The sequence below is a fragment of the Nicotiana sylvestris genome, chromosome 9 (genome assembly GCF_000393655.2).
Source record: "Nicotiana sylvestris chromosome 9, ASM39365v2, whole genome shotgun sequence".
Lineage (NCBI taxonomy): Eukaryota > Viridiplantae > Streptophyta > Magnoliopsida > Solanales > Solanaceae > Nicotiana > Nicotiana sylvestris.
Window position 1 is genome coordinate 183,639,365 of NC_091065.1, and position 68,559 is coordinate 183,707,923.

At 39.4% G+C, this 68,559-nt stretch overlaps 1 protein-coding gene and 1 non-coding gene across 3 annotated transcripts; one reads left to right on the forward strand and one right to left on the reverse strand.

Annotated features, from left to right (window-relative positions):
- Window positions 1–43,551: 43,551 nt before the first annotated feature.
- LOC104229495 (NAC transcription factor 25) lies at window positions 43,552–45,302 on the reverse strand. 2 transcript variants are annotated; one of them, XM_070156406.1, is made up of 3 exons: window positions 45,087–45,302; window positions 44,569–44,852; window positions 43,552–44,132 (listed from the first exon to the last, which is right to left on the reverse strand). In XM_070156406.1, the coding sequence occupies exons 1-3, from the start codon at window positions 45,214–45,216 to the stop codon at window positions 43,791–43,793; spliced, it is 756 nt and encodes a 251-aa protein (XP_070012507.1). In that variant the 5' UTR covers window positions 45,217–45,302; the 3' UTR covers window positions 43,552–43,790. The 2 variants fall into 2 exon arrangements, with proteins under 2 accessions (XP_070012507.1, XP_009780447.1); XM_009782145.2 differs by having other exon boundaries at window positions 45,011–45,302.
- Window positions 44,314–44,385, forward strand: TRNAQ-UUG (transfer RNA glutamine (anticodon UUG)). Its single transcript has one exon. It is a non-coding gene; the product is annotated as a tRNA-Gln (tRNA).
- Window positions 45,303–68,559: the final 23,257 nt, after the last annotated feature.

The following is a 68,559-nucleotide window of genomic DNA, read 5'->3' on the forward strand; positions in this document are numbered from 1 at the left end:
TGCACCAACAGAAAATTAAGAGAAAAACATAAGAACAATTTAGAATTTACAGCAAAAATAATAAGGAACTCGTAACCAATGTATGAACACTTCGAATTATCAATTGTTGTGGCGCGCAACCCGATCCCAAAACATAATAACTCTATTGTGGCGTGCAACCCGATCCAGTTATATTATTGTTGCGGCTAGCAACCCGATCCAAATATAACATTGTTGCGGCGTGCAACCCGATCCAAATATAACATTGTTGCGGCGTGCAACCCGATCCAATATAATATTGTTGCGGCGCTCAACCCGATACACATATACATTTCAACACCAATCACAACAAGAGTCCTGACAAGAGATCAATAAAGAAATAACACTATCCGAGCAAGAGAATCGACGATATAAGTAAATACGTCCCGGCAATGGAAAATCAGCTATAACCAAACTTGTTCCAACATCTAACCATCTCAACTAGCACCAATACTAAATCATATGTAATTTCCACGAGGATAATCATAATTCTTGTTCAACTCAAAGAATCAACAACTTAGGCATTCGTAGTATTTATTCAGAACACAACAATTTTAATTTAAGACTCACGGTCATACTTGACACCAACGTATAGATACTCGTCACCATGCCTATACATCATACTCAATAAGTAACATGTAGCAAATAGGACTCAACTCCTAATCCCTCAAGCTAAGGTTAGACCAAACACTTACCTCGAACTTCCACGGCCAACTCAAGCCTCAAACACCGCTTTTTCCATTTGAATTTAACTTCAAATCAATCGTATCTAGACATAATCGACTTAATAACATTAATAAACGCTAAACAATCCGATTCCAATGCTTAATTATAGATTTCCCATCATTCTTCCCAAAAAATCAAAAATTGACCCCGAGCCCGCTAGGTCAAAACATGAGGTTCGGACCAAAACCCGATCACCCATTCACCCACGAGCCCGAATATATAATTAGTTCCAAAATTCGACCCCAAAACGAGGTCTAAATCCCAATTATACAAAAAACCCTAACTCTACCCAAATCCGTAATTTTCTACCCTTAAGAACATGATTTAAGTCTAGAAATCTAATGGGTGTTAATGAAAATTGAAAGAAATGAGTCTAAGATTACATACCTATAAATTTGTAGTGAAGTTCTCTTTCAAAAATCACCCAATTTGTAGTTTGGAAGAAGAAGTTATGAAATTTTGGTTAAGTCCCGTTTTGGCTTTTGTTTTAAAATCATTGGACAGGCCTTCATCGCGTTCGCGATAGGCCTGTCGTGTTCCCGATGGGTCAGGCTTATGTGACCTTCGCATTCACGTCCGCGTTCGTCGGCTCGCGTTCGCGGAGCCTATGCTCCTAGAGCCTTCGCGTTCGCGTAGCACAAGATTCCCTTCCCCCCGCCCAGGCCATTAGCCTGCGCGTTCGCAAGTGCCGGGACGCGTTCGCGAAGGGTACTCCCCCCACACCCTCGCGTTCACGTCCTAAGCTCCGCATTCGCAAAGAAAAAATTGAAACTTGAGGAATTTGCCTTATGCATTTGCGAGTGGGACCACGTGAACGCGAAGCACTAAACCTTTGTGCACTGAGAGCAGCAAAAACCTGCAACTTTTTTCAAATTCAAAACTTTCCGAAACCCATCCAAAACTCACCCGAACCCCTCGGGGCTCCAAACAAAATATGTGTACTAACTCAAAAACATCATATGAACTTATCCGTAAGATCAAATTGCCAAAATAACCTCTTAAACAACGAATTTAACATAGAAATCTAAGAAAAATCTCAAAACTTTCAAAGTATGAATTTTCACAACTACGGGTCTGAATCCCCTCAAACGACTTTCGTTTCTTACCAAATTTCACAGACTTATCTTATTTCACATATAAGACCTGTACCGGGCTCCTAAACCAGAATACGAACCCGATACCATCAAATTCTAAATGCATTTCATTTTCAAAACTCATAAAAATTCTAGAAAATAATTTTCTTAAAAAATTCATTTCTCGGGCGTGGGACCTCGGAATTTGATTCCGGGCATACGCCCAAGTCTCATATTTTTCACGGACACTCCGGGACCGTCAAATCACGGGTCCGGGTCCGTTTACCCAAAAAGTTGACCTAAGTCAACTTAAATTCATTTTAAAGTCAAAATGCATCATTTTTCACAGATTTTCACAAATGGCTTTCCAGCTACGCGCCCAGACTGCGCAGCAAATCGAGGTAGTGCTGAAAGAGATTTTTAAAGCCTTAGAATGCAGAATTCATTTACATTCCCCACCTCTAAAACAATCGTTTGTCCTCGAACGGACATAAGAAGGGAGTGCCTGAGTCGGGGAAAAGATGGGGATAACGGCTCCGCATATCGGACTCGAACTCCTAGGTCGATGCCTCAGCAGGCTGACCTCTCCACTGAACACGAACAGAAGGAAAACTCTTCGATCTTAACTGACGAACCTATCGTTCTAGAATAGCTACTGGCTCCTCCTCATAAGACAAGTCCTTATTCAACTGGACAATGCTGAAATCTAACACATGGGATGGATCGCCGTGATATTTCCGAAGAATGGACACGTGAAACACTGGATGCACGGCTGATAAGCTCGATGGCAATGCAAGTCTATAAGACACCTCTCCCACTCGATCAAAAATCTCAAACAGGCCAATGAACCTAGGGCTAAGCTTGCCCTTCTTCCCAAATCTCATCACACCCTTCATAGGCGACACTCGAAGCAATACCCGCTCAATGACCATGAAAGCCAAATCTCGAACCTTGTGGTCGGCATAGCTTTTTTGCCTAGACTGAGCTATACGAAGCCTATCCTGAATAATCCTGACCTTGTCCAAGGCATCCTGAACCAGATCCGTACCCAACAACTGAGCCTCCCCCGGCTCAAACCATCCAACCGACGACCGACACCGCCTACCATACAAAGCCTTATAAGGAGCCATATGGATACTTGAGTGGTAGTTATTGTTGTATGCAAACTCTGCTAAGGCCAAAAACCGATCCCACGAGCCTCCAAAGTCAATGACACAAGCTCGGAGCATATCCTCCAAAATCTGAATGGTCCGCTCGAACTGCTCGTCCGTCTGAGGATGAAATGCTATGCTCAACTCAACCTGTGTGCCCAAATCTTGCTGACTACTCTCCAGAAATGGGAGGTAAACTGCGTACCTCGATCCGAAATGATAGACTCGGGCACACCATGAAGACGAACAATCTCCCGAATATAGATCTCAGCTAACCTCTCGGAAGAATAGGAGACTGCCACAGGAATGAAATGTACTGACTTGGTCAGCCTATCAACAATAACCCACACTGCATCGAACTTCCTCTGAGTCCGTAGGAGTCCAACAACGAAGTCCATAGTAATCCGCTCCCACTTCCACTCAGGAATCTCAATCTTCTGGAACAAACCACCAAGCCTCTGATGCTCATACTTAACCTGCTGACAATTCAAACACCGAGCCACATATGCAACGATATCCTTCTTTATTCTCCTTTACCAATAATAATGCTGCCACAAATCCTGATACATCTTAGCGGCACCCGGATGAATAGAGTACCGGGAACTATGTGCCTCCTCTAAAATCAACTATGGGAGTCCATCCACATTAGGCACACAAACTCGACCCTGCAATCTCAAAACTCTATCATCACCTAAGGTAACCTGCTTGGCACCTCCGTGCTGTACCATGTCTCTAAGGACATACAAATGGGGATCATCATACTGCCGATCACGGATACGCTCCAATAAAGAAGAACGAGCAACAGTGCAAGCTAGCATACAACTGGGCTCAGAAACATCCAACCTCACGAACTAATTGGCTAAAGCCTGAACATCCAAAGCAAACAGTCTCTCATTGACCGGAATATACGCAAGATAGCCCATACTGTCTGACTTCCTACTCAAAGCATCGACTACCACATTTTCCTTTCCCGGATGATATAATATGGTGATATCATAGTCTTTTAACAACTCCAACCACCTTCTCTGCTTCAAATTCAACTCCTTCTGATTGAACAAGTACTGCAGACTCTTGTGATCCGTGAACACCTCACATGCCACGCCATACAGATAATGCCTTCAAATATTCAGCGCGTGAACAATGGCTGCTAACTCTAAATCATGAACTGGATAGTTCTTCTCATGAATCTTTAACTGTCGTGAAGCATAGGCAATGACCTTGTCATCCTGCATCAACATCGCACCGAGTCCAATATGAGATGCATCACAATAAACTATATATGGCCCTGAACCTGTGGAAAAAACCAACACCGGTGTCGTAGTCAAAGTTGTCTAAGCTCGCCTCGCACTCATCCGACTATCTGAATTGGGCACCCTTCTGGGTCAACCTGGTCATCGGGGCTGCAATGAACGAAAACCCCTTCACAAACCGATGATAGTAGCCTGCCAAACCCAAGAAACTCCGGATATCTGTAGCTGATGCTGGTTTAGGCCAGTTCTTGACTGCCCCAATCTTCTTCGGATCAACCTAAATACCCTCTGTAGATACAACATGACCCAGGAATGCAACTGAACACAACCAGAACTCATACTTCACAAACTTGACATACAACTGACTACCCCTCAATGTCTAAAGAACCACTCTAAGATGTTGCTCGTGCTCTTCCCGGCTGCGGGAATAGATCAAAATATCATCAATGAAGACTATCACGAACGAATCCAAGTAAGGCCTGAACACTCGGTTCATCAGATCCATAAAAGTTGCTGGGGCATTTGTCAACCCGAATGACATCACCAAGAACTCATAATGCCCATACCGAGTGCGGAAAGCTGTCTTAGGGACATCGGATACCCTAATCCTCAACTGATTGTAGCTAGATCTCAAGTCAATCTTCAAAAATACCTTGGCACCCTGAAGCTGATCAAACAAATCATCAATCCTCGGCAATGGATACTTATTCTTGATTGTAACCTTGTTCAACTGCCGGTAATCAATACACATTCTCATCGACCCGTCCTTCTTCTTAACAAACAACATCGGCGCACCCCAAGGCGAAACACTAGGTCTGATGAAACCTTTTTCAAGCAAGTCTTGCAACTGCTCTTTCAACTCTTTCAACTCAGGCGGGGCCATAAGATACGGCGAGATAGAAATGGGCTGAGTACCCAGAGCCAAAGCAATACGGCACTAGAATCACAAACATATGCCAAATAGGCCAAACACCCCTTCTCGAGGATACATCGAGCCTTCACATAAGAGATGACACTATGTGTATAATGACCAGGAGTCCCTCTCCAATCCAAACGAGGTAAACCCGGCAAGGCTAAGGTCACAATTTGGCATGACTGTCCAAGATAGCGTGGTAAGGTGATAACCAGTCCATCCCCAGTATGACATCAAAATCAACCATGTCCAGAAGTAGCAAATCTACACAAGTATCAAGACCCCCAATCACAACTATACAAGAACGATGGACTCAATCTACCACAATAGAATCACCCACCGGTATAGACACATATACAAGAGCACTCAAAGAACCATTAGGCATGACCAGATATGGTGCAAAAGAAGATGACACGTAGGAGTATGTAGACCCTGGATCAAATAAAAATGAAGCATATATGCCACAAACCAGAATAGTACCTGTGATAACTGCATCGGAAGCCTCAACCTTAGGCTTGGCTGGAAGAGCATAACATTGATGCTGGGCCCCACCACCCTAGACTACATCTCTGGGATGGCCTGCAGCTGGCTGGACTCTACCTCTAACACCTCTACATCCACCTCTATCACCTCTACCCCCACCCCTAACTGGCGGAGCGGGCGGTGGAACACCTGGTGCCTGAACCATAGCACAGGAACCCTGCTGCTGCGACTGAGTACCCACTAATCTCGGACAAGCAGTCTGGATATGACCATACTCACCGCACTCATAGCATCCACCTGAATGCTGCGGCTGAGGAAATTGAGACAGACCTTGGCGACCTAAATGACCACCCCGAAAACTCTGGAGCAGCGTTGCACTGATAGGAGCTGGTGGTGCACTGTAGGGCTACTGATCAGAATACTGCATGTGAGAACCACGACCACCTGAAGCACCGTGAGAAACCTGAAGGGTTGACTGAAAAGGCCTAGAAAGATGGCCTCTACCATACGAATCTCTGCCTCTAGACGAGGTACCACTGAATCGGCCTGAATGACGAGGCCCCTTGTCAGACCCCTGACCACCTCCCTACGATAGAAGCATCTCAACTCTCCTGGCCACATTGGCCGCCTCCTAGAAAGAAATCTCACTCCTAGTCTCCTTGGCCATTTGAAGTCGAATAGGCTGGACAAGTCCCTCAATGAACCTCATAACCCTCTCTCTCTAGGTGGGAAGTATGATAAGAGCATGACGGGCCAAGTCGATGAATCTGGTCTCATACTGCGTAACAGTCATAGAACCCTGCTGGAGACGCTCGAACTGCCTTCGATAGATCTCTCTCTGAGTAATAAGGAGAAACTTCTCTAGAAATAGCTGAGTAAATTGCTCCCAAGTCAAAGCTGGTGATCCGGCTGGTCTAGCCAAGCAATAATCTCTCCACCAAGTCTTAGTGGATCTAGACAAGCAAAAAGTAGCAAAATCGACCCCATTGGTCTCCATTATCCCCATGTTCCTGAGAACCTCATGACAACTGTCTACATAATTCTGGGGATCCTTAAAAGATGCATCGTTGAAAGTAGTAGTGAAGAGCTTGGTGAACCTATCCAACCTCCACAAAGCATCGGCAGACATAGCTGCTCCATCACCGGTCTAGGCTACCACACCCGCCTGAACTACTCTAACAGGCTGAGCTGCTAGATTCTGAAACTAGGGAGCCATCTGCCCCGGAGTGCGAGTAGCAGGAGTCTGGGCTCCTCCTCCAACCTAAGAGACAGTCGGTGTTATAGGAAGCAAGCCTGCTCGGGTGACACTCTCCATAAGGCCCACTAGATGGACCAGAGCATCCTAGAGTACTGGGGTAGCAATAAACCCCTCTGGGATTTGAGCTAGGCCCACCAGAACTGTCTATGCTAGAATCTCATCATCAAAGTCAACCTGAGGCTTCACCGCTGGTGCAGCGGCTCTGGGATGAGCTCTGCCTCTACCTCGGCCTCTAGCACGGCCTCGCCCTCTGCCTCTCATGGGAGCTGTTGCTGGGGGCTCAGGCTGCTGATCAGTGGATGAGGAAGTGCGTGTTCTCGCCATCTACGAAAAAACAGAGTAGAAATTTAATTAGCATTGAGAAACCAAACCGTAAGACAAGAAAGAATAAATGTGAAGTTTTTCCTAACTCAGTAGCCTCTGAGGGATAAATACAAATGTCTCTACACCGATCCCTCAGACTCTACTAAGCTTGTCCGTAAATTGTGAAACCTATGTAACCTAGAGCTCTGATACCAACTTGTCACGACCCGGATTTCTCACCCTCGGGAGTCGTGATGGCGCCTACTCGTAAATGTTAGGCAAGCCACGTATTATAGGATCACTAAATCATTTACTAGCCCTTTTAAACAATTTAAACTAGCATGTGATTAACAGTGAAATATTAACGATAAATAAATACAAGCGGAAGACTTAATATGATAAATTGACCATAAACAGTGCGACAATGCCAACATACATCTCTACCTAGAATCTGGTGTCACAGTATCACGGACTGTCTATGAATACTACATACAAATGTCTTAAAAGAAAGTACAATTTGTCTCTGAAGCAAATGAAAACAGAATACATATAAAGATAGAAGAGAACGTCGGGCCTACGGACGCCTGCAGGACTACCTCGGGATCTCTAGCTGGACTGAAGGTAGCCACTCAATGCTACGGTCCAAAAGTTGCAGCTCTGGGATCTACATATAGTGCAGAGTGTAGTATCAGCACAACCGACCTCATGTGCTGGTAAGTGCATGGCCTAACCCCGGCGAAGTAGTGACGAGGCTAGAACTGGACTACCAAATAAGCGTGTGCAGTTATATATTATACAGCGGAAAATAAAACAGAAATAAACAAGTAAAGATGTGATGGGGGTACATGCTGTGGGGGAATATCTGTACCAACAGTAAATTAAGAGAAAAGCATAAGAACAATTTAGAATTTACAGCAAAAACAATAAGGAACTCGTAACCAATCTATGAACACTTCGTACTATCAATTGTTGCGGCCGCAACCCGATCCCAAAACATAATAATTTTGTTGCAGCATGCAACCCGATCCAATTATATTATTGTCGCGGTGTGCAATCCGATCCAAATATAACATTGTTGTGGCGTGCAACCCGATCCAAATATAATATAATTGTGGCACGCAACCCGATCCATATATATAGTTCAACACTAATCACAACAAGAGTCCCTACAAGGGATCAATAAAGAAACAATACTATCCCGTCAAGGGAATCGACAATATAAGTAAATACGTCCCGGCAAGGGAAAATCAGCTATAACCAAACTTGTTCCAACATCTAACCATCTCAACAAGCACCAATACTCAATCATAAGTAATTTCCAAGAGGATAATCATAATTCTTGTTCAACTCAGAGAATCAACAACTTAGGCATTCGTAGTATTTATTCAGAACACAATAATTTTAATTTAAGACTCACAGTCATGGCTGACACCAACGTATAGATACTCGTCACCATCCCTATACGTTGTACTCAACAAGTAACATGTAGCAAATAGGACTCAACTCCTAATCTCTCAAGCTAAGGTTAGACCAAACACTTACCTCGAACTTTCACGGCCAACTCAAGCCTCAAACACCGCTTTTCTTTTTGAATTTGGCTCCAAATCAATTGTATCTAGACATAATCGACTTAATAACATCAATAAACGCTAAACAATCCGATTCCAATGCTTAATTATAGATTTCCCTTCATTCTTCCCAAAAAGTCAAAAATTGACCCCGGACCCGTTTGGTCAAAACATGGGGTTCGGACCAAAACCCGATCACCCATTCACCCACGAGCCCGAATATATAATTTGTTCTAAAATTTGACCCCAAAACGAGGTCTAAATCCCAATTATACAAAAAGCCTTAACTCTAACCAAATCCCTAAGTTTCTACCTTTAAGAACATGATTTAAGCCTAGAAATCTAATGGGTGTTAATGGAAATTGAAAAAAATGAGTCTAAGATTACATACCTATGGATTTGTAGTGAAGTTCTCTTTCAAAAATCGCCCATTTGGAGTTTGGAAGAAGAAGTTATGAAATTTTGGTTCAGTCCCATTTTGGCTTCTGTTTAAAAATCACTGAACAAGCCTCATTGCGTTCGCGATGGATCAGGCTTAGGTGACCTTCATGTTCGCGTTCGTCAACTTGCGGTCGCGGAGCTTATGCTCCTAGAGCCTTCGTGTTCGCGGGCTAGTGGCCGCATTCGCGTTGCACTAGATTCCCTTCCCCCTGCCCAGGCCATTAGCCTACACGTTCGCTAGTGCCTGGACGCGTTCGCGAAGGGTACTCCCCCCATAGCCTCCATTCGCATCCCAAGCTCCACGTTCGCGAAAAACAAATTGAAACTTGAGGAATTTTCCTTATGCATTCGTGAGTGGGACCACGCGAATGCGAAACACAAAACCTTTGTGCACTGAGAGCAACAAAAACCTGCAACTTTTTTCAAGTTCAAAACTTTTCGAAACCCATTCGAAACTCATCCGAGCCCTCGGGGCGCCAAACTAAACATGCGTACTGACTCAAAAATATCATATGAACTTATTTGTGCGATCAAATCGCTAAAATAACCTCTTAAACAACGAATTTAACATAGAAATCTAAGAAAAATCTCAAAACTTTCAAAGTATGACTTTTCACAACTATGGATCCGAATCCCCTCAAACGACTTACGTTTCTTACCAAATTTCACAGACTCATTTTATTTCACATATAAGACATGTACCGGACTCCCGAACTAGAATACGGACCCGATACCATCAACTTCTAAATGCATTTAATTTCCAAAACTCAAAAATTTCCAGAAAATATTTTTCTTAAAAATTTCATTTCTCGGGCGTGGGACCTCGGAATTCGATTCCGGGCAAATGCTCAAGTCCCATATTTTTTCACTGACCCTTCGGGACCGTCAAATCACGGGTCCGGGTCCGTTTACGCAAAATGTTGACCGAAGTCAACTTAAATCCATTTTAAAGTCAAAATTCATCATTTTTCACAGATTTTCACAAATGGCTTTCCAGCTACGTGCCCGGATTGCACACGCAAATCGAGGTGATGCTGGAAGAGATTTTTAAAGCCTCAGAACACAGAATTTATTTTAAAAATAAGTGATGACCTTTTGGGTCATCACATGCTCTAAAAATGCTATCTCGCATGTACCGACCTCTGAACAGCTCAAAACTAGCCAAAAGCAACTCAAATACATCAAATAATGCCAAAGGAAACAAACTCATCGATAAATATTGAATCTTTAATCAAAAACCCAAAATCGGCTAAAAAGTAAAACCCAGGGCTGCACTTCGAAACCTGACGAAACTGATAAAATCTGATAGCCTATTCTATTACGAGTCCAACCATACTAGTTTCACTCAAATTCGACTCTAAATTGATGTTCAAAACTCAAAAATTCACTTTAAGAAACTTTAGGATATAACTCCCAATTTTCTCTTTTGGAACCCTCAATCAAATGCCGAAAATGAAGATAGCTTCGTGATAAAAAATCAACAATGAGTAGAGAACATTTACCCCAGTCCACATGGTAAAAATTGCTCTAAAAATTGCCTCAATCCGAGCTTTATAGCTCCCAAAATGTAAAAATGGCCGAAACCCTCGAAATAGAGTACTTTATACTTCTGCCCAGGCATCCTCTTATGCGAACGCGGGAAATCCATCGCTTTTGCGATGAACAAAAATACACTGCTAACAAAAGGCTCTATGCGATCGCGGACAAGGCTCCGTTAACACGAAGAACAAACATAGCAGCCTCCCCAAAATACCTACGCATTTGCGAAACACGGCATGCAAACACAAAGAAGAAATCTTCTGCCCCTAGCTCACTCTACGCGAACGCGTTCGACCTACCGCAAACGCTTTGAAGAAAATTCCCCAGTTCTATAAACCACTATGTGATCGCGGCCATGTCTTCGTGATCGTGAAGAACAACAGAGACATTAGAAACCAGCAGAAACCAGCAACTCCAAGCCAACCCGAGAATGATCTGAAACTACCCCACAACTCACCCTAGCCCCTCGGGACCCCGTCCGAACATACCAACAAGTCCCATAATACAACACGGATCTACTCGAGGCCTCAAATCACACATAACAAAACGACGAATCGCACCTTAAATCGAAATATATGAACTTTGAACTTTTAATTTCCAAAACGCGCGCTGAAACATAGCAAATCAACCCGGAATGTACCCAAATTTTGCACACAAGTGCCAAATGATAAGAAGCTATTCTAATTACCGGAACCCAAATTCGAATCCGATATCAAAAAGTCTACTCCTGGTCAAACTTTCCAAATATCCAACTTTCGCCATTTCAAACCAAATTCTACTACGAACCTCCAAATCACAATTCGGATGCAATTCTAAGTCTAAAATCACCCAACGGAGCTAACGGGGCCATCAAAACCCAATCCGAAGTCAAATACTAAAAAGTCAATCTTGGTCAACCCTTCCAATTTAAAGTTTCCTGATCGAGAATCATTCTTCTAAATCAATTCCGAATAACTTCAAAACCAAAATCGACGATTCACATAAGTCATAATACATCATACGGAGTTACTCACATCCGTAAACTACCGAGCGAAGTGCGAATGCTCAAAACAATCGATCGAGTCGTTACAACTCCTGACTACCCCAACCTCTATTATGCTTTTGGAAACTAACTAAAACAAATTTTCATATTAAAGAAAAATATTTATTTAAAATTAAATTATTATTAAATATAAGACGATATTATTATTTTTGAAACTAAATAAAATAAAAAATACTATATAAATTAGGACAGAAGAAATATTTTTTCTTGAATAACTTATTCAAATATTTTACTCTCACATGTTGAGATGTGTCCTCCTTTAATTATACATTTGCAATTCTTATATAAAAGAGACAAAAGATCGTTCTCTGATAAATTCCTTTGGTACTCATTTTTCAAGAATAAGAAGATTCTTTCAAATTTGATTTTCTTAATTAGAAACTGAGTTCTTTTACTTTATATATTATTTAATGTGAATATTTTTTTCTCTTTTTAAAAGTATCAGTCTCACAAAGCACTTTAGACTATTTATGGACCCTATCTTCCTCGCAAAAACATTACTCTTTCTATTTTAGTTTATATGATACTGTTATTATTTGAAAACCCAAATACTTATTTCTTTGATCACAATATTTATCAAATATGTACTACGTTATATTTAACCGAAAAGGGTATACTGTTACGATCCGAATTTTCTATCCTCGGAAGTCGCGATGGCGCCTACTCTTAAAAACTAGGCAAGTCAACTATTAGGATTTTACACAATACCAATCAATCCAAACAGTTATAAACAGAAACTAAAGTTAAACAGATGATAAATGCGTAGGAGTTATAACATGATCAAATAATCCAATACAAGTCTACCCACGGGTTTGGTATCACAGCTTCACGAACATCTACGAGTTACTACAAATACTGGTCTGGAAAAAAAAGTACAACTGTTCTCGAAAAAGAAAAGAGACAGCCGAAAGCTAAACAGGGAATGGGGACTTCAGGCTCTGTGGACGCCAGCAGATCTACCTTGGTCTCCCTGGACTGAAGGCAGCTACCTCAGCTACTCACCGGATCCGGTACCGAAATCTGCACAAAAGAGTGCAGAGTGTAGTATCAGTGCAACCGACCCTATATACTGAGTAAGTGTCGAGCCTAACCTCGGCGAAGTAGTGATGAGGCTAGGACACGACAACTAAACAACATGTGCAGATAAATCATGTACAAACAAAAACATAGTAACAGAAATCAACGGAATAAGGTGGGAAGGGGACATGCTGCGGGGAATATCAGATTATAACAATAAGCCGGTAAAGAAGCATTAATAAAGGAGCATAAAGAACATCATGTCTAAATCCACAAAATAATGAAACGGTAACACGTGCACGACATCACCCTTCGTGCTTTTACTCTCTTCCTCACCATATGAAACAACATAAACGGCACGGCAACACCCTTCGAGCATTACCTCACATAATCATGGCACGACATCACCCTTCGTATATTACTCCTCACAATATCGGCATGACATCACCCTTCGTGCATTAACTCTCAAATCATGGCACGACATCACCCTCCATGCATTATCACTCATAATATCGGCATGACATCACCCTTCGTGCATTACACTCACTTACAATATCATGCAAGGCATCACCCTTCGTGCATTACACTCACTCACAATATCATGCACGACATCACCCTTCGTACTTTACACTTTTACTCAACCAAACAATAGAAACAATAAGTCTTGGCAAGGGAATCAACAATATAAACAATAACATCCCAACAAGGGAATCTACAATATCTACAATAACATTTCGGCAAGGGATTTAGGTATAACCAATCTCGTTTCAACAATTACTTCACAAAAATAAAACTCAACTTGTGCCAATTCTCAACAATAATAAATTACCAAGAAACTTTCATAAGCTTTGTTCAACATTAATAATTATCAATTTTAGCATGATCGATGCATAATAGAGTCACAACAATCATGATATAAGACTCACGGGCATGCTTGACACCAACGTATAGATACTCGTCACCACACATATACGTCGTATTCGATACTAACACATAGCAAATAGACCACAACTCTTATTCCCTCAAGCTAAGATTAGGCCAAACACTTACCTCGATTCCACAGACAAGATTAAGCGTCAACTACCGCTTACCTCTCAGTTCCACTTCCAATTCGCTTGTATCTAGTCACAATTTACTTAATAACGTTAATAAATGCTAAATAAACCAATTCTAATGCATGAAAATAGATTTCCCATTGTTTTTCCCAAAAAGTTAAAAATCGACCCCGGGCCCACTTGGTCAAAACCCGACGTTCGAACCAAAACCCGATCACCCATTCATGCACGAATTAACATATATAATTAGTTTTGAAATCGGTCTTCAAATTGAGGTCCAAATCCCCAAATTTAAAAATTCTAACTTCTACCCAAAACACCGAATTTCCCATGAAAACCCTAGATTTTGAAGTGAAATCACGTAAAACGTGGTTATAGATTGAAGAGTTAGAAATCATTTACCTATGATTTGGGGAAGAATTCTCTTCAAGAAAATCGCCTATAGGAGTTTAGGGTATGAAAAGTTGTAAAAATGAAAAAGAATCCCGTCAAAATCCCACTTAACTGGTCTCAGATGTCGCAATTGCGATCAGGGGTTCGCAATTGCGAACCCTTTAGAATCTTGATGCCTTCGCATTTGTTAAGGATATGTCGCATTTGTGATGGGGGGCTTCGCATTTCCCAGCCCTGAGGTCGCAATTGCGATGGGGGCCTGCCCAAGTTGGGTTCGCAATTGCGACACATGGATCGCATTTCCCAACCCTGAGCACTTCACATTTGCGAAGCCTGATCTCGCAATTGCGATATCAGAGGCATGTTACACAGCTGAAACATACCAGCAATTTTCCTAAGTCCAAATTCACTCTGTGGCCTATCTAAAACTCACCCGAGCGCTTGGGGCTCCAAACCAATCATGCACGCAAGTCTAAAAACACCATATGGACTTGCTCGTGCGATCAAAACATCAAAATAACATCAACAACTATGCATTTAACCTCAAATTCATGAAATTCCTTAAGAACATCAAAATCTTCATTTTTTCAACTATAGGTCCGATTTATACCAAATCAACTCCGATTCTTATCAAATTTCACAGATTCAACTTAATTATTATTTTAAACCTGTACCAGGCTCCGGAACCAAAATACAGGCCTGATACCATCAAGAAAATGCATCAAAAATTTCATTTCAAAAGGTCTTTATATTTTTCAGCAGACAATTTTCTTTAAAAATTCTTTTCACGGGCTACGGGATTGTCGGATCACGGGTCTGGGTCCATTGACCAAAGTCAACTTTAATCAATTTTAAAGGCCAATTTCATTATTTTCCTTAAATTTCACATAAAAGCTTTTCGAAAATGCGCCCGGACTGCGCACGTAAATCGAGGTGAGACAAAAAGAGATTTTCAAAGCTTCAGAACACAGTTTTAACTTCTAAAACAAGATATGACCTTTCGGGTCATCACATATACTTGTGGTCCTCTCCTCTTCCAATATTTCTTTTATGTTTTTTTCCTTGGGAAAATTACATATTATAGCAGCTACTAAAATTAATAGCCAATAAAATATATATTTTATATATATAATATAATATAATATAAATATAATATGCATATTTTTATATATATTTGGCTAGTAAATGTAATTATTTTTGACTAACCGTCCAAATATGTAACTAGACTTTTTTCTTTCTTCTACTTTTTTACATTAATGTCACGATCTCACTATCAGGCTGCAACTACAGTTCCACTTATGCGTTCGGTAAAACTTAATAATTTTCATCCAAATTCTATTATTGAAATCCACTTAATATGTATAAATAATTTATACAAAACCTAATAAGCTTTCTTTTTTCATAACTCATAAACTCAAAATTGTAACTCCACCTCTACTCACTATTCTCACCTTCCAACTTTTTTCATGATCTCACTATTAGGCTGCAACTATAGTTCCACTTATGCGTTCGGTAAAATCTAATAATTTTGATCCAAACTCTATTATTATCTTCAAAATTCACTTAATATATATAAATAATTTATACAGAACCCAATAAGCTATATTTTATAATTCGTTACTTATAAACTCAAAATCCTAACTTCACACCTCTACTCATTGCTCTCACCTAACAACTTCTCTTGCATATTCAATGGTTTGTTGCACAACAACCATAGATACAAAACTTTGTACCCCAAGAGTAAATTACAAAAGAGTAAGACATGATAGAACATGACGAATTTATACAGACAGATTCAAAATTTAAATGTCACGATCTAAAATCTACTAAAGGTCGTGATGACGCCTAACACCTTCCTCAGGCAAGCCAGCAAATGATATACTTAATTACTCATTTTAGTATCTTTGAAATCATAATTTTTATTAATTAAATAATATAAAATAAAGGTTACAGGGTAAAGTGATAATAAATGTGCAATTATAATAACGAACAACCCGTAGGAAATCCCAAACCCCGGTGTCACAAGTGCATGAGCATCAACTAGGAAATATAATAAAATACAATATCTGTCTGGAATAAAAATTAGACAGGAGAACATAAATAACTCTGATAGAGACTCTACAGTCTATGGATCGTAACATGAAATGCAACTCACGGTAAGTCCTTGCAACATTCGCGCCTCTGCTCTCAAAAGACCACCAGGTATATATATATACTTACAGAAAAAAGTGCAGCAAGTGTAGTATGAGTACGTAAATCAATGCATACCCAGTAAGAATCTAGCCTAACCCCAGAGGAGTAGTGACGAGTGGTCGACTTCGACACTTACTATAGGTCTAACTAAATAAGTGATACAATAATTCATAACAAATATGAAGTACACAGCAATAGGGGATTACTTAGAAATTTCATAATGTTCCAATTATTTCTTTTAAAGCATACGTTTCTCGGTCATGTGTCCTACCTCAATATCTCAAAAAAAAGAAATGCCAAGTATCAATATCAATTAAGTAAGAAGTACCATAAAATACCGGACATCAGTGAAGTATTTGGCTTGTATATATTCGATCTACTAGTGACAACGCACGATTTTGCCGAGGTCGTTCGGCCCGATCCAGAATGGTGTGTACACTGCCAAGGGTCGAATGGCACGAATAAGAGATGCACCTCTTTATATTGTCGAGGCGTATAGCCCGCTCCACAAGAAAGGAAGAAATCTATCAAATTACAAGTAGATCTGTCAATATGGGTCGGGTCGGGATAGCCTGGCCCGGCCCACGTGGGCTTTAGCAATTGACGGGCTGGTCTAGACAAGTCCACCATTTTGATGGACCTTATATGGTCAGCCCACCACAGCCCTATGTGGGCTGAGGGCCCCCACAGGTCGGCCCATCATTTTAAAAAAATATAATTTTATATATTTTCTTTAAGTTCTGACCTAAAAAAAGATAATTATTTAAAAGTTAAAAAATATCTTATTGGAAAAAAATTGCAAAACTTATTAATTTTTTATATTGTTACAATATATCACAATAAACATTACTAAAAAAAGACAAAACTATATTTCATTCATTAAAAGTCAAAACTCAAAATAAACTATTCAGGAGAACGTCCATGACGCTTATGAGATATCCAACACATCATCTTCATCAAACACATTTGAATCCTCTTGTGACAAGGTTGTCTTAACATCTTCACTTTCATCTACATTTACAATTCATATGCAATATTAATTAGTTAAATATTAAGAATAGTTAAATTTAAAAGCTAATAATATTTAAATTCACATAAAAAAAATATTACTAGTTTGAGTTTGGAAAAAGTTGTGCAACCAATTTCAAGTAGTCACAAGTGTTTGGACATTTTCATAATAAATGCAACTTCTGTACTTTGTAAGAACACACCACCAATGCTAAATGTTGATTTCGATGCTACAATGATAATAGGAATATTAAGTACATCACGCACAATCATTGAAAGATCTGGATATTTTCTAGATTGGTCCTTCCAATACATGACAACATCCATCTCTTGAAACATCTCAAGATCATGTTTTGGTTCCTCTTGGTGGGCGTTTGGACATAAGAATTGTAAAATTCCTAAATAGGGTGAAAATGGTACTTGAAATTTAGAGTTGTATTTGGACATGAATATAATTTTGGGTTATTTTTAAAGTTTTGTGAGTGATTTTTGTGAAAATTATGAAAAACAGTTTTTTGGAGTTTTTCAAATTTTTGAAAATTTCAAAATGCATCTTCAAGTGAAAATTGAAAATTTTATAAACAAATATTGATTTCGAAAAAAAGTGAACATTTTTTGAAAAAAAGGAAAAAGTTTCTTATGTCAAACGGGCTCAGTAAAGATCTAATTCTGACTTTCCATCTCTAGATGCAGTATACTTTTTATTTTTTATATATTTTAAATAAATATTTTATTAGGTCCATGGGCCGGCTCACCCCAGCCTCAATCAAGCCTCACGGGCCAAGCTCATATTGACGGCTCTAAATTTACAAGTCGTGTGTTTACAATATAGTACGTGAGCACAAAGGGGTTAAAACCTTTACCGTTTCTCAAATTTTCTTGCCAACGATTCAAGTGATAAAGCTTGGCCTAAATCAGTTTTTATGTCCAAACACATTTTTAATTTCACATCAAAATTTACCCAAATCAGTTTTTTCAAAAAACATTTAGAAATTTATGTCCAGACATGTCCTTATTTAATGATTCCTATAAAATCACATTTAACTTATTTAACGTGGTACCAATTTACTTTTCAAAATTACATGTCACAATTGTTAAAAAAAATCACTTGTCAGTGTCATAATGGTTAAATATCTACTCCCCCCCCCTCCAAAGAAATAAAAAAGGACAGATTATATTGAAATTGAAATTGAAAATTGAGAGAATTAAGAGTCAGTGTACTATTTAACTATTAGTAGTAGAATAAAATCTGTTCTATAAAAGGCATTTTATTTATCCCCAATAATGAACTTGCTAGTGTAAAACCATACTGCTAAATGCTAATCCTTTTAAGTTAGTCGAAGTGGTTAAAGATGCAAAAGATTACAGATTTATTTACATATGATATTTACATTAAATTAATAGTGTAAAACATGCATGTGCTTTTTAAATACGTTACGTGCACAAAAATAACATACCCAATATAAATTCGGAGGCAGAGCTAGAGAAGTAGGTATGGGTTCGTCCGTTCGAGCGCAATAGCTTTTTCTTAAATCTTGTATTTGTATTAAAAAAATTCACTAAATATGTATAAAATTTTAATTGTGAACCCAGTAACTAAACAAGAAATAGGTTCGATAACAGTTCCGGAACCCATAAGCTTTAAATCATAGCTGCGCCTCAGAATATAATTGCATAAGCAGGGTCTGGGGAAGGTAGTATGTACGCAAACTTTATTCCTACCTTGTGAAGGTAGAGAGACAGTTCCCAATAGACCTTCGCTCAATAATAGAATAAATACAACAATTATAACAAAGAAATACGGAAAGAGAAGTAATAACAACAACCAATAAAATAATATAGAAACAACAGATAATAATAGAAACCCATGAATAGGAAAATAACACTAGTACTACATGTTTATAATGTAATAATTATAATTAAATAATAAGTATGTATTTTCATTTTAATTATTTACCATAAAAATTAAATTAATTGATTTGATTTAAATATTGAGCGGCTGTTATTTGCTTATAATTCATCAGGAGATAAACATGCTCCAACTTTCTAGGAACTACCTGCTCCTATATGGACAAATTATCCTTCACTTGCACATGGTATATGGGCCATGAAAAATGTGAGACCTTCCGATTTATTTTGGTCTCTACTTTGATGTCTTACATTTCATGTGCACTGCTCAGAAATATTCACATGCAGCTATATTTAAGTAAAATAGCACGGAATAATTACTTTTCGGGCTGATTATTCAAAAATAATCAGTGTTTGTAAAATCATTGAAAAATAACTACTATTTTGCTGTAGCACGAAAACTTCCAGCATAATATACTGGAGAACGGTGCACCTGTGTATGAACTTCCAGCATATTATGCTGGAACTCCAACACGCGAAAAGTTTCAATATATTATGCTGGACCTGTATAAGTTCTAGTATAATATACTGGAGTTCCACTATACTTATGCTCCAGTATATTATACTGGAGTATTTTTCCGAATTTTGAATAGTATTTCGTACAGATTTATCTTTACATGAAAAGTGGCTAAATTTCGATTACTTTTGAAAGTGTGTCTATTTTGAATGATCACTTGTAAATCTAGCTATTTTTGAATTTCTCCCTATATTTAAGGCGGAGCTAGAAGCCCAACTATGAGTTCAATCAAACCCAGTAACTTTTATTTAAATACTATAATTATATAGACTTTTGTGGTCCGGCCCTTTAACGGACCTCGCACATAGGGAGAGCTTAGTGCACTGAGCTACCCTTTTTATTAAATATGTATCGAAATTTCAATTTAAAGCCCAATTATTATTAGCACTTGAAATAATTGTTCTAAAATCCTGAATACATAAAGTTATTAATCGCTAAAGATAAATGTACTTGATGCCCCGCCCAAGAGAGAGACCCAAGTCCTAGTAGCCCTGCCAAATGGTGATTCTGGTAGTGAAAGAAAGCCCATACCTAACTCGCTATGCTTGGCGCGGTCCCGTGCTACGCTATTTGATCGAGATTCGAAATACCCTTCCTCGCCGCCACCTTCCTTCAGAGGTAGCCCGATTGGAATCCGACTAATCCGGATTCGCGTCGCGTAGGGCCCGAAATTCTGATTTCACCTCTTGTTGTACTGAGTTTATTTTGAGGCATCAAATTATAAGAAATAGCACTTGCAAGTTGCAACCATGATTTTATGTATCTATTTGCAGTCCAACAATATACTCAAGTACAAGATGTGAAGGAACTCATTAGTGATCTTACAATACTCCATTTTGTTTTAATATTTGCAATGTATTTTGACTCGATATAAAATTTAAGAACAAAAGAATTTTTTTTGAAATTTGTAGTCTGAAATATGCATTTGCATTTGTTTTATTCTTCTTTGAATGAATTAATAAGGAAATAGTCTTACATAAATTGTAACAGAGGAAGTAACCTAACTTATGGTGTTTTGGGTGAGAATTTAAATCATTTAGATATTAGCCATGAAAAGTATTTATTTTTAAGTAATTCTTTTGTCAGCACTTATTTTACCACCGGTGGTGAAGCTAGCCAATGGGCTATGCAAGGATATTCAAAATCTGTTTTTAATCTATAACAAACAATATTTTACCTTATACGTAGCATAATTTTTCGGCGAAGGATGATCAGTTGATCACCCTTGGACCAACATAGCTTCGCCCATGACTACCACCACAATCACCGACCACTACCAACAACCACCTCTTACTTCTGTCGTTACCACCATCAACCACCTTCACCATCAACCACTATCACCAATCATCCCGACCTGCATCCCCAACTACCTCTACTACTAACTACTTCCATTGGCAACCTGCACTAGCAATCAGAGGCGGATATAGTGTACTATCTATAAGTTTAATTGTATTCATAACTTTCGACGCAGAGTAAAAATTTTTATGTAAAAATTCATTAATATTGCAAAAATAATAAATATAAATTCATAACTTTAAAAATATAATATATTCAATATTAAAATTAAACCTATAAAATTTAAAAACGTGAATCCGCCTGTGTTATATTAACCATCACTAATTCACTACAAACACCCGTACTATTTGACAACTAGCCTTCGCTGGCACTGTCACCAGTAATCACTTTTGTTGCCAACCATTAACCCCTAGCCACAACATCATGTCATCACTCATGAGTTTTTAGCATTAACCCACTAGTTAATGTTGCCAACCATTAACCCACTAGTTTCCACCCACGCTAGTTTTTAGCACGTGCTTTATCAAGTAAATAATTTTTATAATACCATATAGTAATATTTTCTCTAATATTTTTTGGTATAATATTTAATTATTATTTTGAAAATATTAATTTTTAAATAATGATAAGTTATACACATTTGGATGCTTAGCAATTAAATAGTACTATGCAATCATCATATTTAGAGATAAGATCCTAATTTTCAAATATGTATTTAAGTTTAGATATATTATTAATCTTGATATAAACAAACGAGACCTTAATTTAGGTTGGCAATTAACTTCTGTTGAATTTTTTATAACATTATCACATCACCAAATAAATAGCTAAAGGAAGGTGTTCTTATAAAATATGGATTATTTTAACATGAAAAATAAAACACCTTACCTGCAGGTCCAGTAAAAGAATTGTATATTTTCAGTATAATATAAGTTTAGCTTTAAAATTGGATAATAATTAAACTTATAATGTGATTTTAAGGACACGTGATTTCACCTAATACCAATTAATAAATGTGAAGATTAGTGATAGAAATTAACAACAAAGCGAAGCAAACCATTGTCGAAACAGAATTCAACCCTCGAGTAAGAGTGCTCTCGAGCTGATTGACACCAAACAAGTAAAAATAAGGTAAGCTGATGAACAAGAGAGTATAAGAGAGACGATTATTGTATTGCTTTGATATGCGTGAATGTCTGATAGTCACAAAAATGATTAGGACCCTCTTTATATAGTAGATGAATCTTATTTATGGTACAATTCTAATTACAGAAGTAAATCTCTTGATGGGCTAAATAACCGTTCTTGATTTGATCCATTTCGAGATTTCTATCATGATCCTCGGCTAGTCACGGATATCTCGCCTTCTCGTTATTATGCTATCTTCGGTCTTGCACGATGTTTATCCTGTTGGTCTCGATCATCATCGGCCTCAACCTCGACAGGTGCTTCGAATCTCGAACTCGGCGTCTTATCCTCATAACTCGATCCGATATACTATGGGGCCGATCTTCGAACTATCCCCCTGGTCTTGGCCAATTAGCGAAATCGGGTGATCCTAATTTTAACCGTATACAGATAGTCCCCTCATTTTTTGGAGTATAATGACAAAAAACGAATTGAGTCCTCAACCTTTACCCTGGTTTATCTTGACGTCATCACCGTGACGTAAGCGCCTTAGGGCGTCGAAATGTACCATCGGTTCGGATGTCGAGACATTTAATGCATGTTAGTCGTTGTCGGCCACTATCAGTTTCTAAACCGTCGTCTCCAACCTATAAATATATCTTCTTTCTCTTGCCCAAACTTTACTTTCAATCTTCATATTCCTTTGCCTTCTACAGATTCTCAAGCCTTTCTTCGTTTGTTTTCCTGAAATATCAAGTATTCCAATCTTTGTTCTTCTTTGTTCACCAAAACGAAAAATGGCCAAAACATCTAAAACTGTTCCACAAAAATAGAAAGCTCCCTCGTCTCAAACACCCGGCAAGCAACTAGTGGTGGAGCCACGCCCTAAAGAATTCTTTTCTCTGTCGTGCGTTCTTGATTCTGACTTTAAGGTTGAAAAGACCCCCTTGGTTCTATGCCGATACGAGCCAATGTCGAGGTACATGTGTACAATCACCAGTGATCCCCTAGATCAAGTTAAGAAGGATTGCAACTGGACAAATAAGCACGTGGTAGTGCCCTCGCTTGAGAAATCAATCACCACTTATGAGGAAGAGTTTCTGAGTGTTTACACCTACGCTTTCACAGTGGGTCCTCTAGATCCAATTATTGTGGACTCCTGCAAGAAGTACGAGGTCAACCTCGGCCAAATTCGTCCTTCCTTTGGAGGATAGTGATACTGCTTCGATTTTTTGTGAGCAAGGTCGAGGGGCTTCCCTTCACCCTCAACCATCTCATTCGCATGTATAGCCCCCGACTTTATCGGGGAGGATTAGTGAAGCTTCACCATCGGGCCAACAGGGTGGCCTTCTTGAGCATAGATGAGGAGAAGGATCGGGGTTGGATGGGCCGATTCGTCTGAGTAAAGACCTCGGACCTGATCTGGGTGAAAGCATGCCATTTCCGGAGAAATGGAATATGAAACATAAGTTTAATTCCATCTCTTAACTTTTGTTTACTATCTTCACTTTTCCTCCTTTCTCACCGATGTTTTATTTAACGCAGCTGTTGCCTGGATGTCAGGTGTGATTCCCCATCTCGAGAATTGGGTTAGGAGCCCAGTGTCGACATCGAAATACGTTGAGCGCGCATGGCGTGAGTTATCGAAGGGTCGATGAGAGGCCCGAAACCATGGTAAGTCTTCGTGTAATCCAATAACACCGACTACTATCCAAATTTCTTTTTGATCTCATTTATCCTTCTTCTGTAGGTCTTGGGAAAGATGTGCCGATGAGGTCTCCGTCTAGTGAAGAAGAAAACTCACCCCTACCCCGGAACTGGCACAAGAAAGCAAGAGAAAAAGGGTTTCGACCTCCAAGGGGCCAGAGCCTAAGAATAAAACGGCTTGAAAGTCCAAGAAGGATGTGATTCCCCTATCTACGGAGTCAGTTTAACTCCTAAGGGAAGAGGAGGAAGAAGAAGAAAACGAAGATGATTTCGGTCTGGTGGCTCAAACACGAGCCAACATCAAGGGTCAAAAGGCTACCAGATCAGTCGAAACCGAAAATATTCTACCTCAGTCTGACGAGGCCCAAGAGGGGATTCAGTTGGAGTCCCTGAGTCGACTGGAGCTGAAGGTACCTCATATTGGGGTGAGAAGGCGTCGGAAATGACTGTGGAGGCAAGTCCTGAGGCTCTTTGAAATGTTGAGGGCGCCCCAAAGGATCCACCTAGGGAAATAGTAATCAGAGACTCGCCATCGCTTCCTTCATTCTCCGAAGAGGAATTTTAGTAGGCTCGGGCCATGAAGACCCCTCAAGTAGAAGGCGTCTTCAAAGGGGAGGACCTTTTTCGTGGTTGTTTTACTAGGGTCGACGATGCCGCTGGCTTAACAGATTTGGAGGTACCGAGGAGGAGCTTGGACGAATCTTCCTCGAGTTTCAGATTGACCAGCCAATTTCTGGCCCCAAGTGCTAATCCCGAGTGCAAATGAACAATCATTATTTCGATCCTGGAAGATGCACGCATTTTTGCTTCCCCCGTAGGGGTGGCTAGTTACCTTCGGAGTCCGGTCACCGAGGAAGACCAAGCTCTGATAGACGAGGTGGGAGCATTGTGTCTCTTTAATGAGGCCCAGAAGGCTTTGGATCGGGTAAGCCCTAACTTTCTTTGTCAATACTAGTCTCCATACTTGTGTTTTTATTTTCTTGCCTAATTCTTTTCCTTCCATTTATGTAGGCCTCGGTGCTTCATCATGAAGCTTTCTTTAGGTCTCGAGGAGAGCTAAGTCGATATGAGGCCAATATTCAAGGGCTTACTGAGAAGAGAAACGCTCTAAAGCTTCTCAACGCAAAAAGAAGAAGAAATCAAGGGCCTTCGAGTTGAGCTGGCCGCGGCTCAGAGAGAACATAACGAACTGACCGAGCAGGTAATAAAAGTCTTAGAAGCTCATGGCATCGGTTCGGGAGTGATGGCTAATAATTCGATCTCACAGGTCCATCGGCTGCACGAGATGATTGGGCAACTCCGTTGAGAGATAGATACGGTGAAGGCGGAAACCATAGCGTGGATGCAAAATATGGACCGCCTTGCTTAAGAGAGAAAAGCTGCTCGAGCTCAGTTATCCTCGGCTGAAAGTTAACTCCAAGGAATGAGAGAGAAGAACTTGGCATAAGCCAAGAAAATTGAGGAGCTCCAAGCTCGGTTGGTCACAGAACTTGCAGTGGCGAAATCTAAAGCTGAGACGGCTAAGGCTGATGCTGAGGCAATTGTGGCCGTCTACCGCTCTGGTACCAAAGCCGCTCAAGCCCGAGCAAAGGAAATTGCTAATACTGCTCAGACTCGAGCATACGGGGTTGCCGAACTTGCCAAGTGCCAGTCTCTAAGGGAGACTCTCGAGGAGATCCACGCTTGTGGATTCGATCTTACTGCTGAGATCAAAGATGCAATAGAGCTTGAAGTCAAAGCCAAAACATTGGTCTCTTTTGATGATGATGATTCCGGGAGCATGAGTGATCCGAGAGCAGAGTAGACCCCGAGGGTGAAGATGTTGCTCTTGGAGAGGATTAAGTACTTTTTGATCTTTTTTGCATAGAATTCTGATCGGGTCATGCTGCCCTTGTAAATAACTTTGACATATATAAATATCTCTCTTTTTGTCTTGTGCATTTTCATTTGTGCTTCATGAAATTGTTATCCATAGGCTCGAGTTTTAGACAATTCGACCGAACTGGCACGGTTTCTGAAATCGAGTGAGTGCTTTCTCGGATTAGATATAAGAGAATCCTTAGGTTTTATTCAAATTAGGACGATCTCTCGAGCTCAAGAGCAAAAAATAAACCTTAGGTTAAAAACAGTCTCCGAGTAAGAATTTGTTCGAACTTGAGTTGAAGTAGCCCTTGGGCTTAATGATCGACTAAGGATATGTTCGAACTCAGAATTAGGTAGCCTTTAGGATTTCTATCCAAGTGAGAAGGATCTCTCGAACTTGAAGTGAAAGTAACCCTTAGGCTTTTTGTAAATTTTGTATTCGGCCGATCTGGCCTTTGTAAAACGATCGTATATATAAGGCCTTTTCTCCCCTTTTCAGCTTTTAAAGTTTTCCTTTTGTTTATCATTTGCTTCCACAAAGTTTATAATGCTTTATCATGAAATAATAAAGTTATGTTAGAGGGTTCGAACAATTATGTACCCGTTAGCGTTTTCGAGGTTCGATACTATCGAAGCTCTTTGTAGTTTTGCCGAGGGTAGCCTTTTGACCAGTTTATGAGAATATTTGAAGGCCTATTTTATTATGGAATTCCGACATCTCCGAATCGTGTCAATTTGTCCATAGCCTTTAGTTTGGGATTTTCCTCTTGGGCTTATTTTCCCTTTGCGCTTCGAACTCGTTCGAAGTGTCAGTCCCCGAGTGGGGTGGCCGTGGCCTATAAAAATTGAGGGTTGCCCTTTTAAGGTCTTATAATCTCGAGATTTTAATAATTTGAACTCGTCTATTTTTTAGACGGCAGTCCCCAAGTTGGGGGGGGGGGTTAATTGTTCGAACTTTCATTGCGATCGGTCTTAAGCGTATTACACAACATATCGAGAATGAAATTGTAAAGTAGAAAAATTTTCAAAGGCATGAGATATTGGCAAGGAAAATACTTCTTTCAATAGATGATTATACATGCGTACATGTTTGATGTTAGGGCTCGCGTAACCTATATGGGCACAGTTCATTCGACCGTTTGGTCCTTACAAAATATACCTATCGAGACCCCGCTGTCACGAAGTAATTTCCTTGCAATAAAGTTGGCATCCAAGGGTAATACCCCCAGCATTTGAGGTTGATTGTAAAGAAGCCTCTGATACTGTGAATTGTTTTAAGTTAGCACGATCAATGGTTGCCTCATTAAAAACCTCGCCGGAAAACCTAATTGGGAAAAAATCGATCTAAGGGAAAAAGAATGCAACGCATGCTTTCAGACCTAAAGACTTCACGCTGAAAGATCCATCACCGTTTTCTGATCGAACACATGCAGTTGGTTAGCTTAAATATAAATGAAAATGGAGGAGGTCATACCTTAGCAGTAATATCTCTTTAGGAGTGATATGTTCCAATTGTTTGGTAGTTGCACGTCGTTCATCGTGCCGAGCTTGTACGATCCCTTTCCGATAATATCGAGGACCTGATATGGTCCTTTCTAGTTTGGACGTAGTTTTCCTTCGTCGGGTTTCAAGTGTTGAGAGTGACTTTTCTTAGCGCCAAGTTCCCTATTATAAAGTATCGAAGATTGGTTCTTTGGTTGTAGTACTTTTCGATCCACTGTTTTTGTGCGGCCAATCAAACGAGGGCAATGTCGCATCTTTCATCCAAAAATTCTAGGCTTGTGTTCATAGCCTCGTTATTTGATTCCTCTGTTGCATATCGAAACCTGATGCTAGGTTCCTTGACCTCGACCGGGATGAAAGCTTCGACACCATAGACCAAAGAGAAAGGTGTTGCCCCCGTGCTAGATTTTGATGTTGTACGGTACGCCCAAAGGACCTTGGGTAGTATTTCTCTCCATTTTCCTTTAGCGTCGGTCAACCTTTTCTTTAGATTTTGAATGATGGTCTTGTTTGTTGACTCGGCTTGGCCGTTCCCACTATGATGATATGGCGTATATAAGATCCTTTTAATCTTGTGGTCTTCGAGAAATTTTCTCACTTTGCTGCCGACGAATTGCTTCCCGTTGTCGTATACGATCTCGGCAGGCATGCCGAATCGACATATAATGTGGTCCCAAATGAAGTATATGACTTCTTTTTCTTTGACGTTTTCGAAGGCGTGTGCTTCAACCCACTTAGAAAAATAGTCAGTCATAAACAAAATGAATTGAGATTACTTGGGGCCGATGGGAGAGGGCCGATGATGTACATTCCACATTTCATGAATGGCCATGGGGATAAGACTGAATGGAGTTGTTCTTTGGGTTGGTGAATCATCGGCACATACCTTTGGCATTTGTCGCATTTTTGAACAAACACTTTTGTATCTTTTTCCATATCGGCCCAATAATATCCTACTCTGATGACTTTGTGAGCCAATGATTCGACACCGGAATGATTTCTGCAAGTGCCCTCATGAATTTCCCGTAGAACGTAATCGGTGTCTCTTGATACCAAACATATCGCCAACAGCTCATCGAACATTCTCCTATACAACATTCCATCCTTAGCCAATGTGAACCGGGCGGCCTTCGTGCATAGAGTCCTCGATTCCTTAGGATCCGATGGAAGCTTCCCATTCTTTAGGTATTGACATACTTATTCCTCCAATCCCAGATTAGACTTGTGGAGTTTATTTCAGCGTGACCTTCTTCAATTACTAACCTCAAAAGTTGTACGATAGTCCCCGAGCTAAGTTCATCATCTTCGATCGATGACCCAAAATTTACAAGGGCATCGGCCTCGCTGTTTTGTTCTTGAGGTACATGTTGTAGGGTCCATTCTTTAAATTGATGTAGAGACACCTGTAGTTTGTCTAAGTACCTCTGCATTCAATCTTTTCGAACCTCAAAAGTTCTGTTGACTTGATTTACCACAAGTTGGGAGTCACACTTGGCCTCGATGACCTCTATTCCCAAGCTCTTAGCTAGCTCGTGATCTGCAATCATAGCCTCATACTCGGGCTCATTGTTAGTTAATTTTGAAGGTTTGATAGATTGTCTAATTGTATTACCTGTGGGTGGCTTCAAAACGATGCCTAACCCAGACCCCTTCACGTTCGAAGCACCATTTGTGAAGAGGGTCCACACCCCCGATAATGTACCCGATTTTAATAATAGTTCATTTTCGACCTCGGGTACGAGGGATAGCATAAATTCAACCACGAAGTCTGCCAAGATTTGAGACTTGATGGATGTTCGGGGTTGATACTCGGTATCGTAGTCGCTGATCTCGACGGTCCATTTAGCTAATCGACCTGAGAGTTCGGGCTTGTGCAAAATGTTGTGAAGGGGATAGTTGGTTACAACACAAATTGGGTAATACTAAAAGTATGGTTTTAATTTCTTAGAGGCTCTTATCAGAGCGAGCGCTAATTTTTCTTAGTGTGGGTATCGGGTTTCGGCCTCTACACTAGGTTCGACTAATATAATAAATAGGGAATTACGTACCTTGCTCTTCTTTAACTAAGACCCCACTTACCGCTATCTCTGAGACCGCTAAGTATAAGTAGAGTTGCTCATCCACTTTCGGGGTGTAAAGCTATGGCGGGCTCGACAGGTATCGCTTCAGTTCTTCCAAGGCTTGTTGACATTTTGGGGTCCATGCGAAATTGCTCTTTTTCTTGAGCAGTGAGAAGAAACGGTGGTTCCTATTTGAGGACCTCAAAATAAATCGACCTAGGGTGGCTATGCGCCCCATTGACCTTTGTACCACTTTGACATTATCAACGACTATGATGTCTTCGATTGCCTTAATTTTATCGGGGTTGATCTCGATCCCCCGATTTGATACCATAAAGCCGAGGAACTTGCCCGAACAGACCTCGAATGCACATTTCTCCAGGTTGAGCTTCATGTAGTACTTTCTTAGTATGTCGAAGGTCTCATGCAAATGTTTTAAATGGTTCTCTGCTCGTAGGGAATTAACTAGAATATCGTCAATATAAACCTCCATTGATTTACCTATTTGTTCTTCGAACATTCAATTTACTAGTCGATGATAAGTAGCACCAGCATTTTTTAGTCCAAACAACATTACATTATAACAATAGGTGCCGTATTTAGTGATGAACGAAGTTTTTTCCTGATCCTCCGGGTTCATTTGTATTTGATTATACCCGGAGTAGGCAATGAGAAAACAAGGATATCGCAGTCGGTAGTGGCATCAATCATGCAATCGATATTCGACAAAGAAAATGAATCTTTAGGGCATGCCTTGTTTAAATCCTTATAATCTACGCACATTCTAAGTTTATTTCCCTTTTTAGGGACTACAATTACGTTTGCTAACCATTCGGGACCTCCCGAATGGATCCTATATTGAGAAGTTTTGTTACCTCATCCTTAATGAATGTATGTTTTACCTCAGACTAGGGCCTTCTCTTTTGTTTTACCGGGCGGAACTTCGGGTCCAAGCTTAATCGATGCATAGTGATCTCTGGTGAGATCCGTGTCATATCTAGGTGGGACCAAGTAAAACAATCCATGTTATGTAAAAGGAATTGAACGAGTTTTTTCTTGAGCTTGGGTGTTAACCCCGTGCCCAGGTATACCTTTCGATCGGGCAGATGCTCGATCAGTATGATTTGTTCTAGCTCTTCGACTATAAACTTCGTTGTATCATAATCATTGGGGATTATGAAGGTTCGAGGTATCATATAATCATCACCCTTGAAAGTTTCCTGCTCCTTCGATCGGGCCGAGACTGGTGACTGTTGTTGCTATTTGACTTCTTGCTTTCCTTTTGACTATGATCCCTTTGTTGATGAAAGCACCGATACCGGTACTACTTCGTCGATTACAAACATTTCTTTGGCCGTGGGTTGTTCACCGTACACCATTTCGATTCCTTCTTATATTGGGAACTTCAGAACTTGATGAAGCGTCAAGGGCACTGCCATCATGTTATGGATCCAAGGCCTTCCGAGCAGCACATTGTACCTCATGTCACCTTCGATCACATGGAACTTTGTTTCTTGGATGGTCCCGGTCACATTTACAGGAAAAATGATTTCCCCTTTGGTGGTTTCACTTGCTATGTTGAAGTCGTTAAGTACTCGAGTTGCGAGCACAATTTGATCTTGGAGGCCGAGTTGTTCTACGACCCTTGATCGAATAATGTTTTCCAAGCTACCTGGATCAATCAACACACATTTAAATTGAATTTTATTCATAAGGATAGATATTACCAGTGCATCGTTGTGAGGTTATTTGATCGATTCTGCATCCTCGTCGTTAAATGACAAGGTTTCTCTGGCATATAGTTCCGAGTTCGCTTTTCCCTTGTAATTGTCACCTTGGTGCGTTTAAATACCGGTCCTTGAGGAACATCGACTCCTCCAACGATCATGTGAATCACATGTTGTGGCTCTTCCTGCTCGTTCTGTTTGTTTGAATCTCTATTTTTGAAGTGGTTATTGGCTCGATCACTTAATAATTCTCTAATGTGACCCTCGTTAAATAGCGGGCTACCTCCTCCCTCAGTTGTTTGCAGTTTTCGGTTTTATGATCATGGGTACCATGGTATTTGCATATTTGATTAGGCTTCCTTTGGGCTAGATTGGACTGTAAGGGTCTGGGCCATATAGTATCCTTGATCCGTCCAATGGCTGATACAATACCTGATGCATCGATGTTGAAGCTGTATTGCGATAGTCGTGGTACTTCTGTGGGATCGACATGTTTATCTAAGCCACTTTTACTCATGAGCCCTCGGGAGTTCTATCCTCGATCATTCCTTCGATCATTTCGAACGGAATTACGCCCTGGGCCGCTATTTCTACGATCTGCGTTGTATGGTTAATGTCAATCTCTGTTCGATCGGGGTTCTCTGTTGATGTCCCTTTGAATTCTACCGATGGTCCTATTTGGGTAAACGGAACCGTAAGGGGTCCCCAATTGATCATCCTCGACCTTGATCTTTAACTGATACCGATTATGTAGATCAGCCCATGTCACAACTGGATATTCAATTAAATTGTATTTTAGTTGTCGTGATGCTATTGAACTTCATTTGTTCAAACCTTGAGTAAAATCTTGAACAACCCAATCATCTGTGACCGGGGGTAGGTCCATGCGTTCCATCTGGAACCGAGATACGAATTCCCTAAACATTTCGTTGTCCTTTTGTTTCACTTTAAAGAGGTCTGACTTCCTAGTCGCAACCTTTATTTCTCCGGTGTGTGCCTTCACGAAGGAATCTGCAAGCATCGCAAAAGAATCGATGGAGTTGGGCAGCAAATTGTGATACCATATCATCGCCCCTTTCGATAAAGTTTCTCCAAACGTTTTCAGCATAACAGATTCAATCTCATCATCTTCTATGTCATTCCCCTTTATTTCCCATGTATAAGAAGTGACATGCTCATTAGGGTCAGTGGTTCCATTGTATTTGGGAATTTCTGGCAAGCAGAATTTTTTCGGGATGGGCTTCGAATCCGCACTTGGAGGGAAAGGCTTCTGCACGAACTTCTTCGAATCCAAACCCCTTAGAATCGGTGGCGCCCTGGTATTTGGTCAACCTGGGAGTTGTACGTTCCTACCTTTTTTGTCATTTGCCTCAATTTTCTTTTCACCTGATTCAATCCGCTTAGTGAGCTCCTCGAACATTTTCATAATGGCGGGGTTAGTCCCCGATTCATTGGCGTTCGATCTCTTCGGTACAGGTTCGGCTCTATGAACAACTTCTTGTGATGGCTCGAGCTCAATTCTGCTTGGTCCTCGATTCTGGTTTTTGAGTTTTGCTATCGCAGCTTGGTAAGTCTGCAACATCTCGAATATCATTCAAAGGCTAATTTCGCCTTCTTCACCTCTCTATGCGTTCTGATCAGCTACTCGAGCATCTCTGCGGATGCTATTTTCAGGGTTGACACCCAAATTTTCATTAATGGCAACATGGGAGCTAACGTCAATTGGGTCCACGACCGGGGGTCCATCGGGGTTGACTGGAGGCACTCTATTTCCCGGGGCGGTCATGTTGTCGTTTTCGCCGTGGAAGCCAAGGCCATTATCTGTATGTGTGGGCGTTGCTTGAGAGTTTGATATGTTGATCCTGAAATCAAAGACACTTACAAGAACAAGCATAAAACAGTGTGTGTTATGAGAATTAATATCAGGAAATCACTATTATCCTTAGCCCCACGGTGGGCGCCAAACTGTTTACCCTTAAAATAGGATAACAATTAAACTTATAATGTGATTTTAAGAACATGTGATTTCACCTAATACCAATTGATAAATGTAAAGATTAGTGATAGAAATTAACAACAAAACGAAGCAAACCAGTGTCGAAACGGAATTCAACCCTCAAGTAAGAGTGCCCTCGAGCTGATTGATACCAGACAAGTAAAAATAAGGCAAGTTGATGAACAAGAGAGTATAAGAGAGAAGATTATTGTATTGTTTTGATATGCGTGAATGTCAGATGGTCACAAAAATGATTAGGACTCGCTTTATATTGTAGAGAAATCCTATTTATGGTACAATTTTAATTACAAAAGTAAATCTCTTGATGGGCTAAATAATTTTCTTGATTTGATCCATTCCGAAATTTCTGCCATGATCCTTGGCCAGTCACGGATATCTCGCATTTCCGTTATTATGCTATCTTCGGTCTTGCACGATGCCTGCCCTGTTTGGTCTCGATTCGGCCTCGACAGGTGCTTCGAATCTCGGACTCGATGTCTTATCCTCATATCTCGGTCCGATATATTATGGGGCCGATCTTCGAACTATCCCCTGGTCTTGGCCAATTTGCGAAATAAGGTTATCCTGATTTTAACCGTATACAAACATTTTATATTCGCTGAAAGTTTCATTGAGCTTTCAATGAATAAACTAAAGTCATCATTCGAGAATATCAACATATAAATTGTTGAAAAAAAGAGATTGTACTTCCGATAATTCAAAGAGATATAGTTCACGGTATTTTGAGAGACATTCTCTTGTGATTGATATAGACGTTTTAGCTCTTCATGCTTAAGTCATCATTCGAAGAATTTTTGACTTAAAAATTGTTGAAAAATGAGATTTGGCTACTAATAATTCTAAAGATAAGAATGTCAAATGGGCAGGTAGCTTGTTTAAAATTGAGTTTGACCAGACAAAGACCTCTTAAAATCAGAATTATCAGCTTCAAAAGCCGCAAAGAACGACTAATTATAGATAGGTTTACACTAAAAACTCGTGTTAAACATAATTTAAACTAAAGTTATTGGGTTCGACCGAAATTATGGCTCCGCCTCCGGTCATGTTACACAACACATGGAAAATAGTGGTATTTTATTTGCCAAAGATCAACATCAAGATATCTAATGTTTTGAAATATAACAAGAAAAAAAACAACGTTAAGCAGCTTATATCATTCCAAACTGCAATCTGTCACAACTAGTGCACCTTTTTACAATAACGGCATGAATTACTTTTTAAACTATAATTTTCCTATAGTTTGAATATAAAAGATGACTTTCACTTCATAGTATTACTATAATTGGAAAGTGAAAAAGTAATAAAAAATAATAATAGTAAAGGTCGAAAATTAAATGCAAGCCGCAAACTAACAAATTATGAAGTTTTTTTTTTCTCGTAAAAAAAAAAGAAAAAAAGAGAAGCACTTTTATGAAGTTGGCAATTTTCGTACTTTCTTTTTAATTATTTGTAAGTGACCATTTTCATATTTCCCCCGAATTTCATCAATTCTAGGCACTCAAAATTGTCAAATATATATTTGGTTATACTGTACATGTCTTTATAATCGTAGATTTCACTAGTAGGACCAAGTACTTGAACTCAAACACAATTAAAACTTATATTATTATATTAAGTATGATAACGTTGGAATTTAATAATTTTTTCATTCGTCTCAATTTATGTGACAATTTTTGCTTCTCGAGAGTAAATTGGACTAATCTTCGAAGCTAAGTTAGATTAAATTAACTAATATAACAAAATTAAAATTTAGATATTCAAAAAATTATATCAAAAGTGCTATAAGTTGCGGGAATTATAGCACGTGGCTACGAACCAAGATATAGGAGATTCGAATCCCTATTCGCCAACAACTGGCCACAAACCTTCCCTTTGGGATAAGAAAATCACGATCGAGGTAGCAAACTAAAAGTTACGAAACTTGGGTGTTGGTCTTTTATTAAAATGGAATGACTTATTTTTATCTTTTTATTTATTATTTATCGTGAATGGGGAGACATTACACATAGTATGCCCGATTTAATAGTATGTATATATGTATCATATAATTTGAATCTCAAAAAATGAAAAGTATCATATATAAATTAAAATAGAGAAAGTATTATTAAATCCTAGCTTGCAAAATCATAGCTAACGACACTTTAGCAGGAAATTAATGACCCTAACTAATTAGCAAATACAATCTCAGCAGTTAAGTATTTGTTACGACTGTCACTATCTCCTAGTATATAGTGAGCTAGAATGTGGAGAATATATTAAAATTAAAGCCATTTGATTCGAGTCTCCAATTTCGTAAACCGTTTGTCGTTTGGATATTTCTACAATAAGTTATGAATGTTCTATTGAAGAGTGTCCGATTAAAAAAACTTGAAATCATAGAACCCAGATCGCTAAATATGAAGTACAACTACGATCAACAAATCTGAAAGTCCAGAGAGGGTAGAATTGCCTTGCACCGCGAAAAAAATCGCTAGTCATGATTTGGTGATTTTCTAGCCTCTCTATATAAATATAAATGTCAAACTCAGACTAATTTCTTAAATTAGAAATAGCCAATGGTCGTATTATATTTGTATAATTCATATATAATACATGTATAATCAGTATATAATTTATAAAAATTGACTAGAAAATATAAACAGTAAATTTGACCGGTCATTTGTACAAATATCCCTTATTTCATTGGCTTTTCTTTGGGCTTTGAAGGCATAAGATCAGTTAGATCCATTGGCATAGTTTAGATTTGGGCTTGCTATTTCTGAATCACTATGAATGCAATATTTGACAAAATAATGCTTGTTTATGGTCAGTGAACATTTTTTTTTTGTGGGAAAAAAAAACATTTTCTTTGGGTTTCCCACCCGGTGCTCGGTACCCAATATTGGAGTCCGACTATATCCGGATTTGCGCCACGTAGGGCTCCATTCGGAGGGAAGCGCTCCCTACCAAGGATTTTTTCATACCCAAAGCTTCAACCTGAAACCTCTAATTAAAGGAAGAACAGTCCCATCCACTGCACCACATCCTTTGATGTATGGTCAGTGAACATTCATTTATAAGCAACAACATTGATTTTTTATTAGTTAAAATTAAGTTTTGATCCTCTAAGCTAGAACTATTTCACCTGCAACCGAACCTATTTACATTCAGTAGCCGCACAAGTATATAAAATTTGTATATTTTTTGTATATAATATACTTAAATGTATGTGTGTGTGAGTGTGTGTGTGTGTGTGTACATATATATCTCAAAAAAGTTTATTTTTCGGCTATTATTTTGAGAGCAACTATACAATATTATTTTTCCTAATTTTCTTTGAATTCTCATAATAGGATGGGTCCAGAGGCGGATCCAAAATTCAAACCCTATGGGTTCAACTTTTAAGGGTTTAGCATTGAACTTATTATATTTTTAAGTTATGGGTTCATATATACTAATTTTATAATTTTAATAAATTTTTACATATAAATTTTTACTTCGCATAAAAAATTTTGGGTTCAATTTAATCCGTCGGTAGAACACAACATCCGCACCTAGAATGGTCAGTTTTCTTTAGTGTTTTTTTGGCTTAGACAAGACTTAAAATTTTAATTTTAAATATATAGCGTTGAAATAAGTTGTAATTGAAATTCATGTATTATGAAATACATAATATATGGATGTCCACTGATCAAATATAACACCCAATATTTTTCTCCATTATATAGATAACTTCCATTACTTTTTAATACTATAGTTGTAACTTCCACTCCTCTCCGTGATCTTCTCTCATGACCTCAATGGTTAATGTCATATTCATGACACACTTTGGTGTTCCTTAATATATCTTTATAAGTAGAGATATTGAGGATCGTGTTGTAAACACTTGAAAAATACTTGGAAGAAATAAAAAAAATTTCTCTTCCTCTATAAATCTCTTATCTATTTTCTTGTTTCATATTACTATTTTAAGCTTAATTTCTTAACAGTATTTTTGATAAGTATATATTATGTATGTTTTAGGTATATATTATATTAAATAAACAAATAATTTATTTATAAATATGACTTTTTTTAATATTTGTACAAATTATTAATAATTTTGAAGGAAAAAAAAAGAGAAGAAAAAGAGAAGAAAGAAGAGTGTTTAGGCAGAGACAGCAAAAAAGCCAAGGATGACATTCCCAATCCAAGGAGGTCATCCTCAATTCTAAGGATGTTGTCAAGACCCGAATTTTTTACCCTCGGGAGTCGTGATGGCGCCTACTAATGGGAGCTAGGCAATTCAAACCTTAACTAATTGCTACACTTTCATTTTTGCTTTCTTTTAACAAACACAAGTCGATAATATGATAAAAGCGAAATTTTAAATAAATAAGCGGAAGTCAACAATTATATATCTTAAGGATACGTCTATTACAACTTTTAAAACCTCAAATACCCCAAAACCTAGTGTCACAGTGTCACAGACTGTCTAAGAGTTACTACATACAAGGTCTGAAGAAATACAATACATTGTTTCTGAACAAATGGAAATGAAACAGGAAATAGAGATAGAGGGAGACGCCAGGGCCTACGGACGCCTGCAGGTCTACCTTGGGTCTCCGAGTGGACGGAAGGAAGCCCTCCAACTACTGTCCGAAAGCTGCTCCTGGATCTGCACACAGTTCAGAGTGTAGTATCAGCACAACTGATCTCATGTGCTGGTAAGTGTCTAGCCTAACCTCGGCGAAGCAGTGACGAGGCTAGGACCAGACTACCACATAAACCTGTGCAATTTAACTAAATACAATAGAAAAGAAGAACAGAAAAAAACAGTCATATACAGTCAAGTATGGGAGGGGGAAAATATGTTGCGGGGAAACAACAAGTATCAATAGGAAATCAACAATTTAGTGTAGAGAAAACTGTAACACAGTTATCAATAAAAATTAGGAATCAAAATAAGTGCACGACATCACCCTTCGTGCTTTTACTCTCTCTTACCAAAACAATACACGGCATCACCCTTCGTGCTTTATGCTCTTCCTTACCCAAACAACAATCACAAAGCAATTAGGGTAAGAGAATCTATAACCTCGAAGTAAATCAAATAACAACAAGTAATGAAAGAATCAATATAACTCGGATATCAACAAAGAATCAGAAATTAACAATGCACGGCATCACCCTTCGTGCTTTTACTTTCGTCCTCACCAAAGCAATCATATAATAAAAATGTGCATGGCATCACCCTTCATGCTTTTACTCTCTTTCCTCACCAAATAATCAATAAAATCGGCACAGAATGGTACATCGTGCGACACGTCATCACCCTTCGTGCTTTACACTCTTTCCTCACAATAACAAACAATGCACTGCATCACCCTTCGTGCTTTAACTCTCTTCATCACCCAAACAATAATTACAACAATAGGGTAAGGAAATAAACAAAAATGTAATAGAGATCCCGGCAAGGGAACAACAGTTAAACAATTAAATCCCGACAAGGGAGCAACAATTAAACAATTAAATTCCGGCAAAGGAACAACAAATAAATCAACAATAGCCCGGCAAGGGTGACAACATAATGATCTCTTCTCTTTCTCAATTTTACTTCACAATTCACTTCACAACTCGAGCCAATGCTCTAGAGGTACAACTATCTCTTATATTTCCACAACTCATTTCACAACTCGAGTCAATACTCTAAAAGTTCAATTGTCACTTATACTTTCACAATTTCGCTATACAACTTGAGCAAACGCTCGTCAATGTTCATAGATCACAATTCTTTCCACAAACTTTATACAACAATTAGAAATCTTCACCAAGGCATGAATAATACCACGAAATCATGAAAAATCACAATATAAGACCCACGGTCATGCTTGACACCAACGTATAGATACTCGTCACCATGTCTATACCTCGTACTCGACAAGAAACAAATAACAAATAGGACACAACTCCTAATCCCTCAAGCTAAGGTTAGACCAAACACTTACCTCGATGCAACGAACACAATTCAAGCCTCAATTACTGCTTTACCTCTTGTTTCCACCACCAACTCGCTTGTACCTAGCCACAATTTGCTTAACGATATCAATAAATGCTAAATGAATCAATTCTAATGCATGAAAATAGGTTTTATAAAGATTTTCCAAAAAAGTCAAAAATCGACCCCGGGCCCACTTGGTCCAAACCCGAAATTTGGACCTAAACCCGATTACCCATTCCCCCGCGAGCTCAAATATGTAATTTATTTTGAAATCGGACCTCAAATCGAGGTCCAAATCCCCATTTTTGTGAAAACCTAGTTCTACCCAAAACACCTAATTTCCCCCATGAAAATAATTGATTTGAAGTTGAAATCATGTTAAAAGACGTTAATGATTGAAGAAAATTAGTTAAAAATGACTTACAATTGATTTGGAGAAGAAAGGTTATTTGAAAAATTGTCTCTTATGTTTTTGGTGTTTTGAAAAGTGAAAAATAATTGAAAAGTCCGTTTAAATATACTCCTCTCAGACCCTCTCCGCGGACCGCATAAAAAGGATTACGACTGCGGAGCTCCACCACGGATCGCATAAAAAGGACTGTGGAGCTCCACCATGGATCGCATAAAAAGGACTGCGGCCGCAGAGCTCCATCGCGGACCGCAAGAAATCGAGCGCTGTCGCGGAGGCTTGGCCTTGCTCACCACGGACCGCACAAATCCCACCGCGGTCACGGAACCCCCACCGCAGCCGCGATGTTTGCACCGCGGACCGTGGGTCCTGGCTTCAGAGACCTGCAACCTCTCTGAATCTGCAACTTTTTCTTAAGTTCAAAACTTGTCGAAACACATCCGAAACACACTCGAGCCCTCGGGGCCCCTAACCAAACACACGTAATAACTCAACAACATCATACGAACTTATCCGTGCGATCAAATCGCCAAAATAACCTCAATAACAATGAATCAAACCTCAAAATCAAGAATTTTTTTCTCAAACTTCATCAAGTATCAAATTTAGCAATTTAGGTCCGAATCATGTCAAACGACGTCCGTTTTCAACCAAACTTTACAGAAATGACTTAAACCATATGTAAGACCTGTACCAGGCGCCAGAACCAAAATACGGGCCAGATACCATCTCTTTCTAATCAAACTTCATTTCAAAGTTCCTTAAAAATTTTCAAAAAATAATTTCCTTTAAAAATTCATTTCTCGGGCTCGGGACCTCGGAATTCGATTCCGGGCATACGCCCAAGTCCCATATTTTCCTATGGACCCTCTGAGACCGTCAAATCATGGATCCGGGTGCGTTTACCCAAAATGTTGACCGAAATCAAATTTATTCATTTTACAGTCAAAACTTATCATTTTCACTAAATTTCATATTTAAGCTTTTCGTCTACGCGCCCGGACTACGCACGTAAATCTAGGTGACTCTAAATGAGGTTTTCAAGGCCTCAAAACACGAAAGTTTTATTTTAAAACAAGTGATGACCTTTTGAGGCACCTGAAATAAATTGATTTAAGAGCTAGGATGTCATCCCCAATCCAAGGATGACATTCCTGAGAATTTTACGGGCATAATTTCCAATAAATAAGCATTACTTTTCAGTGAAAGGGGGAGAACCATTCTTGTGCAGAGAATACCAACTTTAATTAGCATTGTTTTTGTTTTAAAAGTTATTTCTTTTATTGTAGGAATAGTATTTTTTTTTTTTATCTTTTTTTCATAATGGAGTAATTTTCTTTGGTTGGGATACTAGATGAAGCAATAAAAGTGTTATAATAATTATCTTAATGTTATTACCTTCTTATGTTGAGATTTTCTCTTTATCATCTTTATACACCAAGGTATTTGATATTGATTATATTTACTATTCGATATAAGATATAATTATATACACTTACCAAAATCTTTATCTTGTTATTTCGTTTATTATTCGGGAGAAGAGAAAGATTTAAACAAGTTTATTGATTTAATAAAGGCTAATCGAAAGAGTTTTTTTTTTCCACTTGGTGCACTCAACTAAGATAATTCTTGTTTGAAGCCACTACTTCAATTAGTTATTTACACTAATCGAAAAGGTGTTATTAGTCAATTATTATTTAGTGTCACTAACTATCAATAAATTGATAACACTAAGTGCGAGCGGTACTATTTATATACTATTGTTATGTGGAGTGATTGTCTTAGAAAGTAAGTGGCCATTCTTTAAACAAGGTCTATGTTTAATTGTTAATCAATTAACTACATTAATCGAAAGAGGTGTTATTAATTGGATGCTTGTATGTGATTTGGTTGAATTAGAAATAAGCGATCATTTTATTAAAACAGAGAAATATTATAATACTTTTATCTTGCTGAATCGCAATATCCCAACCCTTATTTTTTTAGTATAAAATTATAAACATTTATTGCTTTTATTTTACTATATTTTTAAGAACAACCCACTTTACCAATTTGATTCTCTCAAATAGTGACAAAGACAATACAAATTTATAGTCTAGGTGGTTCTAATATCTGTAGAACGATATCTTAAACATTACTATAATTTAACAGAGTACGAGCAGAAAAATCATATACGTCCAAAGCTCGTCAATTCAATAACTTTAATTATAAGCTTGACTATTGCCTATGCACATCCTTATATCTCTCTCATAACAGTCTTGCTTCATTAAAAAATGGAATAATTTCACATAAATACAACTCACAAACCTGACTTGCAACATAATAGCCTAGATACCACTTTGCAAATCTATAGCCCAAAAATATTAGGCTAATTCCCGAAAGACAACTTATTTCACACAATCAACTACGGTTATTGCTCTCTCTTTATACAAGCAGTTGTTTTCATTCTCTTGATTTCCTTTGATTATTAAACATTTGATAAAAAAAATGCAAATCAGCCACAAGGCAACTCAAAAATCCTAAATAATACATATTATCTAAAGGCAACAAATTCAAACACTTTTATGTGCAGTTGCTGAAGCAATCCAGGATAAAAGAAAAATAAAAACTTGGTAAATGAATTGTAGAATCACTCCAACGCTCATACAACACATACACGAAAAAGAAGAATAGAAGGAAGTGTCAACCTTCCGTAGAGGCCTCTTAGACACTACCAATGTATATACATCCTTATAAACTGAAAAATATATAATTATACAATATTATACACAAATATACACATTTATACACAATTATACAATATTGTATAACTTGTATAAACACGTATAATAATGTATAAAAGGTGTTTGTATATCCATATACATAATTATACACTAGTATACAATATTGATACAAACTGCTACATAATTATGACTTTTATCCAAACCCAATTTCAGATTCGAGACTTCAAGGTCATAATAATAATGACCAGAACTTCAAACTTCAAAATCTTCCAAAATTAGTGGTTATTTTTTGGTGCAAATCAAGTTTGACAGCTATTTATTTTCAGATCTGTGTGTATTTTCATTTTTCTTTCAAAAATCTTCAATATTCTTCTGCTTGCTACCATGGACGATGGAGTAGGAGCCCCAGCCTTCTTCGAGCTATTGATGGCAGAACTGTGTAGGGGTAGAGGAGGGCGAATAGCGGGGGCTAGGTTAAGAGAGGATGAGGGATCTATGTGGGTTAGAAAGAAAGAAGTGAGAGGCGGTGTGAGATAATTTGGTGTGCTAGGAATGAAGAAAGAAGAAAATAATAAAAACCCTAAAAGTGTGTCTTTAATAATAGGCTAAAGGCTAATTTTTTTTTTCAAGTTATGTACAACATGAGCTAAATAGGGTAAGAGCTTCAAATTTGGCCATGTTCGTTTAGGCTGTTAGGCCAAGTAATAAGGGCCGTAATTGTGTCTTAAAAAATCAATAATTAGAGTAGTAAGAATACTGAGGATAGATTTGAAAATAAAACAATTATTTTCTTAAAACATTGAATATTTTGCAAATTCAATTTGGTAAAAGGACTAACATTTGAGATTGAAGAGAGTACGATACTTCAACCACAACTAATTTGATTTGAATTGGGGTTCTCCACCAAGTAATAAAAGCATGCACTACTATTATTTTGGACATAGCCAATGGCTGAGGACCATGGGTCAGAGCTCAAAGTCCGTATGCAAATTCAACTAAATTCGATAACTTTTGCTCAAATATCGTATTTGTGTTTAAAAAAATTCATTATATATATATTAAATTTAGAATCCAATATTAGCACTTGAAGTCGTCGTTCTAAAATTCAGAACATAAAAAATTGAAATCTTAGCTCCACTGCAACTAAGGACAATATCTAAACCTTGAAATTAACAAAGTCCAAAACAAAAACAGAATTTAGCTCTAAGCCATGTGCTGTTAATTAAGTTGATTATAACTAAAATGCGACAATAAATAATTAAACTTCGACAATAAGAGTAATATTATGCAATAGATAACTTCCTTTTCTGGCAAGTGTATTCTTTCCCATAGACCTTAACACCATTATCCTTTAATTCAACAATTGAAAAAAACTTCTCAATAAAATTAATGTATTGGTAAAAACACTATTAAATAAATAGAAATTAGCGACAGACAAATTATGTAGCTAAACAATAAAATTCGTTGCTAATAATAGTGGCAGATTATCAAATATTCTATTATCTACGAGCGATTTAGCGACAGATTAACGAAGAAATAACTCTATCGGTAGCCAGAGAACCAAGAATTGAGCTGTGAACTTCTGGGTGAAATTTGATTGAGCATTGTAAGAAATGAACTCGAATTTCCCTCCATTAATGGCGTATCATCACCATTTTCATATTCATTTTTCGCCATTTTTATGTCATTTTCGAAAAATTCATCAAAATTGGAACCTACTCTTAAAGTTCCTATACTTGAATTTTGCTCGAAATAATTCATTGATGAAGCTGGCAATATTGAAGTTGAACCTGTTGTTTCCTCAATAGAATCCTCCTTGTCCATTTCCATTATTGTACTTGAACTGTTTTTCTTGTAAATCCGACATAATACCCAATCATCAAGCTAAACAAAATAAATAAATAAAACATCATGAAATTATATTAATATAAGCCAAGACAAAAAAAAAATTAATTATTGAGACTTTAGGTATCGAGAAACTAGGGCAGAGCTACAACCATCAATGGATTAACAGTTAAACATCTTTCGTGAAAAATTATACTGTGTATATAAGTTTGTTGTCCAAGGTTCTATGGTGTAGTGGTTAGCACTTTGGACTTTGAATCCAACGACCCGGGTTCAAATCCCGGTAGGACCTTCATTATATTTGTGCCCCTTCCCTTTTTCCTTCCTGAGCCGATGGTTTATCGGAAATAGTCTATTTACCTTCTTAAAGGCAATAGTAAGGTCTACGTACACTCTACTTTCAACTTAATAGTCTATGCTTTTTCATTTTCTTTTCTCTCTTTTATTTGGTTTTGAAATGAGAAAGTTACCTTACCCTTAAAGAGCATTTCTTGGTTAGAGAAGAATTGTTATCAACAAGGCGATATTCATGCATGACCCAATTTGATTTGATTCCTTTAGGAGGCTTTCCCCTATAGAAAACAAGTGTCTTTTTCACACCAATCTTTTTAGTACCGCCGCATGTATATATTGGCTTGTCTATTCCAGTAGCCTTCCAATAACCTGAAGTCGCCGCCCTATTAGGCCTCGTCCCGTTCGGATACTTTCTATCTCTCGGACTGAAAAAATACCATTCTTGTTCCCCAAAATTCGCCTTACCTATAAAAATAATCAAAAACTTACATATGACCAGATACGGAGTTGAAAAAAGAAAAAAACTTTTAAATGGCTACAAAAATATATGCACTTATTTTTCCAAAAAGATTGAAAAGGTAAGAAGTTCACATAAAATAAAACAGAAAGAAAGTAATAATTACTCGGTAATTCCCATGGATCGAATTTGTAAAGATCAACTTCAGCTATGATTTTGACCGGCAAAGGAGCGGAAGCTACCTTTTTCTTGAGGTAGTGAACCACGAGCTCCTCGTCGGTCGGGTGGAACCGGAACCCCGGTGGAAGTTGAAGGTGGCTCGAACCGGACATCAAACCGGTGCTCTCCATCGAATCGTTCAATTTTTTTCATACAATATTTACTCCAAATTTGGTAATTTTTTGGAAAAGTTGAATCTTACATAGAGAAATAATGAACAAAATTGACATTAGTAGAATGAACTATATGGCATATGAGGAAGAATATATACTAGGGATGGGCCTGGGGAACTAACTTCTTACTTCCACCAATCGTAATGCGACATGTCGCATATCGATGACAAATCGAATTAGGCCACGACAGCTGGAAGTGATGTTTGTATGGAACAAATATACAACAGAAAATGGAACTAACACCAACATGCTTTCGATGTCATGTTTTATATTTCTTAAAATAATGTAACAGACGAAATCCCATTTCGTGACCTTCCCCAAAAAACTTCCAACAAATTGTTTGCACACTGCCCATCTGCCTTACCTCTTTCTCCATTAAATCAAGGAATCGTCTTTATTATTTAATTTTTATATATATTTTTTTCAAAATTGTGGTAGGGGGAGAAGGCGGGTGTTTGGCCGTTGTCAACCCCAACGCAACATTTATTGGTTTGTCATTTGCATTATTTATACCCAATTTTGGGATTACAATTGAAGTTATATCCATTTCGCAAACAGAATTTGCAAGCCTACCTACTTTCGGTCAACTTCAAACTTATTGGGTTTCACTAGTAGAAATTCGGTAAAATCCGACTGAGCCCTACCGACCAACATTGGTCGGTCAACCAAAGCGACCAAAAAACCGTCCAAGGCGGACGGAAACTACCACAAAAATATTTTACATTTTTTTCTAAATTACATACCGACCGAAATCGGTCGGTATATTGGTCAAACATTTGAATGCAATGATCAAACTTGCTTAGTCAAAGAACTTTTTTGATTATCGACCAACATCGATCGGTTAGGTGGACCCACATTTTTAAATATTAATAATTATATTATTATTTAAAATATTTTTATAAAATTTATAGTTGAAGTTACCGATCAACTTTGGTCGGTAGCTGTAATTTCTGGAAAATAACCAACCAACTTCGGTCGGTTCATAGGTCAAACATGGTCAAACATGGTAAAACTTTTAAATCACATTAAAATTTGTAATTTACTATCTAAATAATTTAAATATAATCCATTAACACTTTATTTTGAAATACAAATAATGAATGTACTAACATATACTATAACAAGCTATACATAGTTAAACTAGTACAATGAAATGTGTTTGTGTGTGTGTGTGTGTCTATATATATATATATATAGCCGCATCTAAGAGCGCGAAGTGCTAGGGCTACAGGGTCATATTTTTTTGGGGATAGACTTGTGAAGAAGCAATAATCTAATTAGCATATATAATTGATCATCATCAAATATATCTATTTATAAATTGATTCATCGACTTATAACTTACTTAGATGCATCAATGAATATTAAAAATAAAATGTCTCGACCTATATCGATTAATCTATATCATGCGTTATTAGTTATGAATGAATGAAATATAGAATAATACTAAACTTCTTTGACATGTATATATGTATCACAAATTAAATAAATGAAAGAAACTATTAGCATTAAGTAAACGAATTAATATAACAATCGACTAAATATATTCAATATAGAATAATATTAGTTTACCAATTCATCGATTGATCAAGTTTTCGTGCGTAGTAATTTATGTGATTGATCATCAATTACAATATAATGTATGTGTGTGTGTGTGTTAGTGTGTGAAATGACTCATACACTTAATTATAACTTAGAAAATTAACTTAGATAGATGAACACAAAAGGTAAACGTCTTGACCGATATTTATTAATTATGTGATTTGTAATTAGTTATAAAACGGATAAATATATAAAACGAAATGTGGAATTCGAATAAAATAAATGTCTTATATATATATATACCTTTATTTGTTTATTATGATTGATTAATTATATATATGTGTGACTAAATCATATGCTTATAGTCTATTAAAAGAAATTAGTTAATATAAGTATTTATAAAGATTATACTTATAGCTTATAATTATTTGTTAGTAAATATATATGTGAATAAAATATATGCTTATAGTTTATAATTATGTGATGACCCGACATGTCATCTCTTGTTTTAGAAATCTAAACTGTGTCTCGAGGCTTGAAAACCTCTTTTTGTCTTACCTCGATTTGCACGCGCAGTCCGGACGTATATTCGGAAAGCTTTTATGTGAAATTTGAGGAAAATGCTAATTTTGCCTTTAAAATTTAAGTTGACTTCGATCAATATTTTAGGTAAACGGACTCGGACCCGTGATTTGACGGTCCCGGAGGGTCCGTAGAAAAATATGGGATTTGAGCATGTGCCCGAAAACGAATTCTTAGGTCCCAACCTCGAGAAAAGAATTTTTAAAGAAAATTGTTTGCTAGAAAATGTAAAGGCTTTTAGAAGTGAATTGACGCGATTTTTTGATGGTATCGGGCCCACATCTTGGTTTCGGAGTCCGATACAAGTTTAAAATAATAATTTGGTTGGATCTGTGGAATTTGGTAAGAATCGGAGTTCGTTTGCTATAAAGCAGACATATAGTTGAGAAAACAGGAATTTCAATGTTCTTGAGTGATTTCATGAATTTGAGGTTTAATTCATAGTTATTGATGTTATTTTGATGATTTTATCGCACGAGCAAGTCCGTATGATATTTTTGGACTTGCGTGCATGTTTGGCTTGGAGCCCCGAGGGATCAGGTGAGTTTTTATAGGCCGCGAAGTGTATTTGGACTTAGGAAAATTGTTGAAGTATTGCAAGTCTGGTGTTGGCCTCTGATCTCGCAATTGCGAGATCAGGGATCGCAATTGCGAAGTCTGATAGCTTGGGAATTGCGAGGGGCTGATCGCAATTGCGAAGTAATCCCTGGCCAGCATTGCTCGCATTTGCGAGCATTTCTTCGCAAATGCGAAACCTTCAGAAAATCCCAGTAGTAGCAAATGCGACATTCCCTTTGCAATTGCGGAGATGGCAGGAATCCTCAGGAGTCTCAAATGTGACGAATACTTCGCGAATTCGAAGATAGCAGACTTTTGAAGGGTTAGTAATTGCGAACCCCTGGTCGCAATTGCGACATCCGAACCTGATAAGTGAGATTTCAGACGGGACTCTTCTTTATTTTTACAACTTTTCAAACTCTAAAATAACATTGGGTGATTTTTCGAGGGCACAAACTCTTCCAAATCATTAGTAAGTCATTTCTAACTTATTTCTTTCAATCTAATCCTTTTTTTTTTACATGATTTCATTTCAAAATTAAGAGGTTTTCATTGGAAATTGGGTGATTTTGGGTAGAACTTAGGATCTTCAAATTTTGGTGATTTTGACCTCGATTTAAGGTCTGATTTCAAAACAAATTATATATTTGAGTTCGTGGGTGAATGGATGCTCGAATTTTGGTTCGAACCTCGGGTTTTGACCAAGCGGGCCCGGGGTGGATTTTGAATTTTTGGAAAAATCATTAGAAAACCTATTTTCATGCATTAGAATTGATCTATTTAGCATTTATTGATATCATTAAGTAAATTATGACTAGATACAAGCAAATTGGAGGTGGAATCGAGAGGTAAAGCGGTAGTTGAGGCTTGATTGTGTTCGTTGAATTGAGGTAAATATTTGGTCTAATCCTATCTTGAGGGAATATGAGTTGTGGTCTTATTTGCTATGTGTTAAGTGTTGAGTATGATATATAGGTATGGTGACGAGTATCTATACATTGGTGTCAAGCATGCTCGTGAGTCTTATATTATGATTGTTATGACTCTGTTATGTATTGTCCATACTTGATATGATGATTTTAAATGTTGAACAAGGCTTATGAAAGTATTCTTGGTAATTGACCATTATGGAGCATTGGCTCAAGTTGAGACTTAGGTTGTGAAATGATTATGGAAACGAGATGAGATATATTGTTGATTCCCTTGTCGGGATGTAATTGTTTATGATATTGTTTCCCTTGATGGGATGTTATGGTTTATGATATTGTTTTCCTTGTCGGGATGTTAATGCTTATGATATTATCTATCTTGCCGGGATATTGTTGTTATATTATTGTTCCCTTGCCGGGATTCTTTTGTGATTGATATTGATTTGTACATGGGGATGGGGTTGCACGCCGCAACATTATTATATGGGGTCGGGTTGTACACCGCAACAAGGAGTAATAAGGGAGGATAGGTGGGGTCGGGTTGCACGCCGCAACATCATTACATGATTTGGGATCGAGTTGCATGCCGCAACAGTATTATATGATTGGGATCGGGTTGCACGACGCAACAGTATTATATGATTGAGATTGGATTGCGCGCCACAACAAGAAAGAATAAAAGAGAATATTGAGTCGTTACTGTTTTCCTTATTCTCGCTGACATGAAATTATGGTGTTCTTTATGTTTCTTTACTGAAATTATGCATGTCCCCCTTCCCATCTTTAACTGCTAGTTTATGTTATCATTATTTGCCGTATATGATTTAACTGTACATGTTTATTTGGTAGTCTTGTCCTAGCATCGTCACTACTTCGCCGAGGTTAAGCTTGGCACTTACCAGCACATGAGGTCAGTTGTGCTGATACTACACTCTGCACTATGTGCAGATCCCGGTATTGGAGCTTTTGGACCATAGCGAGGTTGATGCCTTCAGTCCAGCGGAGTCCCGAATTAGTCCTGCATATGTTCGTAGGCCTTGGCATCCCCTTCTATCCTTTCCATTCTGTTTTTATTTATTTCAGAGACAGACTTGTATTTTTTCTATTTAGACCACTGTTTGTAGTATTCATAGATGATCCGTGACATTGTGACATCAGTTCTGAGTGGAGTTGTATTTTGGATTTTGTACTAGTATTTAATTAGTTAAATTGTTGAATTTCGTCTTCCACACCTTTTATTCTGTTGTTGATCAGATGTTAACTTGTGAAATTGTTAAAAGATAAGGAAAAAGGTTAATAAAATTTGTAATTGTCGGCTTGCCTAGATTTCACTAGTAGGCGCCATCACGACTCCCGAGGGTGAAAAAATTGGGTCGTGACAAATTATTTTTTAAATTTTAATTTTGTTTTATGAAATAATAACACAAAAAATTAATTTAGGTTGTTTTTAAGATAACCGACCGAAGTAGGTCAGTTAACTGTGGTCAAACACAGCCAACATTCATTTAAGTGTACTGAACAACTTTACTGATAGAATCGGTCAGTACCATTAATTTTAGATCTGAAATACAGGGTTTCCCCCTCATTTCTCTTCCCAAAATTTTCTAACTCTCACTTTCTTCTCCCTCACACCCACAGCACCCGATCCGCCACTGCTTTTCTTCTCCCTTACACACATTCCATTTCCCACTCCTCCGTGCTGTAACGATCCGACTGGTCATTTTGCTTTCTAGAATTCTGTTCCCTTAAATAAGACTTTCGTACTTGCTTTTACTTATTTATGACTTGCGGGGATGGTTGATTTGAGATTTGGAAGAGTTCGGGATGAAATCGGAACACTTGGTTTCTTAAGTTGACTTAAAAGGGCTAAGTTTGACTTTGGTCAACATTTTGAGTGAACAACCTCGGAATTGGGATTTGATGATTCTAATAGGCTCGTATGATGATTTCGGACTTGGGCGGATTTTGGATCGGGTTTTTGGATGGCCCGGGAGCGTTTTGGCGCCAAATAGTGAAAGTTGGTTCTTGAAGGTTTTGGAAGTTCTTTAAATTTGGTTTGTAATAGGTTTTGGTGATATCGAGGTCCAAATAGAATTCAGAGACAGGAAATAGTTTCGTAATATTATTTAAAACTTGCACGCAAAATATAGTGTCATTCCGAGTAGTATAAGTATGTTTCGACACATTGGAAGTAAATTGAAGAACTTGAAGCTCATAATTTGATTCAATTGGTTTTGGGGTGTGATTCTTAGTTTTAATGTTGTTCCGGGCATTCTGAGAGTTTGAGCGAGTTCGTCTTATAATTTCAGACTTGTGGGTATATTCGGGCGGGGCCTCGTGGGCCCCGAGTGTTGATCGGACGAGGCTCGAACCAAGTTGGGAGCTTGAAGCAACAACTGAAGCTCCCTAGATCTATCATAATCGCACCGGGGACTGGCCATGCAGGTGGGGGCTCGCAGGTGTGAGCCACGAGCCGCAGAAGTGAGAAATTAAGGGTAGCCCCGTAACCGTAGATGCGGAAGCTTGGGCGCACCCGCGGTCACTGTGGTCGTAGGTTTGGCTAGGCTCGCAGAAGCGGCCCCTTCTATCAGCAGATGCGGAGACTGGCCAGGTGAGGGGAATGCGCTTCTACGATGGTTTTTCTGCAAGTGCGAGACCGCAGATGCGGCCAAGGCAGCGCGGGTGCGAAAATCGATGGGTAGTGAGGACTTATTTAATATGAACTTAGGCCATTTTTATCATATTTTCTTCCACTCTTGGGCGATTTGAGAGATTTTAAGGAGGGGATTTCAACTTAGCTTCGTAAGGAAAGTAATTTCTACTTAATATGAGTTTAATACATAGATTATGTATTGATTTCAACATGAAAATTGGTAAAAATCATGGGTTTAGATGAAAAACCTAGGGTTTAATTAAAATGAGATTTTACCACAAAAATGATTATGCAACTCAGTGAAAATCATATATTTATGTTCCTAAGGTTATGGGTAACAACTTTATTCGAAAATTTCTAGAATCCCGGCATGTAGGCCCGGGGGTGAATTTTAGGAATCTTGTATTTTGGGTTGGGTAATCACTTTAATAGTGGGGATATGAACTTTTGAGCATAGATTGATTAATTTATGTAATATTTGACTTGTTTCGAGTCGTTTGTCATCGAATTTGGAGGTTTGAGCACCTTTTGAATAGGGAAGTAGGCTTTGAGACGAGGTAAGTCTCCTTTCTAACTTTGTAAGAGGAAATTTACCCCATATGTGAATTAAATAAATGTGTGTACCTATTTGTGGGGGCTACATACGTACTAGGTGATGAGAGTCCGTACATAGCTACTATTAAGCTATTGTCCGGGTAGTTTAGGACCCGTATCATACTTTATTTGAAATATTTGTGCCCTTACTTGCTAATTTAATTACTTAAGTCGTGTTGGAATTTGATAAAAGAAATGTAAAAGGTTAAATTCACTTACTTGAAGATTTAATAGAATACTTGACTGTAAATGTGAAATTTGTATTTCTTTAAACAAATTGCTATTTGTGGATGGGGCCGAACGCCTCGGTAGTAAATACATGCATCTATGGTTTGTGTTGTTCGACCCTTGGCAGTGCAAAGTTAAATATTATGTTGGATCGGGCCGTACGATCTCGACATGATTGTGCATGATAAATCTTTGAAACTAATCATATTTGATACTGCTTTATTGCCTTGAGATATAAACTATTCTCTTTGTGTTTCAATGTTATTCATGTATACCATGCTTAGTATAAAATTTTTATATGTCATTATTAACCCTAATAAGTGTCAAAGTCGACCCATCACTATTTCTTCGAGGTTAGACTGGATACTTAAGGGTACATGTTGTTTATGTACTCATACTACACTTTTGTACTTAATTTGTATAGGATCTGAAGCGAGTGCATCTGGTTACCAGTCCGACGCGCATATTTGAGCCCCGCTTTGAGAAAACACGGTGAGCTGCCCTTCCAAGTCGTATTACAGCAGCCAAAGTTTTCCTTTTGTTATATTATCTGTCTATTTCATTTCAGACAGTAGACTAGTATTCTTTTATATATTCTACTAGAATGCACATACACTTGTGACACCAGGTCTTGGCACACACTAGTAGACTTATGATTTTGGATTGTATCTCTACAGTTATGATTTCATTTAGTTATTTCCGCTTTGACTGTTTTAAAAATCAGTTATTTATTTAAATTCTTTAAATGTGAGGAAAGTTAGCTATTTGAATAATTTAATAAAAATGGAAATCACTACATAGTTCACTGTTGGCTTGCCTAGCAACGGTGCTAGGCGCCATCACGGCCTAAACTAGAATTGGGTCGTGACAACATGGTATCAAAGCACTAGGTTCATGTAGGTCTCATAAGTTATGGGCAAACCTAGTAGAGTCTTACGGATCGGTGCAGAGATGTCCGTACTTATCTTCGAGAGGCTATAGGGTGTTAGAAAACTACTCTTTATTTATATCCTATCATGCAGTTGATGGTATACTAAGTAATTTCTCTCATTCTCTCACAGACGGTGAGGATGCATACGACGGACGTTCCAAACCTGAGAGGAGCTCCTCCCCCTATTGCTAGAGGCCGAGGCAGAGGCCGGGGGAGGGCACCAGCTCGAGGTAGGGGATGAAGGCATCCCAGAGCTGCCTCAGTAGCATCACAAGCGGATCCAGTAAAGGACCCCATCATCGAGGAACAGGGCGAGATGCTCGCAGCTGAGCCAGCCCCGGTAGATGTCATGCCAATACCGTGCTTTCAGAAGGCCATGGGCCGTATGTTGCGGTTCATGGACACTATGACTTAGGCTGGTCTATTTCCAACGGACCCAGACATATCTCAGGCGAGAGGTAGAGCACAGACCCCTACTGCCCAAGCTCCAGAGCATGCAACTATCGTATATCAGACCCCCGGTGCGCTACCTGTAGGCGAAGCTCAGCCACTTGCAGCAGTTGTACCTGAGCCTAGACTATCTGCAGACGGCGGTCCGTAGAAGCTATTGAACAGATGGACTAAGATACACCCTCCTGTCTTCGGAGGTGAGCGACATGAGGATCCCTAGGACTTCATTGATAGGTGCAGGTGGAGACTGCACAACATGAGGATATTGGAGTCTCATGGGGTGGATTTCCCTATTTTCCAATTGGAGGGCAAGGCCCGCAGGTGGTGGCAGTCTTATCTTCTCGGCAGGCTAGTGGGTTCTCCTCCCACGACTTGGGGATAGTTTACGCAGCTTTTCTTGGATAGGTATATTCCACCCTCCGAGAGGAAGGAGTTGCGGTATCAGTTTGAGCAGCTCGAGCAGGGCCAGATATCAGTGACTGATTATCATGCAAGATTTTCTAAGTTGTCTTGCCATGCACTTATGATATTTCCTACTGACATAGAGAGAGTGTGGAGGTTTGTTGCGGGGTCTCTCTGGTATTAGGGATAATATGGCTTGGGAGGTTGAGATGGAGACTTCTTATCAGCTGGTAGTGGAGATTGCTTGGAGGATTGAGGTCTACCGTCAGAGGGGTAGAGAGTAGATGTAGCAGGACAAAAGGACCCATTTCTCTGGAGAGTTTAGAGGTGCCCCGGCTATGGGCAGAGGTCAGTTTGGAAGTTGTCAGCCTAGCAGGCCCCCATATTCAGCACCACCACCTCCTTGAGTTATTCCAGCACGACTCTATTTCAGTGTCATGCCAGAGAGTTATTACCGCCCACCAGCCATCTAGGGTTCTTTCAATGGGTACCTAGGCCACAAGGGTTCTTCCAGCTCCTATTTCAGTGCCATGCTAGAGAGTTCATATCACCCACTAGCTATTTAGTCTTTTTCCAGTGCGTATTCAGGCCATCAAGGTTAGACTTCAGGGCAACAGATCACCACACCGAGAGGTTGTTTTGAGTGCGAAGATCTCATTCATATGCAGAGATTTTGCCCAGGCTTCGGGGCAAGACAGTGCAGCAGGGCCAGCAACCCATGATTCCAGCACCAGTTGTCCGGCTACCCATAGGCGGAGGGCAGGAAGGTAGGGGTCGTCCTGGAGATGGGTCTAGGTAGGGGGAGTTCAGCCAGCTAATGTTCAATGAGGCTAGCCAGTCAGCGCTCCAACCAGGTTCTATGTCTTTCTGGCTAGACCATATACAGTGGCCTCAGATACCATGATCATAGGTGTTATTTCTGTCTGCAGTAGGGATGCTTCGATGTTATTTGATCCAAGATCTACCTATTCATATGTATCATCTCTGTTTGCTCATTTTCTGGATGTTTCTCATGAGTCTTTGGGTACTTCTGTCTATATGTCCGCTCCAGTGGGTGATTCTATGGTTGTGGATCGGATCTATCAGTCATGTATGGTCACCTTTTGTGGTTACGAGACTAGAACGGACCTTCTGTTACTTGATATGACCGACTTTGAGGTCATCCTGGGCATGGACTAGTTATCCCCATATCATGCAATTCTTGATTGCCATGCCAAGGCTGTTACCTTAGCAATTCCTGAGTTACCTAGATTGGAGTGAAAGGGTTCGTTTGTCATTATATCTAGTCAGGTTATATCTTTTCTGAAGGCTCGACATATGGTCGAGAAGGGTTGTTTGGCTTATCTAGTCTATGTTCGGGATACCACCGCAGAGTCTCCGATGATTGATTCAGTGCCAGTAGTCCGGGTGTTCGCCGATGTGTTTCCTTCTAACCTTCCAGGCATGCCACCAGATTGTGATATTGATTTTTGTATTGATTTGGCTCCAGGTACCCAACCTATATATATTCCACTGTACTGTATGGCTCCGAAGGAATTGAAAGAGTTGAAGGAGTAGCTTGAGGACTTGTTTGCAAAAGGGTTTGTCTGACCAAGTGTATCCCATTGGGGTGCACCAGTGTTATTTGTAAAGAAGAAAGATGGGAATATGTGGATGTGCATTGATTATCACCATTGAACAAAGTTACCATCAAGAACAAGTACCCGTTGCCACGTATTGATGATTTGTTTGACCAGTTGCCAGGTACTAGGGTGTTCTCTAAGATCGACTTGAGATCAGGGTATCATTAGTTAGAGATTGGGGACTCGGATGTTCCGAAGACTGCCTTCCGCATTAGATATAGCCATTATGAGTTTCCGGTGATATCCTTCAGCTTGACTAATGCCCCATCGGTGTTTATGGATTTGATGAACATTGTGTTCGGGCCTTATATTGATTTGTTTGTAATTGTCTTCATTGCTGACATTTTGATCTACTCACGTAGCCTAGGGGAGCACAAACAGCATTTTGATTCTGACTTTGCTAGAACAACGAGGGTATTTCATAGGTGCTCCCCATCAGAATGCTTACAAACATCTCAAGGGTTTTTGTGGATACCTGTTGGGGGAGAAAGCAAACCAATGTGTCCGAGGATGCACTTTGGTTGAGATTATTCCCTTTCTCACTTAAAGGGAAGGCTTTGGACTGGCTTGAAAGGCTTCCCAACCATTTCATCACAACTTGGGATGAGTTGGCGGATAAATTCATTGCAAAGTTTTTTGCCGAGACATATGGCAGCTATGAGGGATGAGATATTAGCTTTCAAGTAGGAGCCCAACGAACCATTACATGAGATATGGGAGAGATACCGAACCATGGTAAAGGAATGTCCCAACATCAGTGCATAGTGAACCAACTTGTCGGGGGTAATTTCATGAAGCTGCCTTATGATGAGGCTTGTGACATTCTTGATGAGATGGCTGACACGTCCTCCGCTTGTAAAAGTAGAGCCAATGTGCCATAGGGTGACCCTACAGTCACTTACTTGCACAAAGATCTCCATGATCATGGGCCGGCAATAGCAGAGCTAACAATAACAATGAACCAGCTAGCAAAGACACCGTTACAGCAGGTTCAAAAAGAGTGGTGCTTCAGACATTGTGAGAATAAAAGCTATATGCTAAGTTCTCCAAGTGTGAGTTTTGTCTAGAGCCTGTGGCATTCTTGAGGCATGTTGTATCAAGAGAGGGTATTAAGGTGGATCCCAAAAAGAATGAGGCAGTTCATAGTTGGCCTCGTTCCACTTCAGCGACTGAGATCAGAAGTTTCTTGGAGTTAGTAGGTTATTATCGCCGGTTTGTGGAGGTATTTCATCCATTGCAGCATCTTTGACTAGATTGACCCAGAAGGATGCTCCGTTCTGTTGGTCCGATGATTGTGAGGCGAGCTTTCAGAAGCTCAAGACAACTTTGACTACAACACTGGTTCTAGTGTTTCCTTCTGGTTCAGGGATGTATACGGTTTATTGCGATGCTTCACAATTCGGTTTGGGATGTGTACTGATGTAGGAGGGGCGGGTTATTGCATATGCTTCACGTCAACTAAAGATTCATGAGAACAACTACTCTGTGCACAATCTAGAGTTAGCCGCTATTGTTCATTCTCTTAAGATCTGGAGGCATTATTTTTATGGGGTGGCATGTGAGGTTTACATTGATCATCGCAGCTTACAACATTTGTTCAAGCAAAGGGATCTCTATTTGAGGCAATGTAGATGGCTTGAGTTATTGAAGGATTGTGACATCACCATTCTTTATCATCCGGGTAAGGAAAATGTAGTCGTGGATGCCTTAAGCCGAAAGGCAGAGAGTATGGGTGGCTTGGCATTCATTTCAGTAGAGGAGAGGCCACTACCTTTGGACATTCAGTCCTTGGCTAACAAACTTGTGAGGCTAGAAATTTCAGAGCCCAGCCGAGTTCTCGCATGTGTTGTTGCTCAGTCTTCACTATTGGAACATATCAAGGCTCGACGGTTTGATGATCCGCACTTGGCAGTTCTTAGGGACACAGTACTACAGGGCGGTGTCAAGGAGATTTCTATGGGCGAGGATGGTGTTCTGCAACTCCAGGGTCTTCTATATGTTCCTAATGTTGATGGCTTAAGAGGAAAGATTCTAGAGGAGGCACACAATTCTCGGCATTCCATTCATCCAGGTACTATGAAGATGTATAGTGACATGAGGTAGCATTATTAGCGGTGGCGGATGAAGAAAGACATAGTTGAGTATGTAGCTAGGTGCCTAAATTGCCAGCAGGTTAAGTATGAGCACCAGAGGCCAGGTGGCCTATTCTAGTAGATGAATATACCGGAGTGGAAATAGGAGCACATAACTATGAACTTCGTAGTTGGTTTGCTGTGGATGTTGCGGAAGTTTAATGTAGTTTGGGGCATTGTCGGGTTGACCAAGTCGGCACACTTCATTCCGGTTGTGGCTACATATACTTCAGAGAGGTTGGCCTAGATTTATATTCGGTTGCATGGTGTGCATGTTTCCATCATATAAGATAGAGGCCCTCAATTTACTTCACATTTCTGGAGAGCCGTACAGACTGAGTTGGGGACCTATGTAGAGCTCAGCACAGCATTTCATCCACAGACCGACGGGCAGTTAGAGCGGACAACTCAGATCCTGGAGGACATCCTCAGAGCATGTGTGATTGACTTTGGAAGGCAGTGGGATCGATTCTTACCTTTGTCTGAGTTTGCTTACAACAACAACTATCAGTCCAGCATCGAGATGGCTCCATTTGAGGCTCTATATGTTCAGCGATGTCGTTCTCCCATTGGGTGGTTTGATCCCGCCAAGGCTAAGTTTTATGGCACTAATTTGGGTAAAAGATGTCTTGGAAAATGTAATGTTGATTCAGGAAAAAATTCGCACAGTACAGTCCAGATAGAACAGTTACGCGGATCATAAGACGCGTGATATATCATTTATGGTAGGTGAGAAGGTTCTCTTGAAAGTCTCGCCGATGAAGGGTATTATGAAATTCGGGAAGAAGTGCAAGCTGAGCCCCAAGTTTATAGGCCCATTTGAGGTATTGAGGCGAGTTGGGAGGTTTCTTATGAGCTTGCTCTACCTCCCAGCCTATCAGGAGTTCATCCAATTTTTCATGTGTCTATGCTCCAGAGGTACCACGCCGACTTGTCATATGTGCTAGACTTCATCACTATACAATTAGATGAGAGCCTGGGTTATGAGGAGGATCTAGTTGCCATTGTTGCTAGACAGGATCTCTAGTTGAGGTCCAAGAGGATTTCTGCGGTAAAGGTTCAGTAGAGGGGCCAACCAGTCGAGGAGGCGACCTGGGAGTCCAAGGAGTACATGCAAAGCAGATATCTAAACCAACTCGAGGACGAATATTTCTTTAAGAGGTGGAGAATGTAACGACCCGACAGGTGATAACTAGGGATTTTGATACATTTTATACTCCTTTTGCTTATGTTTTGATTAGAAATTTGTACAAAATAGTCCCAGAAGGCTCACAAGTTGTGCTTGATTGCAGGTTTGATCAGCAAAGTGACAAGATGTCAAAGATCAGATAAAAAGGAGTGAAACTTGCACAAGTACCAAGACAAGACAAAACTTAGGCAAAACAGGCCCAATGCGGCCGCACACCATTCTGTGCGGTCCGCACAAGTGAGGTTCAGAAAGGTTGATTTCCAGGCCAACAGGCAATGCAGCCGCATGAGATTTAATGCGGTCCACATTGGAGTCACTGCGGCCGCACTCAATTTAGTGTGGTCCGTAGAACCAAGGATCAGTGAAGTGCCAGTTTGGAGATTAAAGCCAATGCGGTCCGCGCTCTAGTTCATGTGGACCGCACTAGAAGCCACCACGGCCGCACTCGATTCTGTGCAGTCCGCATTGACCGAGTTCAGTGAGTTGTATTTTCAAGTTCAGAGCTCTAGTGCTGCCGCACATGATTTTGTGCGGTCCGCACTAGCCCCGCAGGGGTATTTTTATCCAGATTTTTTAGCTTAGTATAAATAGCTTATTTTCCCATTTTTAGGTCATGAGATAGATTTTGTGCTGAGCTGCACTCGTGACTTCGATAGTTTTGGCTATTTTGAGCAATTTTAGCTTCATTTCAACATTGAATCTTCTATTTTATCTTAGCAATTAATAAATATGAGTTTTTCTTCATCTATTTCTTTGTTTTCTTCTGTAATTATGAGTAGCTAGACCCATAAGCTAGGGTTGTGGCTCCACCCTAGAGTGTGTAATTGATGGGTCTTGTGTTTTGATGCTTGATTGTCTATGGGTGTTTGATATTTGGACTAATTTCATGTGTTAATTGCTGAATTAGTGGTTGCAAACACTAGTTTGTGTTTAGTTGACTTTGGCTCTTCTTGAGAAAGAGAGCCTAAGTCTCTGAAATTGATCCAATAAGGAGTTGGGGCATACTCAAGAGATTGATAGCCCCAATTAAAGGGTTAAACCTAGAGATAGTAATACCTGACTTGAACCTTGATTGCTTGTGCAAATTTGCATTCCCAATTGGTCTTGAGAAAGTCAATTCGGGCAAAATCACTCGAACCACCGAGAGGTGTAGAGTTGGTAAAATCGTGCAACGATTTTATCATACTCCCCAAATATGTCAATCATGCCTTAGACTCAAGTACTCATCAATTGACCACCTAGGCTAAAGTCACTACCCTAGTGCCTTTTTAACTATTTGAACAACTCGCAATAGTTTACTCTTAGCTTCTTCTAATTTAATTTAGCATTGTAGTTTGATAAAATTAAAAGTAAACCAAAAACCAAAAAAATGTTTAGAAGTGTGATTTGGAACACATACATAACTCTCAATTAGATAGAAACTCAACTCCAACTTCTAGCTCCATGTGGAAATCAATCCCGACCTTAATCGGGTAAAAGATGCTTTGACCCTCTCTCGCTACTCAATAATAGTGCTGGATTGGCCTCGATCAACTTTTTGGCGCCGTTGCCGGGGAGCTAATGATTTTGGCTATCTATCTAACTAGTTTTGTGTATTGTTCTTCTTTTTTACTAATTTGTGTGTGTCACAACTTCAGGTACCAAATGGCAGCAAACAACGCCAATGACCCTCGTGGAAATGTGATTGCGGGGGAGGAGGTAGATGACGTCGGAGATAATGAGGTGCCTCTGGTACCTCAAGGACAACGCAGAGGACGCCAGGCCAAAGCTAATGCAAATGACAATATTCCAGACCCTCCTCTACTACCACCAAGAGTGGCTCCTAGAGTGCTCGAACCAAGGATATGCAAGTGCTATCGTCCCACCCCGAATCCGGGCGGGCAATTTTCAAATAACCAATGTGATGTTGACCTTACTAGAGTAGCGTGGGTATTTCAGGGGCGCTGCAAATCAAAATGCTTACAAACATCTCAAGGGGTTCGTGGATACATGTTGGGGGAGTAAGCAAACTAACGTGTCAAGGATGCTCTCCGGTTGAGAATCTTCCCATTTTCACTTAGAGGGAAAGCACATGATTGGCTTGAGCGACTTTCCAACCATTCCATCACTACTTGGGATGAGTTGGCAGATAAGTTCATTGTAAAAATTTTCTCACCAGGGAATATGGCTACATTGAGAGATGAGATCTTGACGTTCAAGCAAGAGCCCACGGAACCTTTGCATGAGATTTGGGAGCATTATAGAACAATGGTGAAGGAATGACCCAACAATGATATGACCGAGGCGATGATCCAACAGACTTTCTACTGGGGTATTAACACCACAAACCAATGCACAGTGAACCAACTTGCTTGGGGAAACTTCATGAAACTGTCTTATGATGAAGCTTGCGACATTCTTGACAAGATGGCTGACACTTCTTCCGCTTGGCAAAGTAGAGCCAATGTGCCCCAGGGTGACCCCATAGTTATTCATTTGCACAAGGAATTACATGATCATAGGCAGGCTATAGCTGAGTTGACAACTACAATGAACCAACTAGCAAAGGCATAGTTGCAACAAGTTCAAAATAATCGCCAAGTGAATGCCATGGAGGGTGTTAACATGTTTGTCAACAAAAGAAGACAAAGAGGTCAATAGAACCAAGGGAATTCTGAGCAATTTTACAATGATTGTGGTGAAATTCAAAATGATGGTTATGATGAACAAAGTGAAGAGGTGCAATGCGTGAATAATTATCAAGGCCAAAAAGGCAATTCTTCCAACCAACAACAATGGAGACCCCAAGGCAATTGGGGAAATCAACAACAAGGCAATGGTAATTGGGGGAACAACAACCAAAACAACAACTGGGGCAATCAGAACAACAATAAAAAAACCAAGGAGATTGGAATAGTAATAACAACAATTAGGGTAGTAATATGGAACAATGGAAACCAGGGACAAGTCTTTCAAAGGCCCCCAATGTACCAACAACTGAACAATCCACCCCCATTTCCATCTCAAGATCCTAGTTCTTCTGGAAATGATATGATTAGAATTGAAATGATGTTCGAATAGATGATGAAGAAGAATGCAGACTCTAATGCTCAGTTGGCTTCCCACAATACTTCTATCAGAAACTTAGAGGTGCAGTTAGGCCAAATCTCACAGTCTTTAAATACTCGCCCTAAGGGTGCTCTACCAAGTGATACAGTAGTGAATCCGAAGGGTGGAAACAATCATGTTATGGCGGTAACAACAAGAAGTGAGAGAGGCGGTGATATGCATGCCTCCAAACAAAAGAAAATTGTGGATGATGATATTGAGTTGCAAGAAGATGAAGTTCCTTTGGTGGTTGAAAATGTGATTGATGAAAATGTGAATGAAGAAGTGAGCATTGACATTCAAGATGTCGAGGTGGAAACTCAAAATGATGTGAACCCGTCTAGGGAACACATAATAGACATGCCGGAGCTGGTTGTTCCTAAAGCCAAGGCTCCTTTGCCAAGGCCACCTCTGCCTTATCCTCAAAGGCTCGCGAAGCAGAAAAATGAAAATCAGTTTAAAAAGTTCATTGACATGATGAAGAGCTTATCCATCAATGTGCCTTTGGTGGAGGCTCTTGAACAAATGCCGGGCTATGCAAAATTTATGAAGGACTTGGTAATAAAGAAGCAGTTTATGGATTGTGAAACTATAAAGATGACTCACCAAGTTAGTGCAATAGTGCATTCAATGGCCCCGAAGCTTGAATATCCCGATGCTTTCACCATTCCTTGCACCATTAGGAGTGCAGATTTTGCTAAAGCTCTATGTGATTGGGGGCTAATATCAAATTGATGCTATATTCCATTTTCAAGATTTTGGGTATTGGGCAGCCGAGATCGACTTCCATGAGATTATAAATGGCATATAGAACGATGAAGAGACCATTGGGTATTATCGATGATGTGCTTGTACGGGTGGACAAATTCATCTTGCCAGCTGACTTTGTGATCTTGGATTGTGAGGTAGATTATGAAGTTCCTATCATTTTAGAGAGACCTTTCCTTGCTACGGGGAAGGCCTTAGTTGATGTGGAAGCAGGGGAACTCACCTTCCGGGTGGGTGACGAGAAAGTGGTCTTTCATGTGTGCAAATCAATGAAGTAGCCCAATAGTACCGAGGTGTGCTCTTTTGTGGACCTCATCACAGCAGTAATAATTGATGACACCAGTGCAATGATCAATGTGGAGGACCCATTGGAGGTCATATTATTGAATCTTGATGTCAATGAGGATGCAAACCAAGTGGAGTGCGTGAATGCTCTAAATGGAATGAGCTCTTACTCTTATGAGCCTAGGAAATTATCTTTAGACCTGGAGAATAGAAAGACTCCACCAACAAAACCTTCAATTGAGGAGCCTCCGGTGTTGGAGTTGAAACCACTGCCTCCACACTTCAAGTATGAGTTCTTAGGCTCAAATACTACTTTGCCAGTTATTCTTTCCTCTTGTCTTACTAATATGCAGGTTGATGCCACATTGGCAGTGCTTCAAAAGTGGAAAAAGGCAATTGGATGGACTTTAGCTGATATTCAGGGAATAAGCCTCGCATTTTGTATGCACAAGATTATGCTGCAAGATTATGCAAAGCCCTCCTTGGAGCATCAAAGGAGGTTGAACGAGGCAATGCAAGAAGTTGTGAAAAAGGAGGTGATCAAGTGATTCAATGCCGGGGTTGTGTACCCCATCTCTGATAGCTCGTGGACCTCACTAGTGCAATGTGTACCGAAGAAAGGTGGCATGACCGTGGTTGCAAATTCACAAAATGAGTTGATTCCTACCAGAACCATCACCAGTTGGAGGGTATGCATGGATTACCGCAAGTTGAATAAAGTGACCCGCAAGGATCACTTTCCGTTGCCTTTTCTTGATCAGATGTTAGACTGACTCGTTGGGCGTGCCTTCTACTATTTCTTGGGTGGGTATTCTGGGTACAACCAAATCTTGATTGCTTCAGAAGATCAGGAGAAGACCATATTCACTTGTCCATATGGCACCTTTGCCTTTTCTAGGATGCCTTTTAGGTTGTTTAATGCACCATCTATATTTTAGCGGAGTATGATGGCCATTTTCATTGATATGGTGGAAGACATTTTGGAGGTATTCATGGATGAATTTAGTGTTGTGGGGGACTCATTTGATGAATGCTTGAAGAATCTTGATAGAGTTTTGGCCCGTTGTGAAGAAATTAATCTTGTTCTCAATTGGGAGAAATGCCACTTTATGGTGGAAGAGGGCATAGTTCTTGGGCATAAAATTTCAAAGCATGGTATTGAGGTAGACAAAGCAAAAATTGATGTGATTTCAAGGCTCCCTCCCCTACACTTGTCAAGGGAGTCCGAAGTTTTCTTGGGCATGCGGGGTTCTACCAGAGATTTATCAAAGACTTTTCGAAGGTAGTGAATCCCTTGTACAAGTTGTTGGAAAAAGATGCTAAGTTCGTGTTTGATGAAAAATATATGCAAGCCTTTGAACTTCTCAAGCATAAGCTGACCACCACTCCTATCATTACCGCACCTAATTGGGGCTTACCCTTTGAGCTCATGTGTGATGCGAGCGATGTTGCGGTTGGGGCGGTTTTGGGTCAAAGAGTGAACAAAATGTTTCATCCGGTGTACTATGCGAGTAAGACAATGAATAATGCTCAAGTGAACTATACGGTGACCGAGAAAGAACTTTTAGCTATTGTGTTCGTAATGGAAAAATTCCGGCCGTATCTTATGGGTGCTAAGGTTATTATTCATACCGACCATGCCACACTCCGGTACTTGATGATGAAGAAGGATTCCAAATCTAGACTGATGTGATGAGTTTTGTTACTTCAAGAGTTTGATTTGGAGATTGTGGACTGGAAGGGTAGTGAGAACCAAGTGGCAGACCACTTGTCCCGCTTGGAGGGGAGGGGAGGTCTCGTGACGGCCTAGAGATCAATGATTCATTTCCCGACGAACAACTCATTTCGGTGTCGATGAATGATATGCCATGGTTTGCCGATGTTGCTAATTTCCTTGTGACCGGTATAATCCCGTGTAAGCTCTCTTCTAACCAAAGGAAGCAGCTCAAGAAGGATAGTTTGGATTTCTATCGGGATGATCCGTACTTTTTCAAGATTTGCACGAATGGTGTGATCCGAAGGTGTGTCCCGGAGGAAGATCAATTGAGTATCTTGGAGGCTTGTCATTCCTCTCCCTATGGTGGCCATCATGGCGGGCCGAGGACGGCTTCCAAAGTTCTTAGTTGTGGGCTTTATTGGCCAACTTTGTACAAAAATACAAGTGAACTTGTGAAGAGTTGTGATGAATGTCAAAGAGCGGGTGGAATTTCGAAGAAAGATGAGATGACTCTCAATACCATTCTTGAGGTTGATATTTTTGATGTGTGTGGCATTGATTTTATGGACCCGTTTGTTAGCTCGTGTGGGTACACATACATTCTTGTGGCGGTGGACTATGTTTCAAAGTGGGTTGAAGCCGTGGCTTTGCTCAACAATGAGGCCCGGAGTGTTGTTGCATTTCTCAAGAAGAGCATTTTTACAAGGTTTGGTACTCCTCGTACAATCATAAGTGATGGGGGGGTCTCATTTTTGCAATAAAGCTTTTTACACTTTTCTTGAAAAGTATGGTGTCAATCACAAAGTTTCTACTCCCTATCATCCTCAAGTAACTGATCAAGTTGAAGTCTCCAACAGGGAAGTCAAAAGCATATTGTCAAAGACGGTCAATGCAAATAGGACCGACTAGTCAAAGAAGTTGGATGACACTCTATGGGATTATAAGATTGCTTACAAGTCTCCGATTGGTATGTCTCCGTATCGGTTGGTGTTTGGAAAAGCTTGCCATCTACCGGTCAAGTTAGAGCACAAGGCCATGTAGGCTTTGAGGAAGCTAAATCTTGAATAGGATGTTGCAGCCAATCTTCGTGTGGAACAACTCAATGAACTTGATGAATTCAGATTCCATGCCTACTCCAGTTCATCCTTGTACAAGGACAAGATGAAGTACCTTCATGATAAATTTGCTCGTAGCAAGGAGTTCAAAGTAGGTGATTTGGTTCTCTTGTTCAACTCTCGATTACGTCTGTTTCCGGGAAAGCTTAAGTCTAAATGGAGTGGACCTTTTGAAGTGGTGTGTGTGACCCTGTTTGGTGCACTTGATTTAAAGAACAAAAATGGGGAAGTTTTCAGAGTGAATGGGCATAGGGTCAAGCACTACTTGGGAAAAATTGATGACAGCCACGTGGTGGCACTTCTTCATCTCAAATGATTTGATGGTATCCTGCGTCATACCGCGATGTTAAATCAGGCGCTTCTTGGGAGGCAACCTATGTGTTTTTCTTCTTGTTTTTACTTGATTTTCATTGTAGTATAGGATTTATTTTTTGACTAACTGGTTGTGAGATGCTACAGGTTTGTGTTTATGCAGTGCAGGACATAGTGGAAAAAGTGTTCAGGTCTCTGAAGTTTTTAATGCGGACGTTAGTGCGGACCGCACTGATGAAGGACGAATAGTCCAGCTCTCTGAAGTTTGCCACTGCGGTCGCATTATATTTTGTGCGGTCCGCGGTGGACCATTGCGGCCGCACGACATTTTGTGCGGACTGCAGTAGGTTACTTTCTCAAACTTGAAAAATGCTATGTGGTGCATACCGCAGTCCATTTTGTACGGTCCGCATTGGGTTAGTAAGCTAGGCCTCAGGTCCTTTTCTATAAATAGGGCCCGAGGTCCTCCTTTTACACTTTTCGACTCTTTGCTCTCAGAACGCATAAAAGCACTATTCATCTTTCCTTTTGCTCATAATTCACTTCTTGGACTCGTTTACCTTCAGTTTATCTCACATATGGTACCATTAACTTCTTTTTAATTGTTTAATTTTGATTTCTTTTAATTTTTGTTTTTCTTGCTTCCCTTCTGTTTTTCCCGTACTTCTTTGATTTGGTAAAATTAGGTTAGTTAATTTCTTGATTAAAGTAGGATTAGGTAGTTAGAAACACTGGAAAAACATATAGGAACCTTTCTTAGGTGTAAAATTGGACTTAAAATCAAAATACATTGAACCCTAAGTTAGTGTTGCTCCTGGGCACTTAGTGCGGACCGTGGTCGATTCTGTGCGGTCCGCGGTGCTTTAGTGCAGTCCGCAATGGCATTTTGTGCGGACCGCATTGATGAGTGTCTGTAATCTGATCTTCAGGGACTGCGACCGCACTACATTCAGTCAGTATTGGTCCTTGTATGGCCGCACTACATTTTGTGTGATCTGCATTGCCTTGATACAGAGAGTGGGTAGTCTGAACCCCACCTCTGTGCGGACCACATTGCCATTTTGTGCAGTCCGCATTGGCCTCTGTGCGGCCGCATTCCATTTTGTGCGGTCCGCACTGTGTGATTTTTGCAATTGTCTGCAACTTTTTCTACAACTCTAATCTTACTTACTTGTACTGATACTAACAAGACTAATGGATGTTGTTTGCAGACAATGGTGAAACAAAGAGGCAAGAGCTCTAAACAACCAGGCAGAGGAGAATCCTCCTGGGAGGGAAACAGAAAATGATAAGACTGTCACACCTCCTTTTCACTACACCCCGCAAAGGGCGTAAAAGAGTTTTTCCATTTAAAGGACAATCGGAACATGATTTAATTATTAATTATTCAGAGTCGCCACTTGAGAGATTAATAGTGTCCCAAGTCACCGGTTGTATCCCGAACCGAGGAAACATATGACTTTGTTAACAGTCTGCAAACCAGAAATCCGAGTAAGGAATTCTGTTAACCCGGGAGAAGGTGTTAGGCATTCCCGGGTTCCGTGGTTCTAGCATTGTCGCTCAACTGTTGCATTTGATTTTATCTAATTTTAATACCTGCTAGGTTATGTGCCTTTTATTCGTAAACCACTTTTTATTATTATTTATTTTAAAAGAATTGCGACGTCGTGAAAACGCGTTTCGAACCACGTCGCAATCAATGCACCCGCGGTTGTCAACACATTTCGACTTCGTCGAGATTTGGATTTGGGACGCATCAATGCGCACCCAAATTTAAGAAAGTGATTTAATTAAATCGTGCCTAAAGATTCTAACGTATTATTATTTTGGGGAAGGCTGTGGAATTTACTAAACAACCTTTCCAAATTTAATTATTTTAATAACCATTCGTTGAGGGCCCCGCATACATGATTTTGTTTGGCGAGGTTCGTCTCAACATTTTATTAAAAAGGCCCATTTTAGAGTGACTACAATTTTCTATTGATCACTTGTCCCTAAAAGAAGAAAGAAAAACTTAATTACATGAAAACTGAACTGAGATTATGCACTAAAATTCAGTAGTCCAACCTCAACAATGAGCTGGACCACTGATGGGCTTTAGAAACGGCCCAAAAATTCGGTCAGGCAGGAGAAAGGGAAGCCCAGGTGACAGATAACAGCACCTGGGATCGAATCCCCTAGGGAGCCCAAACTCATGAAGGCAGTCCGTGTGACAGCCTGAGATGGC

Bases quoted from the DNA above. Each gene is read 5' to 3' on its own strand.
- LOC104229495 (XM_009782145.2), bottom strand. From the start codon at position 45,194: ATGGAGAGCACCGGTTTGATGTCCGGTTCGAGCCACCTTCAACTTCCA. The intron at 44,853-45,010 runs GTAATTATTACT...TTATTTTTATAG, and splicing joins CGATCCATGGGAATTACCGA to GTAAGGCGAATTTTGGGGAA. The intron at 44,133-44,568 runs GTAAGGTAACTT...TATTTTGTTTAG, and splicing joins CCAAGAAATGCTCTTTAAGG to CTTGATGATTGGGTATTATG.